We start from the raw sequence: 72,089 nt of genomic DNA, 5'->3' as shown, positions 1-72,089 counted from the left end.
CCAGAAGACCATTGTAGGTTGAAAAAACTGGGCAGCACGGTGGCGCAGTGGTTAATGCTGTTGCCTCACAGCAAGAAGGTCCTGGGCTCGAACCCCGGGGTTGTCTAACCTTGGGGGTCATCCCAGGTCGTCCTCTGTGTGGAGTTTGCATGTTCTCCCCGTGTAGGTTTTCTCCGGGGACTCCGGTTTCCATCACCATCAAAAAGGCATGCGTGTTAGGGTTAGTACTGCTGTCTGTGCCCCTGAGCAAGGCATAGCAAGACAAACTGGAGTTGGTCCCCGGCTGCTGCACGGGGGCTGCCCACTGCTCCTAGCTACACAGCTAGGATGGGTTAACTGCAGAGTGTAAGTTCCCTATGGGGATCATTAAAGTATATGAAAATTAAAAAATCAAAAGTCAAATTCAACAGTTCTCTGTCAAGGGTTTTACCTTTTCTTTTCTTTTTCTTTTTTTCTTTTTTTTTTGGGGGGGGGGGTGGTTCTCGTTTTTTCTTCCCAATTGTATCCGGCCAATTATACCCCACTCTTCTGAGCCGTCCCGGTCGCTGCTCCGACCCCCCTGCTGGTCAGGGGAGGGCTGCAGACTAAAGCATGCCTCCTCCGATTCATGTGGGGTCGCCAGCTGCTTCTTTTCTCCTGACGGTGAGGAGTTTCACCAGGGGGGCGTAGCGCGTGGGAGGATCATGCTATTCCCCCCAGTTCCCCCTCCCCCCGAACAGGCGCCCCGACCGACCAGAGGAGGTGCTAGTGCAGCGACCAGGACACATACCCATAGCCGGCTTCCCACCCGCAGACACGGCCGGTTGTGTCTGTAGGGATGCCCGACCAAGCCGGAGGTAACACGGGGATTCGAACTGGCGATCACCGTGTCGGTAGGCAACGGAATAGACCGCTACGCTACCCGGATGCCACGGAATGAAAACCTATTTATTTAATTTGGCTTTTAATTAATGTCATTCTTATTAATTATTTTGACTAAATGTCTCGTATTTTATTATTTTTACTGGTTTCTGTTTTTACTTTCACTTACATAGTTTCTCATCTGCTGTCTTTTTGTTGTCTCATTTTATTGTCTTTCTGTTTGCTCCTGTTATGAGTTGCTTTGTATTTTTTATTTAATTGCGAAGCACTTTGAGCTACATCTCTTGTATGAAAATTGCTCTACAAGTAAAGTTTATTATTGTTATTATTATTATTGTTATCTCCACTTCCTGTTTTGGTTTAATACTTTTGTTTACATTTCTTCTGTTATAATGTCTCACAGTTGAAGAGCAATTCACATCAGCGATATACAAATGTGTTTGACTGTGGTTCAGTGTCGCATCATCTTGTTTAAAGGGAACTGATGCCGTTGTGTTTCTGTCCCCTAGTCTGATCACGCTGATATGAGTGAAACCACAGACTCACAAATCGAAGAAGAAACTGCAGCAGAGCAGCCCAGACACGCACAAAGCCCCGTGATCAGTGTTGCAACCGCCACCACATTTCCTGCCCCAGAGTCAGGCCCCAGTCAGGGCAGGGGCAGCGGGCCGGAGGACCGGGCCTCCAGGGAGGATCCTCCCTTACCTGAGACAGATTGCCCTGTGCCCAGTGAACCTGTCCCATCCACCTCCAAGGCCCACCTCTTCATATTTGAGAATGAGTCCCAGGAAGACTCCCAGCTAAACGTTTGTGACAGTGAAATAGCTTCCTCAGTTGACCAGCCAATCAGAAGCAAGGACACAGAGGTGTCACTGACCCAGGTACATTTGGAGGAGGACAAGGAGCGAATCAGAAGTCTGATGAAACGCGCTAACCAGGTGGGTGTCTCTGGTTCTGCGTTAAGATTTGTGCCTCTTGTTTTGTTTTCTCTTCCTTTTTCTTAAAAAGTAAGTGAGCAGCAGACTACTCGGGGTTTCATGTCATGCGTGATCCTTTTTGTTGACAAAGCCGTGTCGGTGCTTCAGTCATACAAGCAGAGTGTGAAACAGGTGATTAGACAGAGGAGTCAGAAGAAGAAGAAGCCACTCATGCCCCTTTTCCACTACATGGTACCGGCTCCACTCGACTCACCGTTTTTGTTTTCCATTACCGGAAAGCACCGGCATTTTGGTAACTGTTACCACTTTTCTGGTACCACCTTTGTCCAGGTTCCAAAAAACCTGGGGCGGGTACCAAAATCAGTGCAGACCAGCTACAGTTAGGGGGTACTGCTACGGTGATGGAAAACGACACTCTGCGAGTCCAGTCCAGTCCGGTTTAGCCGGTACCATGTAGTGAAAAAGGGGCATTCACCATATAATGAAGGATTGGCTATTGAATACTGATACTATTAAGGTACCAGTACCAAAGTGGGAGGTACCAACTTAACCGATATGGTCTCTACTAACGGTGCGTCACGATGTGTAAACATAGATAAGTAATTTTCCATAGTAGGTGAGATAATATGTAAAAAGAGGCCAGATGTTCTACCAGAAATAGCTGATATGCTAAATTTTCTAGAGAAAATTTGTTAAAAGTCCGTCAACCAACAATGCTTCAAAGCTGTTAGTTACTGGACATGTTCCAACACATATACATTATTCACAAGGCTCATCGTTTTCGGTTTTTATTTTTCAAAGCCATCCAGCATGCCAAATATCACCACAATACGACACTATTGCATAACCTCACACGAACAGGAACAAAGTTTGGATCCATGGAAACATAAAATCCGGGTGAAAATCAGTTTAAACCATCTGCTCCTGTTAAAATTTCTGGGTATTTTTCGGTGAAAATCAGTAAAAACTGAAAACGCTGAGCCTTAATTATTCAGCATGTCTTGATGCATGCTCAATAATCCAGGTAAAAAAAATCAAAGAAGGTTGAATCAGTTCATCTGGACACAACGTTTATTGAGAGAGAAACGTTTCATCATCATCTAAGTGACCTCTTCAGTCTCACCTGACTGCAGGTCTCCCCACCCAAGAGCTCATGGGCGCACACACACAATAGGAACAAAGCCATGTGCATACACCCTTCAAGAAGGTCATTTCATTGGCTCACTTGCAGTTTAACAACCCCAGAGCAGATATTTTGGATCTGATGTCAGTTGCTTTCAAACCCCAAAACATGCTGCGCTAGAAGTTGGTCCACCCCAAGGATCGGGTCCCCGGCACAAACAGAGCAATATAGTGTACACTGTTAAGTGCCAGGAAGATTGCTGTGACTTGTACATCGGGGAAACTAAACAGACGCTGGCTAAGAGGATGGCACAACACAGGAGATCTAACACGTCAGACCAGGACTCCACAATCTACACCAGGGATAGGCAACATGGTCCAGAAAGGTCCGGTGTGGGTGCAGGTCTTTGTTCCAACCAAGCAGTTACACACCTGATTCTATTGGTCAACCAATAGTCTTTCCTCAAGACCTTGATCTGTAGACTCAGGTGTGTAAATCCTTGGTTTTAACAAAGACCTGCACCCACACAGGACCTTTCTGGACCATGTTGCCTATCCCTGGTCTAAACCATCTACACAGTCTACACCATCTACACAGTCTACACCATCTACCGGTGTTGTAGTCGAGTCACTAAACCTCGAGTCCGAGTCGAGTCTCGAGTCCCCAGTGTTCGAGTCCGAGTCCCCAAAGAAGAGTCCGAGTTGGGTACAAGTCAAGTCCCCATTACCTGAGTCCGAGTCATCAAGGTTGAGTCTGAGTCGAGTTCCAAGATGGACTCCAGTGCTCCACTCTGGCACCGTAAAAAAAGCTGACGTACAAATAAAACAGGTCGACATCAAACAAAAATGACACAGCTGTCACCACTTCAAAGGGAGTTTATTTAGCTGGTGGCACAATAGCCAACCAAAAAAACTAACAAAACAAAAAAAAAAGTCTATCAATTAACAAGTCCGAGTCATCGGTGCTCAAGTCCAAATCGAGTCACAAGTCCTTAAAAATCAGTGCTCGAGTCCGGGTCCTGGACTCGAGTACTACAACACTGCCATCTACACAGTCTGCTCCCATCTACAGGCCAGTGGCCACATCCTTGATAGGGAGGAACGCTGGTTTGAACGGGGAGTCAAAGAGGCCATCTATGTGAAGAGGAACGACCGTCCCTGAACCGGGGTGGGTGGGGGGGGGGTAAGAGTACATGTCACCATCTTACAATGCTGTGATTGCAACTATTCCCCAATCCTCTGTGAATAGTACACATGACCAGTGTAACTCTATTCAATGGTCACACCCATATTTGCATATGAAACTGGGCGTTGGTTTCGGTCGTTAGGCCCTGTATTGTTTAGAAGGGCGGGGACACCTGCAGTCAGTTTGGACTGAAGATGTAACTAAGGGCCCAGACACGCCAAACCGACTAGTGGCGACGAAGGCCGACTGTTGGCTCGCCTCACGTCGCCTGCCATCTGGGCCAACTTGAACACACCGCAAAGACTACAGCCGACGGCCCCGATTCGCTAGCTTAGCAATGATCTGCTAAGCTGAACAGCCAATCAGAGTGATCTCTCTCACTGACGGGCTCCGTCGAGTCAACCTGCTGAATCGGCTGAAATGCTGCTGACAGCTGTATCTGCTGTATCCAGATGAGCTGATTCAACCTTCTTTGATTATTCAGTATACTGCTGTTAAACATAGCATGTTGATGTCTAGTTGTTACCAGCAATAAAAAATCTATCAAATATGATGATGATGTTGATAATGATGCTGATAATTACCAGCAACAATAAAAAAAAAATCGCACCATGGCAAAAAAGGTACCATTAAGCAGGGTATTGTCAAACACCGTAATCGATAAGATGTACTGATATCAGTAACTTGCTAATGATACCCCACCCTACCATGTGAGGGGAAGTAGTCCTTTTGCTTGAATCTGCCACTCCCAGAGCTCATGAACACACACAGTAAGGACAAACCCATGTGCATACACCCTTCAAGAAGGTCATTTCTCTGGCTCGCTTACAGTTTAACAGCCCCAGAGCAGATGTTTTGGATCTGGTGTCAAGCTCATTGCCGTTAACTATGAGCCTTTAGATTTTGATGCCGTCTTCAGTTTTTGCGCAGTCAGCAAAGCCACCTGCCAAGATACAAACCAGCTTTCTGACGCAGTAACGAGTCTGTCACATGTTCACTCGTTCTCTCTCATTATACCTCTCTTCTTCCTTCCTCTTGCTCGTTCTCTCTCTCTCTCTCTCTCTCTCTCTCTCTCTCTCTCTCTCTCTCTCTCTCTCTCTCTCTCTCTCTCTCTCTCTCTTTCCCTTTGTCTCTGTCTGTCTATCTCTCTCTTTGTCTGTCTGTTTCTGTCTTTCTGTCTGTCTGTGTCTGTCTGTCTCTTTCCGTCTGTCTCTCTCTGTCTCTCTCTGTCTGTCTCTCTCTCTGTCTCAGGACCTGGTGAGTGTGACCAAGGCTCTGTTGAAGACCAGCGGGGATTTTTCCGCCGCCCTGCATCTCCTGCTGAATTCCTCCACCATCTTGGGACCCTTTTGGAATCGCCGTGACGACAGTCTCCTGCTGTCAGCTGACTCTGAGACACGCCAGCGGCTGCAGGAGAAATACGGGGAGGAGAGCCTGGCCAAAAGGCTCATCTTCCTGGAGGGGGAGTGATGGGGAGAAGGGTGGTGATGGAGAATATCACATAGGTCATGTGTGGATGTTGTAGAATGCAGACGTGTTCACACTGAGATCATCTGGTCCAAGCTGGGAATACATGCTGGGAATACAAGCTCGCAGTCGAGTAACGTGACCAAGGCTTTTCTCAAACATTTGAAACCAACTGAGTACAGAAGAATATCAGGCTTGTTAGCTGATATGTACCAAAGTTGTTGTTTTTTTAATTTCCATTGTTAGATTTTCTGTGTGGCAGCCATTTTTTTGCTCACACAGAAGAGTCCTGCTTTTACCTACTGTTAAAACATGCTGATGCTTACATATTTAATAAATCATGTTTCTTCTGCAAATGATCTTCCAGTAAGTAAGGAGAAAAAGGATCATTTTAACTCCCCAAATCCTTTAACCTTTTCTCAACATGGCCGCTCCAGAGTGGTGTCTGACTGTCCGGTTGACTGGAAGTTGTGCAGGTTGATTATTTGTCTGTACTGCGTTGTGTGTGTTCTCATGCAGTTTTATGAAGTGTGAATGATAACGCTTTCAGCAAAGGACAAACTAATGTCATCGTATTTTTAACCTTGTGGAGAATAATTCAACCATTTAATGCTAAGATCCCAAGCTTTTAATTGGACTTGTGTTCCTGAGATGAGATTTCTTCATGTTTTTAATGTAGGATGTGTTTTATTGAACAGCCGCCTGATGTTGACATGGGGTTGGAGTCCAGGATGTGTGTCTTGCTTCTTCCTTCTTGGTTTAAATATGGGACCGCTTGTTTGCAAGAACTGCGGATTCAAAGGGCAAACGTCAGTCTGCTGAGTACGAGTCCCTCATTGCAAACATGTAACAGCCCTTTGCTTGTAATAACCAAATAAAGTGTATTCTCCTATGCACGTCTTCCTCCCTGTTGCACGAACGTGGTGTCACACTGCACTGGCAGCACTGGACAAATACAAACCGATCAAGTCTGAATACATGTTGTTCACTGAACAATATTATTCAGGAATCATTCAGCCATTTTATTTAATCCATACAACAGGACGTTTCTGATGAAATGATTCTAATGACAGACTGGAAATGTCCCAGTCTGACCAGACTTTTCCACTACAGTCACTGGTGGTACTGTTTTGGCTTAGGCAGTCTCACTTTAGACTCATCGCCCCACGTCAAGAAGACCAGGCCAGGGCCCACAACGTTCTTACTTTATGCAAAGTCTGATTCGCTCCATTCTGCCCGAAACCCACAGCAGCTCTGCGCTTAAATCCGGGCCCAGAACGAGAAGAATATTAGAAGGGTGCAATGCATTATGGGTTGACGGGCTTGCTTGCTTTAAGCCTTCTCTAGCTAAACTTTGTCAGAAAGAAGGAATACCCAGTTTCAGAGGGAACCCTCTGGACCAGTGGTGCCCAACCCTGCTCCGGGAGAGCTACCCTGCTGCCGGTTTTCACTCCAACCCTGATTTAACACATCTGGTTCCGTTAGTGAAGGTCTTGGTCAGTAGGTAATTAGTAGTAGTAGGTGTGTCAAATTAGGGTTGGAGTGAAAAAACGGCAGGATGGGAGCTCTCTAGGAGCAGGGTTGGGTACCACTGCTCTGGACCTTCAAGGTGTAACCGGTTATTTTTTTGCCCGGTGCGGGATTCGATACGGGGTGTACTGCACCACAAGGCGACGTCACTAACCGCTCGGCTAAAGGGTCAGACCCGTTAGCTAGCGGCTAACGTGTCTTATTAGTAGTTTACACTGGTATTCGGTGAATGCCCAAAAAAAATTGAAAGAATTTTTTTCGATTATTTTTATTGACTGAAATAATAGTAATCATTTCTAGATCGTCGTTATAAACGGGGACTGATGTGTCTGCAAACTGTGGGTTAATGTAACGGAACGGGAAATGGACCAATCACAGTCTTTCTTGCGACGGTATCTGGGCGAATCAGCGGCTCCCCCGTATCGGGACCCTCGGTAGCTGTAACCGACAGCTGTCTAGCCAATCATATGCTGTGGCGTTGTGGGCGGGACAATATCCCGACATTTCCGGGTAGTCAGGTAGTCAGTGAGCGGGCGGCGGGATGAAGAGACGACGGAACGAAGGCGGAGGCTGTAGACAGCAGCGACATGGCGGCAGTTAGCGAAGGACATCGCTTGGCTGAGTTAATCGAAACTCCATTTTCCAGACTTGCCTTTTCAGGAAAAATTAGAAAGAATCCAGAAAAGTCGACCGTCACCCGCCTTGCCAGGATTGGTGCAAGCTGCCAGAAGCTACCAGAGGCGTTTTCAAGCTAGCCGCTATCCGTGGCTAGCGGGCAGCCTGCGCACCAACAGGCTGTACTGCTGGGACCGCTTGTTTTTTAATCCCGACAGGGGGCGCTGGTCCAGCACAGGGTTTAGTCATTTCAGTTGCTTAAGTAAAGCAGCTCTGAGACGTCAGTCCACCCCCCGGACACCTGCGTGCCACTGTTTCTCTGAACACCTTTGGAAACACCCCTGTAGCTGAGGGAGCAACAGCGGAGGGACGTGCAGCGGAGAGACATGCACCTGAGGGAGCAACAGCGGAGAGACACGCAGCGGAGGGAGCAACAGCGGAGAGACATGCAGCTGAGGGAGAGACATGCAGCGGAGAGACATGCAGCTGAGGGAGCAACAGCGGAGAGACATGCAGCTGAGGGAGAGACATGCAGCGGAGAGACATGCAGCTGAGGGAGCAACAGCGGAGAGACATGCAGCTGAGAGAGCAACAGCGGAGAGACATGCAGCGGAGAGACCGCTGCACACAACCAGAAGGTGAGCATGCGCAGAAATGTCACCACACTACCTGTTCCAGATTGTCGCACCAGCACGTGATTTGACAATCAGACCAAAACAGTTTTAGTCAGACGGCTAAAAAATATATTTTTTCTAAACGTTCATTAATTGTGAAGTCGCACCGGTGCTACCTTTTTTTTGGGGGGGGGGGTCGCAAAATGTCTGGAATCAGCCTTGATCCTCAACCTCACTGAAAATTCAACTCTAATTTCAGTGAGGATCAAATAGTTTTGGAGCAAATGAATTCAACAATTCAATTTCATAATGTTACATTCAGTTTCAAGTTTATTGACATCCACCTCCAAACTACTAAATTCAGTTTCAAATTATGCTATTCAGGTTCAGTTTGTCAATGCAATTATTCTAGTTGAGCAATTCAAATTCAAATACAAATGATCCAAATTCAGTTTCTAGTGACACATAGTATCTCTGCCCATAGGTGAGACAGAACAGGGAGGTTTTGAAACGGCTCATCCACACTGTGGTGTTTTGGGGGAAATAGGAACTACCGTTTAGAGGACATGACGAGAGCAGAAAATTGGCGAACAAGGGGAATTATTTGGAGTTGTTGGACTACTTAGCTGAATATGACAATGAGCTGAGATGCCACCTGGCAACATCTGAGGCAGTGGTGTCTAACCCTGCTCCTGGAGAGCTACCATGCTGCCGTTTTTCACTCCAACCCTAATGTAACACACCCGATTCTACTAATTACCTACTGACGAAGACCTTGATTTATTGAGTCAGATGTGTTAAATCAGGGTTGGAGTGAAAACCGACAGGAGGGTAGATCTCCACGAGCAGGGTTGGACACCACTGATCTAAGGCGTTTGCTGATATGTCAAGCAAAATCCAGAATGACCTGATCAGTGTCACCGCCGAGGTGTTATGGGATGCAATGAAAGATGAGGTGCGGAACACACCATTTGTAGCGGTCATGCTTGATGAGACAACCCACGTGAGTAACTCAGCACAGATGTCACTTGTGTTACGTTACGTCAGTGACAGTGGCGTGAAGGAGGGTTTTTTCAGATTCGAGGATGTCGCTGCGGGCGGAGGCTGTTGCAGCTCGCATTCTTGCCTTTCTTAACGAGGTCGGATGCACTTCAAAAGTAGTTGCTCAGTGTTATGATGGAGCAGCAGTGATGAACTCTGGCCTACATGGAGTTCAGGCCAGGGTAAAGGAAGCAATCCCACAGGCATTGTTCGTTCACTGCTATGCGCACAGTTTGGTCACGTCTCAGGGTGCTGCGAAGATCAGGGAATGCAAAATCTTATTTTTTACCCATCTCAGTGGCCTGGCAGCGTTTTTCTCAAGATCCCCTAAGCGCATAAAATTATTGGATGACATATGTCAGCGCCGACTACCCGGAGTTGCCCCAACACGGTGGACGTATTCATCTTGCTTGGTCAACACAATGTAGGAGAGGGGAGAAGAGCTACGAGAGGTGTTTGAGCAGATTGTAGATCATCACGAGGACTTTGGTGCTGACAGCGTTTGCTGTGCAGATGGGTCTGTCAACCTTATTGTCCGAGTTCCGTTTCCTTCCGGCTACCTCCAACTCCATCTTTGCACACTCGGATGTGCTGTTTGACATTCTGCAGACTAAAGTGTTGGACATGCAGTTTTTTTCTGAAGAGGATTAGTGACTTTTGTGACACCATTGAGAGGGAGACGGTGAGCTTCCACGCCATCTATGGGGAAACAGTTGGTGAGACTGGGGTACCCAGAAGGCAGCAGGCTGGAGCGCAGTATGACGTGCGCACTCATTACCAACAACTGCACAGTGGGATAATGGACAACCTGCACACACAGGTGAGGGACAGGTTCAAAGACCACGAGAGACTCTTGTTTCTTGCACTACTAGATCCACAGCAGTTTACTGCATATGGGCAGAGCTTCCCCAACACGGCTCTCTGCAATCTGGAGGAAAGTTATGGGTGCCACTTCAACACACCCCATCTGAAGACTGCGCGATGTGTATGTACGCTATGTCTGACTTGGAAGGACGGAGCCCCTCTGATCTCCTCCATTTTCTCCAGCAAAAGGGACTGACTGAAAGTACGCCCCAACTCCACCTTCTCACTTGCCTGGTCTTAATCATCCCTGTGTCCACAGCTTCCATATAGAGAACATTCTCGGCACTGGAAAAGATAAAAACGTACACAAGAAGCAGCACTGGACAGGCTCGTCTGTCAGCCTTGGTTTTAATCTCAGTTGAGAAAGAACTTCTTATGGAGTTGAAGTCAAAGGACAAACTGTACGACCCAGCAATTGCACACTTTGTTAAAAAGGATCGTAAGGAATGCAGCCTCTCTCCTTACCTGTTCAATTTGGCTATTCAGCCACTCGCTATAGCTCTTAGGGCAGAGGATGGCATTAAAGGTATCTCACGAGGCAGTAAATTGCATAAGGTATCACTTTATGCAGATGACCTGTTGGTATATATACCCAACAGAATCCATACCAAGAATATTACTTACCTTGGATAACTTTGGTCGCCTGTCAGGTTATAAGATAAACTATTCAAAAGCGGGCTTTTTCCGATTAACCACACTGATAGAGACTACTCTAGCTTTCCATTTAAACTTGAACATAATGTATTTACATATTTAGGAATCAAAGTCACTCATACAATGGGGAGGTTATATAACAATAACTTTAAAACACTAATAGAACGAACAAAACAAGATTTTAAAAAGTGGTCAACGCTACCAATTTCATTAGCGGGCCGCATTAATACAGTTAAAATGTCAGTCTTACCCAGATTTCTCTATCTTTTTCAAATGATTCCCATATTCATACCTAAGACAACTTTTCAACAATTAGATAGATTAATTTCATCATTCATCTGGAACAATTCAAACCCCAGGATGAAGAAAATATACTTGGAGGTCCCTAAGGAGACAGGGGGATTAGGCTTGCCTAACTTTATTTGTTACTATTGGGCTGCGAACATTTTAAAACTTTTACATTGGGCATTTACATATAAGAATCAACAGGGTACAGGTTTGGTTCACATGGAACTCTTATCCAATCCTTTACCGATATTCACCTCTCCACTACCACATAATCGTAACATACAAATAACAAACCCGGTGGTTAAAGCTTCACTTAGGATATGGCTCCAGTTTAGGAGGCATTTTGGATTAAAGCATGCTAGCGGTCTTCTTCCAGTAGCAAATAATCAATTCTTCTTGTCATCTGTGTTAGATAACGCATTTCAACTTTGGCATAGAAATGGACTGGTGTTTTTCTGTGATCTATTTAAAGATGGAACATTCACCTCATTTGAAACACTTGCCAAAGACCATAACATACCCAGATCCCATTTTTTTAGATACCTTCAAATCTGTAGTTTTGCCAAGAAAGTGTTTCCCTCATTTCCGTATCTGCCACCCAGGAGCCAATTAGATGTTATTCTAGAGATGGATCCCTTTGGGAAGAGACGGGTCTCTATAATTTACACACTGATACAGGGATTGAAACAGATATCCTGGAACAAAACAAAAACTGCATGGGAGAGAGAGCTGGGTGTAGAGCTTTCTGAAGAGGCATGGCGGGACAGCTTAACTCGTATTCATACGTCTTCATTGTGTATACGACATGGGTTAATTCAGTTTAAGGTGCTTCACCGTCTTCACTACTCGGGGGACAAGCTTGCCAGAATCTTTCCCACCACAGACCCTGGCTGTCTGAGGTGCAGCCATAGTCCAGCCTCGGTGGGACACATGTTCTGGGCATGCCCCTCCCTCAACAGTTATTGGGGACAGATATTTAATGTATTCTCACATATCTGTAAACAGACCATAAACCCTGATTTTCACACAGCCATCTTTGGCATACCGCCCCCTAACTGTAAGGTCACAACTTTGCAGGATTTGCCTCATTACTAGCACGCAGACTGATCCTATTTAACTGGAAGTGCAATAAAGCGCCATAATTTTTGCAGTGGTTGAGGGAGGTGCTGTCCACACGTTTCTTCTTTTGTTATTGTTGTTCGTGTGTCTTGTATACCTGTTCCAAAAAAACTTGAAAATTGGAAAGTAAGAAGAGAAAAAAAAAAGGATCGTGGGATGGACTTTGTTTTCAAGTGATCTTCATTTGGTGAGTACGCAGCTTTTTTCAATAGTCGGCTGGTTTTCTCTGTTTTCATTCTATCTTGAAATTATGCAACTTCTGCTGACATCTGCTGTTCTAATGAGGCCTCTGTAAATTATTTTAGTGTGTTTTAAAAACGCTTGACCAGAGGGGTATACTAGAAGCTGGATTGTAAGGTCGCCTTTGTGTGTTGTGAAGCCAGTCAGGAAAAATAAATCTTTAATATGCTGAACTTCCATGTGACAGGGCTGTAGCTATTATTTTTATTGCCTTGTTTGATTTTTTTTTATTGGCACATGTGGTCCTACTGAAGGCCCAGGGTCCAGAGCCACGCTTCGCCAGGGCAATTTATTATCATGAGTCACGAGCTCTGCCACATGGACAAACTGATGTTAACTCGCCATCCTGCCTCCAAGTTAGAGTTGGGTTCACAGTCGGCATGTAATTCAAAGCAGAAAACAAAATCGCATTAAGAAGAGAAAACAACAAAATAAAAACAAAACGGCCTTGGTTTATTCAATCCACCATTTTATTTCATCAACCCAAATACCAACTGTGTACATTCACTACTTTGAAACAAAAATCTACCCCCAATGCCCCACATAAAAACAGAATCAGTAGATTACTAGAAATAAAACCTTAATGTTACGATGCTGAGAAAGATAAGCGCTGAATTGAAAGCGGGTGATTCAAATCATTTAGGACGGAATACGGGTCATTTCCTGTGACGTCACTGAAAACGCACAGGTCGGTACTCGGTGTGGTTCGGGACATCTCGTTCCAATATGGCCGCGTGTGCGTCAAGAGCCTCTCCTCTCCCTGTGCCTTAATGGAATCAAGCGCCAACGAGAACAGATTCCCCCTTCCCATTAACAGGTGTGCAGATTAACACATAAAACTGTATTGACACAACAGTTACCGTCAGCACGTACTCCCACCACCAGCTACATGCACTTAAAAACCAGTCATATAAAACCCTTATGAAACATTCATTTCCATTACAATCCACGTTATACAAATCACACATCTTACCTGCAAAAATTGGTCATGTAAGAGTCCAGTTAGTAAGACAACGCATCGAGTTCCCCAATACTTAAAGGTGCCATGTGTAATAGTTCTGCATTCCCTACGTGTAACTATTGTAACCGGTTATTTTCTTGCCCGGTGCGGGATTCGATACGGGGTGATCTGCACCACAAGGCGACATCACTAACCGCTCGACTAAAGGGGACCGACCCCTTGGCGATCGGCCAGTGAGTCTTTTGGTTGGTTACAGTAGTCGCCCTCCCGGAAGCGCGCCCTCCCGGTTCGTTATTCCCGCGCTCCGAAGAGACTTCTGAGGATCTGCACACTTCCGGATCCCACCGCTGCCACCAATGTAACTGGTTATTTTCTTGCCCGGTGCGGGATTCGATACGGGGTGTACTGCACCACAAGGCGACATCACTAACCGCTCGACTAAAGGGGACCGACCCCTTGGTGATCGGCCAGTGAGTCTTTTGGTTGGTTACAGTAGTTGCCCTCCCGGAAGCGCGCCCTCCCGGTTCGTTATTCCCGCGCTCCGAAGAGACTTATCAGGATCCGCACACTTCCGGAACCCAACCGCTGCCACCAATGTAACCGAGCATATTTCCGCCCGCTGCGGGATTCGATCTGGCATGAACTGCACCACAAGACGACAACGCTAACCGCTCGACTAAAGGGGGTCGAACCGCCCCCCCCCCCCCCCCCCGGCGATCAGCCAGTGAGTCTTTCTGTAGGTTACACTATCATAACAGGACTAGTACATGTCAGGTGACTGATACTGATTGACTGCCCAGATTTCTTCATTTAAAAACACAGGAACTGGGCCAGATAACTGGTTCAGTTGTTGTTTGACGCCCCCTGAAGTTTTGTCTCAAACTCACAGCCATCAGCCAACTGATGTTCACTGAAGGAGTTTGAAAACAGTAGATGTCCCCAAACACCGTGCGTCCACTTCCTGTCTCATACTGAAAGTCATGCAGACATGTCCTGTAAGTTGTTCTGGGACTTGAAAAGTGCTATGGAAATGCACTCATTTCATTTTTATTTAATTTTTAAAAATTAGGTTGTCTTGCTTAATGTTTCATTCATTCATTCATCTTCAGCCGCTTCTCCGGGGTCAGGTCGCGGTGGCAGCAAGCTAAGTAGGGCACTCCAGACATCCCTCTCCCCAGCAACGCCCTTCAGCTCCCCCTGGGGAATCCCCAAGGTGTTCCCGGGCCAGACTGGACATGTAGTCCCTCCAGCGAGTCCTGGGTCTACCCCGGGGTCTCCTCCCAGTTGGCTGTGCTCGGTAAACCTCCAAAGGAAGTCACCCAGGAGGCATCCTAATCAGATGCCCGAACCACCTCAACTGGCTCCTTTCGACGCGAGGGAGCAGTGGCTCTACTCCGAGCTCCCTCCGGATGTCCGAGCTCCTCACCCTATCTCTAAGGCTGAGCCCAGACACCCTACAGAGGAAACTCATTTCAGCCGCTTGTATCCGTGATCTCACTCTTCCAGTCACTACCAAAGCTCATGACCATAGGTGAGGGTTGGAACGAAGACTGACTGGTAAATTGAGAGCTTTGCCTTCCGGCTCAGCTCCCTCTTCACCACAACGGTCCAGTACAACGTCCACATTACTGCTGATGCTGCACCAATCCGGCTGTCAATCTCCCGCTCCATCCTACCCTCACTCGTGAACAAGACCCCGAGATACTTGAACTCCTTCACTTGAGGCAACAACTCGTCCCCTTAATGTTTCTCAGGTCAGTATTCAGGTAAAGCTTACACATTGCACCTTTAATAACACACCTACATTTTTAGCACTGGTTCTTCCTGTAAAATCGTAAGAGGACACCTCCAGTCAACACACACATTAACAAGGAGGGTTTAGACAGTCGTGTCACTTGAATCTCATCAGATTCAGAGTGGGAAGTAGAGACAATACATTATGCCCTGAATTTTGCCTGAATCATTGGTTTGGGGGGGGGACAAGCCTTTGCAACCTAATACATGTATAGTATGTCTGTACAAACACTGTAATTTAAGACTGTAAAACTCCTCAGAAATATTAGAAATCACAGCTCGAGATTATACATCTTTTTCACATAGATATACACTCATCTTCGTCAAGTAACTTTACACATTTGCTTTGGTTGGCTGGTTAGTGTGTGGTTCAGATGGTGGTTCAGGATGGCGCGTGTTATGATGTCGGACAAGGTACGACGTGAAAGATGCCGTATCGTCTCATTTAGCCTCCTGGTCCCCGCCGTACAGTCAGCTGTGAGCTTGTTTAGTGTAGAACATAAGGAAGAACATAAAGAACAGTAGCAGGATAAGCATGGCTCTTTGCTACTTGCCGGGCTGGTTTCACATCAGCGCTCAGGTCGCCGTGACTCTAAACACTGTGGTGGAAAATAAGGAAAGTGGTGGTTTTTCTTGTCCTTTTGCGGTGATGTGATGTGGTTTTCCAGTAACTAAAACATCAGGAACAAGGGTGCTACTCCTGTCACAATATGAGAAGATGTCTTTTCTGGATTAGAGTAATTTAAAAAAACAGTGAAAAATAAGTATTTTTCTGACACATTTAAATATAGTTAATAGTTGATTAGAAGAGACACTTTCTTTAGAATAAAAAAGCAGCGCATTTGTCTGCATTGCAGCTGTTTTGTTCAAAATAGAGCGAGTTATAGAAATCCAATGGACGCGTTTCTTGTCTTCTGCGGAACATGCTGAAATGACAGAGATGTGTGACTTGACATTCTGCATCTTTAAAACTCCCGAGACAGAGGAAGCACTTGTCTGTGATCCAACGAAACACGTGGTAATTATAATACAAATATAAAATACATGGCCAGAGAGAGCGCCTCCATCCCCATGCACTGGGCAGCTCCTGCACTGACCCAATGAAGCAATAACCAGTGAAACATGAGACAACACAATCTGTTGCATAAAGAGCCATATGAACAGAAAGGCCTCTGGGGTATACGATCACATGCCGACAGCCCTCTATGTACAATCATACAGTTCTAGCCCCCGTTTGAGAGCAGACAAAGCAGGACGAGTAATGGACATGGAACAGTGCCCCCTGTAGGACAGGAAGTTAACCATCTGACGTCGACAGGCCAAGCAAGCCGAGTTAGCATTAAGATGAGTTGGCCAGAGGAAGTCCCAGTTAAAAGGCCAGTTCATAGTCTTGACGTACCAAACACGGATTGTACTCCGCTGGGGGTAAAATGACGCAATAGTGGACCTCCGCATACATCCGCCTGCCCGTGTCCGCGCGAAGCTCAATTTCTGTGACCGCGCGTCCCGAGCGTCCACGTACCGATGTCGCACAAAACACAGCTCGGCATGAAACTGTTTCACATCGGCATGCATTTCGCGTGGCACCGCAAAACCTCTTTAGTTTCTTCTTCGCGGCTTTACAACGTTCATACAGTATGGAGACGATGTTTTTCCTCACCCATACTTCTCATATCCCTCGCCAACATGCTGACCTCCCCCTCTCTATCCCTCCCTTTGTTAACTGGTCGAACATGCCACCTCCGCCAGGTTTTTCTTTCCGACACCAACACGGCCTGGCAACAGAGCAGCTCTTCTTCCTCGTCCGGGGCAGCGCCATGTGGTTTACAGTCTGTCACTTCTGGCGGGAAAGGAAAACGACGCACCAAGATTGCGGGAAATGTAGGCCTTTGGTATGTGTTGGTACGACCGGACTATGAAAAGACTATGAGAAGGTGTGGTCCGTCTGCACAGTGTGTGCGCCCTGTACTTATAGACTACGTGAGCGCCCTTAGACCAGACGCCATCCAGGCCTTAAATAACAGCGGCTGTAACATCCTGGTAAATGTACACTTTTTGGTCTTCTGAAGACTGAAGGAAAGGAAAGCTACTGAAAAAATGATTCCTTTGGTTTCCTCTTAAGAGGTCTGAAAACGTGGATTTGGTTAAGGATCTGAAACTAGGAATGAATTGCATTCCTCTGACAGTGTAACGTACCAGCTCTCCTTTTAAGATGTCGGCAAACTGATGCGGTGGGGTTGAATACCAGAGAACGACGACCGGCTTGGAGCTCAGAGTTTAGCCAGCGGACAATCAACATAAGGCAGTGTAAGTCAAATAAATCAGTTTATCATCAGTTTGCATTGATTGTACTACATTCTTACTGGTGTTGGCATGTCTCTCCGGGGGGCGGTGGCCTCCGCTCCCCGAGCTTGACCCTGATGGGGCACTGTTCCAGCCGTTACCATCGCCATAACAGGAAAAGGAACTCGTATCATTTTATACTCAAACGCACACACAAAAATAACTTTCAAAACGGCAGATAGAAAACACCTGCTCTGCTTAAAAGGCGAAGAGTATGGGGTTGTAGAGAAATGAGAGGGGGAGAAGCCAGTCAAAAAATAAGGCCAGCTAAGTTGCATAGAAGTTGAATAGTGCATTGATGCAGCAAAAAGGCTGTGCTCCTTTCCTCCGTCAGACCCTGCAGATTCCCCTCACCACTCGAACCGGACACTCGCTTCCACTAGTCGGTGTCTTTGGCAGAAAACACTTCAATAATCTGTGTGTAACAAATAACGCTCTGAAAACCTTCAGTATGTGATTCATTTTTCATTTGGGGGGGTGGGGCCCTGAAGTTTTTGTGGTCTCAAATAATGTAAAAAAAAAGACAAAAAACTCAGAAGGACACCAAAATGAATAATGTTTATGTTCCCACTCCTGAAGTAAGTCGAGGGCGTCTATGAACCAACAGTTAATAAAAGAAAGAAAGAAACCATGTCTCCGCCCAGCTTAACTGTTAGAAAATGGCCAACTTTGAGGAAGAGAGCACAGCTTGGACACGACACGATGCACCCGTCTCTTTCCTGCCACAACAACGGAGACACGGTAGAAGCACCAGATGTGATTGGCCTCAGCAGCCGCGACCTCCGGTCTGCCCGAGCACAAAGTGACCCTGTCGGCGAGTCAGGCCCACCACCTCCACCCAAGCAGGGCAGACCTCTGTGAGCATCTTTTTTTTTTTTTTTCATTTGTTTCCATTTGTCAACGAAGAAAAGTCCAGAAAGAGACGGGGTGGACCGGGGCTGGACCGCCCATCAACTGGCGGATCCGTCTGCCTCGGTGTCCTTGTCCGAGATCTCGTCCTGGATCTCGTCGGTGTTCCCTGAGTCGCTGCTAGCCACAGAACTAATGGAGGGAGAGTTCCTACCACCTTTTATCATCCTCCGGCAGGTCTCCATCTGTACGTCCAGGCCCCTCTTCATGCTGCACATCTCCATGTACTCGTGCAGATGTCGGTTCATGTCGCTCTTTGCTGTGGCCAGCTCCATCTGCAGGAACGCGACAGGAAGAGAAATGTGGCGTCACAGAGGGGTAAATACAGAGAGAGATGAAGGAAAATACATACGGGTTATCAAACCATTTGTGTTTCATTTCTGATGTTCCTTTCTCATACATATCACGTTCAACAGCATGCACAGAAACATAGACTGACATCTTTTTGGTCCCTCTCACACACACACACACACACACACACACACACACACACACACACACACACACATAGAGGATGCTACCTCGATCTGATCGATTGTTTCCTGGTACTCTTGCTCTCTGGTCTTAAAAAGCGACTCCGTCTCATCTATGAGGCTGCCAAGGCTTCGATCCTGAGAGTCCTGAGAGCACAAACAGACGCCAAATCCATCAGGAATTAAAAAAATGTCATACCAGGCAAATACCGGGCAAGTCATCAGCTAATGTCAGCCTTCTCTTATTGGTCTCAGTTGAGGTCCCTCGCCTCTTATTTGAAGAGGTCGCTGTCGACATCAACTGACTAACTTTACTTGATTGACTTCCCATGGTCCTGTGATGGACTGGCGGCCTGTCCAGGGTGTCTCCCTGCCTGCCTCCCAATGACTGCTGGGATCATACAATATGTAACATTAATATTTTATATATATATGTACACTACCGTTCAAAAGTTTGGGATCACCCAAACAATTTTGTGTTTTCCATGAAAAGTCACACTTATTCACCACCATATGTTGTGAAATGAATAGAAAATAGAGTCAAGACATTGACAAGGTTAGAAATAATGATTTGTATTTGAAATAAGATTTTTTTTACATCAAACTTTGCTTTCGTCAAAGAATCCTCCATTTGCAGCAATTACAGCATTGCAGACCTTTGGCATTCTAGCTGTTAATTTGTTGAGGTAATCTGGAGAAATTGCACCCCACGCTTCCAGAAGCAGCTCCCACAAGTTGGATTGGTTGGATGGGCACTTCTTTGAGCAGATTGAGTTTCTGGAGCATCACATTTGTGGGGTCAATTAAACGCTCAAAATGGCCAGAAAAAGAGAACTTTCATCTGAAACTCGACAGTCTATTCTTGTTCTTAGAAATGAAGGCTATTCCATGCGAGAAATTGCTAAGAAATTGAAGATTTCCTACACCGGTGTGTACTACTCCCTTCAGAGGACAGCACAAACAGGCTCTAACCAGAGTAGAAAAAGAAGTGGGAGGCCGCGTTGCACAACTGAGCAAGAAGATAAGTACATTAGAGTCTCTAGTTTGAGAAACAGACGCCTCACAGGTCCCCAACTGGCATCTTCATTAAATAGTACCTGTTAGAGCCTGTTTGTGCTGTCCTCTGAAGGGAGTAGTACACACCGGTGTAGGAAATCTTCAATTTCTTAGCAATTTCTCGCATGGAATAGCCTTCATTTCTAAGAACAAGAATAGACTGTCGAGTTTCAGATGAAAGTTCTCTTTTTCTGGCCATTTTGAGCGTTTAATTGACCCCACAAATGTGATGCTCCAGAAACTCAATCTGCTCAAAGAAGTGCCCATCCAACCAATCCAACTTGTGGGAGCTGCTTCTGGAAGCGTGGGGTGCAATTTCTCCAGATTACCTCAACAAATTAACAGCTAGAATGCCAAAGGTCTGCAATGCTGTAATTGCTGCAAATGGAGGATTCTTTAACGAAAGCAAAGTTTGATGTAAAAAAAATCTTATTTCAAATAAAAATCATTATTTCTAACCTTGTCAATGTCTTGACTCTATTTTCTATTCATTTCACAACATATGGTGGTGAATAAGTGTGACTTTTCATGGAAAACACGAAATTGTTTGGGTGATCCCAAACTTTTGAACGGTAGTGTATATAGTGTGTATATATGTATGTATGTATGCAGTTGTCATCACGACTCTCCTCTACAGCTGTGAGGCGTGGACCCTGTACAGCCGCCACCTCAGGATGCTTGAGGCCTTCCACATCAGATGCCTACAATGCATCCTGAGGATAACCTGGCGTGACCGAGTGCCCCGTTCTGAAATACTCTGTAAGATGAGCTGCATCAGCATGGAGGCTACCGTCACCCAGCACCAACTTCGCTGGCTCGGTCATGTCATCAGGATGCCAAAGGAGCGCTTACTGCGTACAGCACTGTATGGCCAGCTACAGCTTGGCCGCCGCTTGGCAGGGGGCCAGAAAAACGGTACAAAGACCAACTGAAGACCATCATGAAAAGATGCGGCCTGAACCCGAGACAGCTGGTGGACACTTCCGCCCAATGCTCCATCTGGCGGCAGCTCTGTCAACAAGGGGTGCAAAAGCTCGAGGACGACTGCGGTGATCGATGGACCAGGAGACGCCTGAAGAGACATGAAGCCAGTGCCACACCTACACCCCCAGTCAGTACACCTACACCCCCAGTCAGTACACCTACACCCCCAGTCAGTACACCTACACCCTCAGTCAGTGCTCTCACCTGTTCTGTCTGTGGCAAACAGTGTGGATCGTGGATTGGGCTTTACAGCCATAAGAAGACTAACAAGTAACAGAGGCAGGATTGTCATCGTCGGACACGACGGACAACCTTAAGCTAAGCTAAGCTATGTATACAGTATGTATATATAAAGCTCTGCTACTACACGCCTCTCACATTTTGTATGCTTAAACTCTGTTTGCTTGTTAACTATACACAGATCTAGAATTCTCAAGTACAGCGAAAACCAAGGTTAAAATTTTTACTTTCACCTTTTAGTTAAATTACTCTTTACATTTTAGATAACTCTTCTCAAATGTTATGTACATGTGCCTCACATACAACCAAAGTCTAAACCCTGCTATCTGAAAACTCATTTGGCAAATGGAAAGGATTTGGATTTGTCCGTGTTGGGTGATAGACGCAGGTGTGACTCACTGGCTCCGCCCCCTCTCCATTGTTGTCGGTGGGACAGGTGGGCACGCAGGTCGTCGTGGTGACAGCGTAGGGCACGTTGTAGTTGGTGAAATCCTCCCACAGCAGCAGCGTCTCCTCGTTCTCCTCCCAGGTCAGACTGTCGCAGTCGTCATCGATCTCAAATGTTTCCCGCCTGACAACAGAGGAGTTATCTGAACAATGTCTGCACGGGAGAACCAGGATGGAGAGAACCAAGGAGAGAGAGAGAGGGGAAAAGGAGAGGAACAACCACCACATTCAGCAAACCTCACAGGACAGACAAGACAGATGACACAACTGTAGTGGTGGGCAATGTGAATGAACAAATCTTGTTTAAATGAATAAATTTCATGTCCGATACGTACCGAATCTCTGATGGTTCAGTGAACTATCAATGAAGGAGACGTCAGTAAGTTCAGTATGAATAATACTGAATTTACTGACATGCCTTGTTTAGCTGAGACATATGATGGAACTACAAAACTAAAAATCGTGAATGTCTCCGTAATGAACAGGTCCTGTACTGAACATGATCTGTTGTTCACATGCTTGGTATGAAGGCATCTAAACTCGCTTTAGGCTGTACATTAAGCAGCCCACTTGAAGGACGAAACGTGTTGTTAGAGTTAAAAAAAATACAAGAGATTCGTATGGCAACTGCAAAGTAAAAACTAATGTGGTTTGGGAAGAGGAAAACTATCTTGTATCTGAAAAGGAGATTTTTGAGTAGATTTTCATGAACGGTGTCTCACCCACCACTGAAGAGTAAATACAAAGAAGACAGAATGAAGAGGAGTAAAAGAAAGACAACAAATACAAAGAAAACAAGAGGCCAAGAAATGGTAGACTGGACAGATCAACTTGAAAACGGTGTGTCAGGTTGGCTCTGGTCTAGATAGGCAACCATGGAGAGCCAAAACTACTCAGATTTTCCTTCTAACTGGTCACTACACCAGCAGATCCCCTGGGTAATCCATCTTTGACTAGAGGTGTGCAAAACCCGATGTGCTAACTTGATTTTAAGGAAATTCTGCATATATCTCTCCAACTGAAGTTTTTCTGTTGTTCTCGGTACTCTACTTTCTCAATGGCTCAGCTGAGTTGTGGTGTCCCTCAAGGCTCAGTTCTTGGCCCTCTTTTCTTTATACATGCTGTCTCTTGGCCAGGTCATTCAAAATGATGATGTGTTTTATCATTTTTATACTGACGATACTCAGTTATTCGTGCCACTAAAACCCTCAGATCCTAGCCGTCTAGCAAATCTCACAACTTGCCTCTCTGACATTAAATCTTGGATTTCCGAAAATTTTCTTAAATTTAATGATAAGTCTGAGGTCATTCTGTTCGGTCCCCCAAATTCCATCAGGCCTTTGGGTACTAATCTTGGTGGTCTGTAAGGTAGTCTTAAGCAGTATGAGAGGATTCTTGGGGTAATATTCGATGCTAACCTCGGTTTTAATAATCAAATCAAACATATTATTGAGTCATGTTTTCTCCAGCTCAAGGTAATCTCCAAAATTAGGTGATTTTTAACTATTGCCTATCTGCAAAAAGTTGTACATGCTTTTATCTATACTCGGCTTGATTATTGCAATGCACTTTACTCGGGTATCGGCAAGGGCTCCCTCCACCGTCTGCAGTTGGTACAAAACGCTGCTGCTCGGCTCATTACCGGGTCAATAAGGCATGACCATATCACTCCTGTGCTTGCCTCCCTACACTGGCTTCCTGTTATATTTCGGATTGATTTTAAATTTTTACTGCTCACTTTTAAGCCTTTAAACATTCTTGTTCCTACATACATTTCTGAGTTATCGATCTGATATACGCCCTCTTGACCATTAAGGTCTGCAGATGGAGCCCTGCTGGTTATTCCCAGGTCTGTTTGTCACAAAGGGTGATCGGGATTTTGCTGTTAGAGCCCCAACACTATGGAACTTTCTTCCTGCTGAGCGAAGACGAACCAAGTCTCTAGCTTCTTTTAAATCTTGTCTTAAAACTTTTATTTATGTGAAAGCTTTTACACAAATGTTTGATATTTTGTTTTTATTTATACCGTTTTTATTTTTACTCTTATTTTTGTAACTGTTTTGATTAACAAATTGCTTTCTTCCCTTTTGCTCTTATTTTATAGTTATGTTAGGGCTTTTTATTTCATTCTCGTATTTCTTTTTTTTATTTTGTATGTGATTTTTACCTATTTTATCCTGTTCAGTGAAGCACTTCGTAACTTTGTTTAGAAAGGTACTATATAAATAAAATCTATTATTATTATTATTATTATCATCATTGTTTTGGGCACTCCATGGCACATGGTTGCCTGTGTCGGCTTTATCATGTCTCAAGTTTATTTGTATTGCCGTAAATCAAAGAAAACAGGCTGAAAGGGCTTCTCAATCACACGGTGAAAACAGATACAGCAGACATATTACTTTCATCCCATTCAAAGTCTGAACTTGTGATTTCACACTTGGCATTTCACAGCTCAGTGAATGCTAGCATGAACACTGAACTTCCAGTTTTCTTAAAAGACATCTATCTCAGTGTCTGAAGGATTAAGGCCATTGTACTGTGTTAAAAGATTCATTTGAGTGTTAAGTTTCTCAATACTGAAGAGATCTGATGACGTTTCAGTGAAGTCTGGGTTCAAAAAAGTGAACCTACCCTTTAACACAGTCATATTCCTGATGATGTAAAAACTAATTTGGCAGATTGAAATAATTGTAATTCAGAGTGTATGAAAATGTTACCACATTTTTGTGGCATTAGACAGAATGAGTTGGCCATCTTTCCGGCTGGTGACTGAAATGAGGGTAACAAAGAGGACGCGTTTCTAAGATGTCAGCTGCGAGGTTTAATTTAAACACATGTTGTTGGGCAGATTCACAGGCTATTCCAGCAACAAGCAATATTTGTGATTGTTAAGATATGGCTCTCTGGGTTGGGGATGAGTTGTTGCCTCAAGTAAAGGAGTTCAAGTATCATGGGGTCTTGTTCACGAGTGAGGGTAGGATGGAGCAGGAGACTGACAGGCGGATTGGTGCAGCATCAGCAGTAATGCGGACGTTGTACCGGACCATTGTGGTGAAGAGGGAGCTGAGCCGGAAGGCAAAGCTCTCAATTTACCAGTCAGTCTTCGTTCCAACCCTCACCTATGGTCATGAGCTTTGGGTAGTTACTGAAAGGGTGAGATCGCGGTTACAAGTGGCTGAAATGAGTTTCCTCCATAGGGTGTCTGGGCTCAGCCTTAGAGATAGGGTGAGGAGCTTGGACATCCGGAGGGAGCTCAGAGTAGAGCCGCTGCTCCTTCGCATCGAAAGGAGGCAGTTGAGGTGGTTCGGGCATCTGATTAGGATGCCTCCAGAGCGCCTTCCTTTGGAGGTTTTCCGGGCACGGCCAATTGGGAGGAGACCCCGAGGTAGACCCAGAACTCGCTGGAGGGACTACATGTCCAACCTGGCCTGGGAACGCCTTGGGATCCCCCAGGAGGAGCTGGAGGGCGTTGCTGGGGAGAGGGATGTCTGGAGTGCCCTACTTAGCTTGCTGCCACCGTGACCCGACCCCGGAGAAGCGGCTGATGATGAATGAGTGAATGAATGACGATGTGGCTGAAATATTTCAGTATGTCAGAATGTTCCTGGGTTTTCTTTCCTTTTTTCAGTATTAATCCTTCTTCAAACCACCTTGGCAGAGCAGCGAGGTTGCATCACAGTATCTATTTCTTGATTGGGAATATATCAGGAGGAGTTTGTCTACATAATTTCCACTACATTCTTAGAAAAATACTCTTCTGGTGTCAACCAAATGATTCTGAAACATGAATTCATGTCTGCTGTGCTCTGCTAAATAATTATATTTTGAGTGCAGTGCTCCACTCGAACACTAGATGGGGCTAAATGTAAACGCAGTGTCGCATCGTTGCATCAACATTGCAGGACAGTATTGGCTGATGGTGTAACCGCAGAGGAGATTGCACTGGATTCCGGTAAACGGATTTGTGAGTGAGTGCGTGGGTGACTGTGTATTTTTGGATGCTGTGGGTCCCTTACAGCTGGTTGAGCACGCGTTTCATTTCATCCGTGATGTTGAGGGACCCGGGGACCTCTTCCTCCGAGGTGCTGGGGTCCGCATCCATCTCTGAACTGTCCTCATCAGACACCACCTTACGCTCTTTCTTCCTACAGCAAGCCATGGCACCCTGGAAAAAACCAAACGCACACAAAATCATCAATTAATCAGATTTTATTCATAAATCATGTTCCAAACATCAAAGCAGAAGGCTGTTTTCATTAGAACAAGTTGACATTTAGAAGGGAAAAAGGCAGTAAATGATGCTGCCTGTAAAACTGCACCACCAGATTGGTGATGTGGTTGCCTGATATCTGTTTTAACCACAGACTGGTCAGTGCTGTGAGTCAGCACATGGACCAGTATGCTGTGTTGTAGTCTGGACTGGTCTTCTGTGTCAGTGCAAGCTCTGGAGCATGGCAGAAGGATTTTCTCCCCATATCTTGTGTAGTGCTAATGAACAGCACACAGGACTGTGCTCCCAGTGTGTGGTCGAGCTTCAGGCAGCACCGGCCGTATGATAACCTCATGTGCACTGCAGAAAGTCACAGCGTCCGTATTTCACCGCTCTGAGTGTGTGTGTGTGTGTGTGTTTCGGGGGGAGGGGGTCCTAGTAAATATGCAGATCTAATAAGATCTGCATGTCTGTGTACAGTTTTGTATGTATATTTTTTTGCATGCATGCTTGCAAATATATATGTATACATCTCTATATAAATATATGTAACTTTGTTAAAAGAAACGCTCAACGGTAGGGAAAGTGCTCAACAAATAAGGAGCAAAATAATCCAGTGAGTCGGGTAAATTCTTTGAGACGCTACAAGCCTGTTTCATGCCACAAGCAATCATGACTCACTGGATTATACATACCATATACATATGTATATATATGTATATATATATTCATTTATTCTTTGATCACCAGACGCTTGTCCAAGGTGGGGTCACGGTGGCAGCAAGCTAAGTAGAGCACTCAGACGTCCCTCTCCCCCCAGCTCCTCCTGGGGGATCCCAAGGTGTTTCCAGGCCAGATTAGACATGTAGTCCCTCCAGTGAGTTCTGGGTCTACCCCGGGGTCTCCTCACAGTTGGCAGTGCCCAGTAAACCTCCAAAGGAAGGCGCCCAGGAGGCATCCTGATCAGATGCCCGAACCACCTCAACTGGCTCCTTTCAACACAAAGGAGCAACGGCTCTACTTGGCTCCCTCCAGATGTCCGAGCTCCTCACCTTATCTCTAAGGCTGAGCCCAGACACCCTACGGAGGAAACTCATTTCAGCCGCTTGTATCTGTGATCTCACCCTTTTGGTCACTACCCAAAGCTCATGACCATAGGTGAGGGTTGGAACGAAGATTGACTGGTAAATTGAGAGCTTTGCCTTCCGGCTCAGCTCCCTCTTCACCACAATGGTCCGGTACAACGTCCACATTACTGCTGATGCTGCACCAATCCACCTGTCAATCTCCCGCTCCATCCTACCCTCACTCTTGAACAAGACCCCGAGATACTTGAACTCCTTCACTTGAGGCAACAACTGATCCAAACCCGGAGGGAGCAATCCTTCATAATCAGGTAGAGAACAAAGGCCTCAGAGGTCGCGTTCTGATGAAGCCAACAAAACCACACCATCTGCGACGAGCAGAGATGCAATTTTGAGGTTCCCAAAACGGACACACTCCTCACCTTGGCTGCGGCTTGAGATCCTGTCCATGAATATCACAAACAGAATCGGAGAGAAGGGACAACCTTGGCAGAGTCCCACACCCACTGAGTGCCAAGAATGCGGACACCGCTCTCACTCTGGTTATACAAGGACCGGATGGCTTGTAGCAACTGCCCCGGTACCCCATACTCCCTCAGTACCCCCCACAGAGTGTCGTAAGCCTTCTCCAAGTCCACAAAACACGTAGACTGGCTGGTCAAACTCCCATGCCTCCCGTCAGCACTTCCGCAGGGGTGAAGAGTTGGTCCATTGTTCCACAGCCAAGACGGAATCCACATTGCTCCTTCTGGATCCGAGGTTCGACAATTGGTTGGAGCCTCCTTTCCAGAACCCTACAGTAGACTTTCCCAGGGACGCTGAGCAATGTGATGTCCCGATAATTGGAGCACACCATCTGGTCCCCCTTTTTAAATATGTATATTAAAATAAAAGATATAAATAAATAAATAAATGCTTAAATGTAAAAATGCATGCTTGAGAAAAAAAAAATTTGTTTTATAATATATATAATTTTTTGCACGTATGCTTGCAAAAAAGAAAATATATATATATATATATTGATGAGATCAATTATCCATAGGTATTGTTGTGTTACTGTGTTTGTCTGAGTGCATAATCAAATGGTGCATTTTGGTGAAACAGAACAAGTCAGTGATCGAGCGTTGTGGGTCCCTGCTTATTTCTTTCATAAAACGCAAACCGTTTCATCATCGCTGCTGTAAAAGTCCTGAGAAAGCCCAAAGCGTCCCACCAGCTGTCAGTTTCACATTCATGCGGTTTCTTCCGGTGTCTGCTTGACTTTTGCTGTGGACTCAACATTAGAGCCATGTGTGTAATTGTACTTAAATCCTGACCTGTAACGTTCAGAGATGTGCATAACAACAACAACAACATAAAGGAAGACAAACAAATTCAAGTAGAAGTGTTGTAGATACCACGTTTACAGACAGCTGACTTTTTTTAAACGCCTTTAGTTGTTGTTATTTGCTGCCGTCTCTGCGTAGTTTGCTGAAGACTGTGTGCAAAGATTTACTGGCGAGGCATCAAACCAAAAAACCACGTTGCTGCATGTCGTTGGCTCGGCAGTGTGCAACTGTCACCTCTTAACAATATAAATAACAACAAAAACAAATAAAACACCAAAATAGACATGGGAAGCTAATTTGATGAGAGAGGTCGTGGCTACACAACAACTTAAGTGACATTTGTTGTTTTCAGTCTCCGTCAGTAGAAATCAGTTTAGTTTGACGGCTGTACAGTTTACTGAGACACACAGCAACACAACCAGTCAGCCGGTCCAGCTCCCGTGTTTTAAATGGACCAGTCTGACTCATTTACTTTGTTTTAATCAGTAGTACTTACTGATATTTACTAGTCACATTAGGATATTTACTAGTCATGTTTTGATATTTACTAGTCATGTTATATTTACTAGTCACGTTATAGTTACTATTCACATTGTATTGTAATGAATTCGGGGGGCAACCACAGGAACTGCTGCGGCCGGGACACATCGCTGACCGCTCGACTAAAGGGTCTGACCCATTAGCCAACGGCCAATGTGTCTACTTATCCATGCACGTTACAATATTTACTAGTCATGTTATATTTACTAGTCATGTTATGATATTTACTAGTCACATTATATTTACTGGTCATGTTATGATATTTACCAGTCACATTATATTTACTAGTCAGGTTATAGGATTTACCAGTCACATTATATTTACTGGTCATGTTATGATATTTACCAGTCACATTATATTTACTAGTCAGGTTATAGGATTTACTAGTCACATTATATTTACTGGTCATGTTATGATATTTACTCGTCACATTATATTTACTGGTCATGTTATGATATTTACTCGTCACATTATATTTACCAGTCACGTTATATTTACTAGTCAGGTTATAGGATTTACTAGTCACATTATATTTACTGGTCAGGTTATGATATTTACCAGTCACATTATATTTACTAGTCAGGTTATAGGATTTACTCGTCACATTATATTTACTAGTCATGTTATGATATTTACTAGTCACATTATATTTATTGGTCATGTTATGATATTTACTAGTCATATTATATTTACTGGTCATGTTATGATATTTACTCGTCACATTATATTTACTAGTCAGGTTATAGGCTTTACTAGTCATATTATATTTACTAGTCATATTATGATGTTTACTAGTCATGTTATATTTGCTAGTCATGTTATGATATTTACTAGTCACATTATATTTACTAGTCACATATTTTCGAGTCATTGCCATTACTAGTTATTGTGCTATCTATACTAATCATGTGATATTTAGTAGTTATGACATTTACTGGTCATGTTATGATATTTTAATAGTCATATTGTGATATTTACTAGTCATAATATGATATTTATTAGTCAAATGATGCTGTGTGAAAGCCAAAATATGACTTATCTCTCCTTTAAATACAGTTAGTCATATTTTTCTTCCATTTCAGCATTTTCTCATGTATTTAGGCACCAAGTGTTCAATACCCACCCTATCTGGGAGTGACCTGGCAGGACTGACGTTGAACATCTTCGACATGTCCTCCGAGTTCCTCTGCTGGGCGACGTCGCACAACTTGGCCGTGATGTCGATCCGCCGGCAGATGTCCATGTCCACCTTCATGGCTTTTTCCTGGATCTTTGAGTCCAAGTCAGACATTTGCTGCATGGGAAGGAGAAGTACCTTGTTTTAGTGTGGTTTCTACTGTCTTCATTACATTTTATTTACTGCTTGGTTTTCGCCCTAAACCTCGTCCGCGTCTAACCACCGGTTTTCTAAAGTTTGGATTGAATTTAAGGTTGAGGTTGAATTCGGAGACGTAAACCTTTTTGTGAACTTTTATAAATCTCATTGTTACAAGTGAAAGGGAAGATGGGATATGAAAAGTCTATATTTAATCTGTACTAAAACCCACTGTACATAGTGCCATGAAACTACTAGCGTGTATTACTGCCAAACTAAAGTGCACTTTATAGCCTGGGTGTATTATGTGAGGTAGTAAAGAATCACTGCGTTCTGGTCAGGTTTGTGGTTCTTGTCTGGGTGCTGGATCCTCAGATGAATCTAAAAAAAAATGGGACCCCACACCAATTTAATAATTTATTACATCATGAACGTTTGGGGCAGACACTCTTCCTCAGCATCCTTCCCCCTGTTAAGTTGCCATCTTGCATGCCAACGACTGCCGATGGCGATGGTACTGCAGAATGGCAACGGGCTGCCATTTTGCATGCTAAGGAAGGCTGTCTACCCAAAACGTGCAGTGATAAATTATTAAATGGAGGTGCTGTCCACATTTTACATTTTTTGATACTTCATATAACGTACCGTCCATACTGATCCGAGTCTACAATCGTCTCAGTTGGTTTAATACATGATGGGGGACGAACCTCTAATCTTTTCAGTTCTCATTAGTTTTGTTGATGTCCCCTGTCTTCAGCTCAGAATATTTTTTCCATCCACCCATTATCTAAATCACTTATCCTGCTCTCAGAGTCACGGGGATGCTGGAGCCTATCCCAGCAGTCATTGGGCGGCAGGCGGGGAGACGCCCTGGACGACCCGCCAGGCCATCACAGGGCCGACACACACACACACACATTCACACCTAGGGACAATGTAGTACGGCCGATTCACCTGACCTACATGTCTTTGGACTGTAGGAGGGAACAGTAGCCCCTGGAGGAAACCCACGCAGACACGGGGAGAACATGCAAATTCCAGACAGGCAACGCCCCGGGACGACCCCCAAGGTTGGACTACCCCGAGGCTCGAACCCAGGACCTTCTTGCTGTGAGGCGACTGCGCTAACCACTGCGCCACCCCAAAATATTTTTCCTGGGTCATAAAATGAGGCCCTCCCCTCAGCTCAAACCCTTTCCAGCAGGTCTGAGCTCAGCTATGTTGCACAGCTCAGCAGAGCTATAGGACAGCTATCTGCTTTGTGACCGTGTCTAGCCTTCCTGGCCTCTATGCTTGGTGTTACGTGGTCTCCTCAGCAAAATAACTTGATGTTGGCATTATTATTCAAGAGATGGAGAAGACGGCTGTACTTGTATGATGTGTGCCACCGTCCGTACAGAGCTGTAAGCACAACAGCTGGCTAGCAGAAATACTAGCTAACAGATAGTAGAGGACCAAGTCGGTGATGAGCAGCTCCAGCTGTCATTATCTATCCTGAGCTTCCTTTTTTTGGGGGGAGGGGGGATTTTTCCCTCCTTTTACTCCCCAGTTGCACTTGGCCAATTACCCCACTCTTCCGAGCCGTGCCGGTCGCTGCTCCACCCCCTCTGCTGATCCAGGGAGGGCCGCAGACTACCACATGCCTCCTCCCATATATGTGGAGTTGCCAGCCGCTTCTTTTCACCTGACAGTGAGGAGTTTCACCAGGGGGACATAGTGCATGGGAGGATCACGCTAGTCCCCCCTGTCCCCCCCCCGAAAAGGTGCCCCGACCGACCAGAGGAGGTGCTAGTGCAGCGACCAGGACAGATACCCACATCCGGCTTCCCACCCACAGACACGGCCAATTGTGTCTGTAGGGACGCCTAACCAAGCCGGAGGTATGACGGGGATTCGAACCAGCGATCCCCATGTTGGTAGGCAACGGAATAGACCACTACACCACCCGGACGCCCACTGACCTTCCTTTAACATGTTTAGGGCATAAGCACTGTCTATCTTTGGCTTTGAATAAAAGTATGATGGGATTTTCCCGCACAGCCTGTGTGGTTGTGTTGACACCATGCTGTGGTTGGATGTGCGTGCGTGTGTGGCGCTGGTTGGACTTGGTGGGGCGGTTGGTGCCTTGGAGTGATGGTAAAACAGAAGTTCTGTGTGGTTTTTATTTTTACTAATAAGAATCTGCTTCACTGGCAAAACATGCTTTCGCTTTCCCAGGAACGTTAGGTATGAAAACATAGCACACCTTCAGGTTCACCGGGTAACCGCGGCCGGTGAAGGGTCTACGAACGCGTCTTGAGCTTCTTAATAAATACATACACGACTACAAGTATGACTATACTATAACGGCTTGTCTTTGTGAGCAGTGACGATGACTGCACTGAATCTGAGGACACATGTTAAGACACAAGACACACACTATTCCTGTGGCACAGACTACCAACTAGTCTTCCAGAAGGATCACTGCATACTTACCCTTGTCTTGCAGTCGCACATCCAGAGGGTAGGACAGAAAAAAGAAACAAAAATCTACAATATATGAATGGCAGTGTGAGGGAAAACAGGGAAACAGTGATGCATTGAACATGAATGTGTGTGGCGGGCAGACGGGGCTGGTCCAGCAGTGGGCCCAGCAGTGTATATCAGCATACAGCAGCTCTTCCTGGGAACAATACAGGACTGTACAGATCAGGAAGTCCTGTTGATCTACCACTGGTCTAAAAACACTCCATCTACACAGAGGGTTTGTCTTAGAGCCTTCCTGGCTTTTAGTACTTTCCCTCCATTCAGATCAGGCAGGGTGTGTCTATGGAGCTGAATGACGTCCTGGGGAACAGCCCCTGCATGATGCCCACGGAGGTGAAAGACAACGAATGCTGTTGCAACAACAACAACCCCAATCATTTCTTACGATGTAACTGGTATAACCAAAGTCTCTTTAGGGGAAGCCGTTTCACTCCTTCACCATCTTGGAAATGCTGCTGGCCAGTGACCAACAAGACTAGACCTCTATCTTCTACATGGGTAGTCGTCCATATCTCAAGTTCTGAGACACATTATCATCTCATCTCATCATCAGCCACTTCTCCGGGGTCGGGTGGCAGTGGCAGCAAGCTAAGTAGGGCATTCCAGACGTCCCTGTCCTAAGCAACGCCCTCGAGCTCCTCCTTGGGAATCCCAAGGTGTTCCCAGCACCACCTCAACTGGCTCCTTTCGACATGATGGAGCAGCGGCTCTACTCCGAGCTCCCTCCGGATGTCCGAGCTCCTCACTCTATCTCTAAGGCTGAGCCCAGACACCCTACGGAGGAAACTCATTTCAGCCGCTTGTATCCACGATCTCACCCTTTCGGTCACTACCCAAAGCTCCTGACCATAGGTGAGGGTTGGAACCAAAACTGACTTTGCCTAACGGCTCAGCTCCCTCTTCAACCCCAACGGTCCAGTACAACGTCCACATTACTGCTGATGCTGCACCAATCCGCCTGTCAATCTCCCGCTCCATCCTACCCTCACTCGTGAACAAGACCCCGAGATACTTGAACTCCTTCACTTGAGGCAACAACTCATCCCCAACCCGGAGGGAGCAATCCCCCATTTTCCAGTAGAGAACCATGACCTTAGACTTGGAGGTGCTGACTCTCATTTGCTTATCATTTATTTCTCATACTTAGGAGCTTGTACATAACACGGAGTGTTAAAGTTTGTTCCAAAAGATGCCTTTTTCACAGAAAAGTTTGTTGTTGTTGTTGTTGTTTTTTTTTGCCCTTGGTTGATGCTTGTACACGTCTCATCCACCACCTGAGGAATCATTGAAATTACAGTGATCTGATGTAAATAACAGAAGTGTGCCTGTATCAGTCTGAACGAATGATTGGTGGATTTTCTTTATGACGTGCAGACAAAGGAGTTAAATAAAGAAGCCACCAAGAACGGATCAGTTTCCACTGCTTTGACTGGAATGTCCACTTTTTGGACATGACCCCCCCCCCCCGAAATTGCTTTTAATGAGAGGAAAGAACTTAATTAAAGATCAGTGTGACTGACTTGTGAGGTCAGCCATACATACTTACATCACTCATCAGGCTCTTAAACACCACCAGCTCCGCCTTCAGTCTCTCCACCTTGTCTTTCAGCTCGTCCTGGACTTCTGCAGACTCCTGAGCACCCTGAAACCACATCAGCATCACGTGGGAGTCAGGTGAAAGGTCAACCAATGAGGGCTCAGAGAAATGCTTGTGCAATAAAACATGGAGCACTGAATTCTCGGGGGATTTGATGAATCCTATTTGATTGAAAAGTGCAGCGATTTCATAAAAGCGTCACCATGTTTTCAAATATATGTAAGTGAGCGGCATTCTCCCGGGAGGCCAGACCAGCCAGAGCCAGCACCTTGATAACGTGACTCGCGCAAGAAAAACTTGGCCCATAGGAATGCATTGGATACAACTTCGTGGTGCCGGACAAGAACTTTTTGGTGACATCGTGTCCCCCAGCACGATTTCACTGATTAAATTTCATGACTGTGACACAGAATCTCGTGATACCGGGCTGGTTTTGGATGACAGATGGCTAAAGACAGGAAGTGGCAATATTCCAGACCAACATAAATACAAATGTGGTGGCACACACCAGTTTGTTGTTTTCCATGTATTTAAAAATGTTGCGCCTAGAATGCATTGGATACAACTTCGTGGTGCCGGACAAGAACTTTTCGGTGACGTCGTGTCCCCCATCATCAGGACGTGTTGGTGTCATGTCAGTATGGAGCGGTACTGGATCATCAGGACGTGTTGGTGTCATGTCAGTATGGACTGGTACTGGATCATCAGGATGTGTTGGTGTCAGTATGGACTGGTACTGGATCATCAGGATGTGTTGGTGTCAGTATGGACTGGTACTGGATCATCAGGACGTGTTGGTGTCAGTATGGACTGGTACTGGATCATAAGGACGTGTTGGTGTCATGTCAGTATGGACTGGTACCGGATCATCAGGATGTGTTGGTGTCAGTATGGACTGGTACCGGATCATCAGGACGTGTTGGTGTCATGTCAGTATGGACTGGTACTGGAAGTTGGGTACTGGTGTTGGTGTCAGTATGAACTGGTACTGGTGTTGGTGTCAGTATGGACTGATACTGGAAGTTGGGTACTGGTGTTGGTGTCAGTATGGACTGGTTCTGGAAGACAGATGAAATGTGAAACATGGTGCATCTCTAGGCACTATGTGATACCGGGGACCTTACTAAATGGCAGTGGTTGTGGTCTTTAAAGTCCTTGCCTCTATCAAGTCAGTGGAGTGGCTTCAACACAGCTGTCAGCTCTTCAGATAATTTATAATCAGTCTTCCTTCCAGTCCTGGTGAATAAAATACCGTTGGACTTGCAGTGACCTCGTCGCTCCTCCCGGTGCTGAGCTCGCTAACTGTTCTGTCTCGTCACACGGACACACTTCACCGTGCACTTGCATTTAAAAAGGGAGAAATGTCCTCATAAAGAGTGAAGTTGGGTGGACACAGCTGACTGGGCCTCCGCCTGCAGCGGAGGTTGACCTGTGAGGAGTTCTGCTGCTGCTCTGCACCCGCTGCCAGCTGCCTGTGTGGTCTGAGGGGGTGAAGCCCCGCCCCCCCCCCATCATTTACATACTGCTGACCCAGAATCCAACACCAGCATGGCTCATCGATTCGGGCCTAAGGAGAAGACGAGTACGGCCTGGAGGACGAAGCTGACAACAACAACAACCAACACACGCCGCCTGCTGCGAGACTTACAACCCTGTAGTGAAGCTGGTTTATGTTGATCCACATCCTGTTTCAGCTCGGAACACAAACATGAGGAGAGTGTGCCGGCGGTGTTTCACCTGTAGGGTCTACCTCAGCCAGCAGGCTCCATATAATAGCTCTGTAATCTGCTTTACTTTAATCTGACACACACCCACCTCACTGCTCCTGGTCCACATCAGCCTGGACCACATGTACTGCGAATGTATTTAATGGCCGAACACACACATATATATAATATATATATATATATATATATATATATATAAAGAGAGAGAGAGAGAGAGAGGTAGCTGATGAGTGCGCGATGCACTAAACAAGCTTGTACTGCTATGTATTAAACGTTATTTTTCCTACACACACATACACACACACACACACACATATATATATATATACATACACACACACACACATATATATATATACACACACACACACGCATACATACATATATAGATACATATGTATCTATATATAGATAGATAGACATATATGCATCTAGCAAGATAGATGCAGGAAAAACTTTTAATCTATACATACGTGTGTATATTAATGTATATATTGTGTGTATATATAGATACATATATGATATATCTATATATATAGATATATGTATACACAATATATTTACATATATACACTTTATATATACGTAATATATTCATTAATAATCATATATTATTAATGTACAATGTGTAAATATGTATATATAGATTAATGTGTGTGTATATATATATGTGTGTGTGTGTGTGTGTGTGTGTGTGTATATATATACATATACATATATACATATACACACACACTAAAAGAGATACAAATGAAAAAACATGAATAAATTAAAAGAGACGGAAAGACGGACAGAGATATAGATAGATGGACAGACAGACAGACAGACAGATAGATAGATAGATAGATAGATAGATAGATAGATAGATAGATAGATAGATAGATAGATAGACAGACAGACAGACAGACATGATGGATAGATAGATAGATAGATAGATAGATAGATAGACATGATGGATAGATAGATAGATAGATAGATAGACATGGATAGATAAATAGACAGACATGATGGATAGATAGATAGATAGATAGATAGATAGATAGATAGATAGATAGATAGATAGATAGTAGAGCAGCTTGGTGTCTTTTGGAGGGTGGTTTGATAGAGAGACCACATGTCTTGGTGTGTCCTCACCTGCTGCAGGTTTTCCACCATGGACTCCAGCTGTTCTCTCCTGGACACCTCCTCCAGCCACCTGCAACACACACACACACACACATTACTTAGCGCTCCATAAGAGGTGGGGCACATTTCCAGCGGATTTCCTAAAAGTTAGCAGAAGTAACGCAAATCAGTGTGTGTTACTATCAACTGCTGTTGTGTGACTCTTCTGAAGAGGGCGAGGCGCGATGACGTCATCGGAAGAGCGTCAGCCAATCAGCATGGAGAGACGTGCTGGAGGCTGCGTTGCCGTGGCGACAGCGGCGGTAACGGCTCTTGATCGGCCGTCCGTCAGTCCGTCACGTGCAGCCGGACGCGCTGCGGAGGAAATGACGCGGTTCACTTAACCACACCGACACGACGACCGACTCACAACCGCTCCCGCCAGACAGGAAGCGGTCCACTCCCCGGCTCTGTTTTAAATCAGCCCCATTCTTTTATTCGGCAAATGTCACATTCGCCAATGTAAATGTGGTAAAGAAACTCCTTTATCTGTACTATCTGAACAGGAAGTCAGACAGCATGTCAACACTTCCTGCTCCCAACAAACCCTCACGGAAAGGATCCCGAACCGGTCTATTAAGAAGGTAACTGTTACGGGTCTAGAAACAGTAACCACTTCCTGCGAGCTCTTATTTTGTAATATCCTGTTCGTCTCTTATGGAGCTTTTATTCTGGCGCTCTTCCGGCAGAATGTTTTTTTTACTTTATTCAACAAGACAATGTACATATAATATATCAGGTACAAACACGAACACACAATACAGCAGAGCTGGTAACAACAGCCAAGAAATAAAATACCAATGTAAACTACTAATAAGACCCGTTAGTCCCTAGCTAACGGGTCTTAGCCTTTAGCCGAGCGGTTAGTGACGTCGCCTTGTGGTGCAGTACACCTCGTATCGAATCCCGCACCGGGCAACAAAATAACCCGTTACACCTCTACTACTACTACTACTACCACTACTTTCGGCTGCTCCCGTTAGGGGGCGCCACAGCGGATCATCCGTTTCCATCTTCCAAAGAGGAGGTTTTCCATAAACCTCCTCTTTGGCCTTCCTCTTCTCCTCTTCCCTGGCAGCTCCATATTCAGCATCCATATATATATGAGATGAATGACACTCTAAACAAGTTGAACATTGAGTAATTATAGTAGCAATACACAAATAAATAAACATCTTAAAATAAATAAAATTAAAAACAAGAAAACATTTCATTTGACATCGGGGGTTTTTTAAATTTATTTCTGATTTTTCCCCTTTTTTCTCCCAATTTAGTGGCCAATCGATCCCTATTTTAATTCAAACACCCACCCTCATACTGCCTGCGTTCGCCAACTGCATCTCTCCAGCCGGCAGTCTTGAAGGAGACGCCTCCCCACTTTTGTGACAAGGCGACTCCAAGCCGAACCACTGTTTTTCCGACACACACAGAGACGCATTCATGTGACGAACACAAGCCGACTCCGCCCCCCTCCCGAAGACAGCGTTGCCAATGATCGCTGCTTCATGGAGTCCGGCCATAGTCGGATCTGACGAGACCGGGGCGCGAACCCCAGTCCCCAGTGGGCAACTGCATCGACGCAAAGCCGATGCTTAGACCGCTACACCACCGCGGACCCCGACATCGGGGGTTTTAATCAAACGTGTTTGTGTGGTATTGTAAGAAGCTGCCACGTGTCGTGTTGCGCGTGAGAGCAGGAGAGCCGAGCCTCGTGTCCATCACCTGTATCACGTGTTCTCCACCCTTTACACCCCAGCCAAGCTTAAACCCCCCTCCCAGTGATCAGCTCGTGTTTCTGTTTTGTATTTCTCGCCTCACCCTTCGGGTTTTCTTGCGCACAAATGAGAAATGTGCATAAAAACAAGCGGCCGGAAACCCACTGGCACGCACTGGACAGAGGACGCTGAGGGTCAGCCGACCCGACTCCGGAATCCGGTGCAGGACTTTACCCCAGGGGTCCGCTCCTCCCAGCTCTGATTACACTTGCCCTTGGCAGTCTGGGATCCCACCCCCGTCCCACCCCTGTCCCACCCTCCATCCCCATCCTTTGTCTCTCTGTTCGGCGTTCAGCATTCCCACCGCTCCAGAGAGCCGGAGCTGGGGGAAGAATGAAATCCCCGCTCCGTTTCCTCTGAAGCAGTGGTTCTCAACCTTTTTGGGGTCCTGGACCCCCTGCGTATGTTTGATCTACCCTGAGGACCCCTCCACCTGATCTTGGGGGAGGGGGGGTTGCAATTTGTAGAAACAGTAGAAACTGCATTTTAAATTGCATTATAGCATTAATTCACTCTTTGGGGCAAAAATAAGAGCTTTCAGTTGTAACTTAGATATAGTTAACAAAACAGAATTCTTATGCAGTAACTTTCAGATATATGTAACAACACAGAATATGTATTCAGTAACTTTCAGATATATGTAACAAAACAGAATATGTATTCAGTAACTTTCAGATATACGTAACAAAACAGAATATGTATTCAGTAACTTTCAGATATATGTAACAAAACAGAATATGTATTCAGTAACTTTCAGATATATATAACAAAACAGAATATGTATTCAGTAACTTTCAGATATATGTAACAAAACAGAATATGTATTCAGTAACTTTCAGATATATGTAACAAAACAGAATATGTATTCAGTAACTTTCATATATATAACTAAACAGAATTCTTATGCAGTAACTTTCAGATATATGTAACAAAACAGAATATGTATTCAGTAACTTTCAGATATATATAACAAAACAGAATATGTATGCAGTAACTTTCAGATATATGTAACAAAACAGAATTCTTATGCAGTAACTTTCAGATATATGTAACAAAACAGAATTCTTATGCAGTAACTTTCAGATATATGTAACGAAACAGAATATGTATGCAGTAACTTTCAGATATATGTAACAAAACAGAATATGTATTCAGTAACTTTCAGATATATGTAACAAAACAGAATATGTATTCAGTAACTTTCAGATATATGTAACAAAACAGAATATGTATTCAGTAACTTTCAGATATATGTAACAAAACAGAATATGTATTCAGTAACTTTCAGATATATGTAACAACAGAATATGTATTCAGTAACTTTTAACAATGCAAACGGGAGCGAGATCTCTTATTAAAATACAACAAATTACACTTGTGAAACAGATGTAATTAGAGAAAAAAGTCCTGTTACCCTTTATAGTTTAGGTGGATAAAGGTCTCAGTCACATTTGAGTAAAATAATCCTATTTCTATAAATGTCATAGGATCTTTTTTTAAAGATATTTTATTTTCACTGACCCCTTGCAATTACACCACGGACCACTAGGGGTCCGCGGACCCCCGGTTGAGAAACACTGCTCTAAAGAACCGCTGTTCATGGATAGTCTCTGACTGATGAATGGCCGCAGAAGGTGAGCTTCAAGGCTTTAGATAATCTCAGCAGGGTGGGGTCTCTCCAAATTCCTTCATGTCGACTGACTCATTCACTCACATTCCCCTGAATTCCCAGCAGCAGGAAGGCAGTTTATCCAACACGTGACTGGCCACAGCCACACGGACGTGACACGTGGGGGACGTTTGCGTGGTCCCCACTCAGTAAAGCGGCGCCGGGTAACATTTGCACTTCAACATATCGGCATTAAGTGAGTGCTGGTGGCCTGGTGTGACGTGTACGGCAGGGTGACACAGTCTGGTCTGGTTTCTCTGTACTTTTGTCACCAAACCTCCCGGGAAACACAGGGACTGCTTTACCGAAATGTTTACTTTTCCTCGTCTTCTTCTACAGTGGTCTTTTGAGCTTCCGCTCAATAAATGCACAAACCCTGATGCTACGCTATGAAGAAGAAGAAGAAGAAGAAGAAGAAGAAAGCCCCTCGGTGGTCTTTGTAACAGTTAAAATTAATTGCCGAAATCCCAAAAGTTACCCGGTGCTACTTTAAATGATGTCAAACCGCAGAAGTCCGACCTGCGCATGCGCTGTCGTGTATGTTTCAAGCTCGGCGGCATGTTGAACATGGCATTTTTACTTCCGCTTCCGGTTTGGGAAGATGGCGTCTCGAACTCACGTTTGCAGCGGCCTCACCACCCAGTACCGGTCTGGGACGATGGCGGCGCCAATTCACGTCTGCGGCGGCCTCAGCCAGTACCGTCCATGCAGCGTTTGTCCACGTCTGCACCTACGTTTGTCTTGGTTTGATGGCTGGGAGAGCTGGTGCTGGACGGGCTGGGAGACCTTGGTCTGCTGTGTCCTGTGGGCCCAGGGCCCAGCTTGGAGCTGTGCCCGAGGAGGAAGCACTGAGGGCAGTCTGAGAGGACGCAGAAGTGTGGCAGGCTAAGCTAACTGCTAGCCCATGCAGACCGGCGGTTCCGATAACACCGAGGGCGGTCTGAGAGGACGCAGAAGCGGGGCAGGCTAAGCTAACTGCTAGCCCATGCAGACCGGCGGTTCCGATAACACCGAGGGCGGTCTGACTGGGAGAGGTGGGGTTTTATCAGCTGAGGGAGCCTGGTCTGCTGCATCCTGTGGGCCCTGGGACCACGGCCTTGCCTGGAGCTGCACCCGAGGAGGAAGCACCGAGGGCGGTCTGACAGGATGCAGAAGCGGGGCAGGCTAAGCTAACTGCTAGCCCATGCAGACCGGCGGTTCTGACAGTCATCCTGGCAGGGGTCGGTTCTCCTGGAAAGGGATTTTGTTAGTTGGATATAGTGTGTGTTAGTTTGGATGTAGTGTGTGTTAGTTTAGATATAGTGTGTGTTAGTTTGGATGTAGTGTGTGTTAGTTTGGATATAGTGTGTGTTAGTTTAGATATAGTGTGTGTTAGTTTGGATGTAGTGTGTGTTAGTTTGGATGTGTGTTCTTGTAGTTGTTGTAGTTTTTGGATGTGTGTGTCTGTGTTTGTGTTGCCCTGCTGCGGCCTGGGGAACAGTGTGGTTAGTGTTGTTATGGGGGACGTGTTAGAGTCCCTGAAACAGTGGCGGTTAAACAGGAACAAGACAACAGGAGATGAGGCGCCATACTACTGCCGGACCTGCTGGTCCTATCTGTCATGGCCGCTGGAGGACCACACGTCTCTGTGTTGACAGGACGCATCACCGCTAAGAGGCGGTAGAAAGACGCTTCCCTACAAGCGTCCGTCACACACACACCGGGCCGCTCCACTCAGCACCCACGGCACCACACGGTCCACGGTGCCGCTGCCGCCCTCTGGGAGGAGGCACCGGGCCGCTGAGTCACCGCCGAACCCAGCGCTCCGGAGCTCCCAACCACCCGTTCACACACACGATGACGTCACCCACAGTGTCAGACGGCCACGTGACCAGGAAACACTCTGCACCGTGGGGGGGGGGGTGCGTGTGTGTGCGTGAGAGAGAGAGAGAGACATACCCTAAATAGAAGCTCCTATGGTGCTGCTGCACCCTGTTTTTAGTTTTTTATTGTTGTTGATATTATTATTATTATTATTATTACTATTACAATGATTACTATTATTATTACTATTATTATGATTATTATTATAAGGAATCAGGAACATTTATTTGTCGTTTCGTTTCATGCACTTGCGTACATGAAATGAAACGAAACATCGTTTCCCCCAGCCACATATACACATATATCCAGCATATAAAACACATATATCCAACATATAAAACACATATATCCAACATATAAAACACATATATCCAGCATATAAAACACATATATCCAGCATATAAAACACATATATCCAACATATAAAACACATATATCCAACATATAAAACACATATATCCAACATATAAAACACATATATCCAACATATAAAACACATATATCGAACTCGCACCTTTCACATCGGTCTATCTCCTTTTCCATAGCTCCTATGATCATATACTTGGTGTCTTAAGACGCGTCTCCTCATGGCCTTCAACGTTCCCAGAGGCCATTTTCTTCTCCGCCCGACGAGATTTTTCACCATTTTGAATTTTCTGAAAAACCATTGTTTCTATCTCCTCCTACAACATTTGAGCTATTTGAACCAAACGTGCTGTGTTCTATTCAGTAGACACCCTTTGTCAAAAATTGTCACAAGACTTCTGAAATTCCAAACAGTATGAGGACAAACATGCTTGCAGCCTACGCTCCTAAACAGGAAGTTGGCATATCTTCTAAATCTTTCATCCAATTGTCCCCAAACTTGGTGTGTAAGTTCAATACTGGGTCTTGAGGCCACGCCCACTTGGTTGAGCGACTCACTTAATGGAGTAGTGGCGCCTCATGGAGGCGCTACAATGGGGGGAAAAACATTCAAATGACCCCTGCTCCTAAACGCTTTGTTTTACTTAAACCAAACTTTGTTTCTGACTCTTTCGCCACTACAGTTCTTTGATTCTTTTAAAAGCATTTTGAGTAGGCCGCACAAAAATGCCACGAGAGGTTAAGGCCGTCTATGAGCTATTCCACTTGGAACTCACTTTTATCGATATTTTTATGTGTATTTTCGAGTGTGTTTCCATGTGGGATCGTGTGTATTTGTGTTTCCATTATTGTTAACTTAAAAAGAAATGTGCAACATCTTACAACCACCACTGAATGCTGGGACATTATGGGGTCCGATTACATTCACCATGGAAACCCAAACGGACAGAGAAGAACACTGTCAATATCTTCCTGCATCACCAACAACAAACCCAACAGCCAGAGATCCACATTCCCAACGAAACTTGGCCTTGTCTCTATGCGGAAGCCACTGAATGTACTCTGTCTAATTAGGGAGAAGTATATTCTGGCAGGCTGCTCCTGCTCCCGCTGTGATTGAAGCCTTGTTTTAAAGAAATGCTGCCTCGCTGCTTCCTCTGTGTCCCAAACACAGCGGGCCTGCGGCTGGACCCACTCAGAGGTCAGCCACATTCCCGGCTGCATCACAGCCCATGTAGACATGAGACAGTCTCCATCAGTTGACTCGACTGTAGTACTCATCGTCTCACTTCCTGAATGGTCGCTTTGTCGTTTCCTTCCAAATTGTGTCTGTGTGTGTGTGGGGGGGGGGTGAAAGGGATAGTTTGGTTTCTGTTTTTTTACCATGTTTCCCATGGTAAAAACTAAGTGACAGAGCCAGACAAACTTGTACATTGGTTTTTATGTCTGTTCAGTTTGAAGGTACTCTGAGCAGCGAGTTTAGCCTAGCTTAGCGTAGTTGCTGGATCTCTCCTGGGACCATTAGCCGCTAATGATCATAGCTCCTCTCAAAAGAAGGTAAACACACTTGTCTCCGAAGCTGACTGTTAGTGCGAGGGTACAGAGTGGTTATTGTTTCCTGGCCTGCTTATCGCGCTCAGGAGGCGGGGCCTATCGGTGGCGGGGGAGGCGGGGCCTATCGGTGGAGGGGGAGGCGGGGCTAGAGATGCGCGCTAGAGGAAGCGGAAGGTGAGAAATGGAAGCGCGTGCTTGGCTTGAGTAAAGCGGCGGGTAGGACGAGCGGCGGACTAAGAAATGGGCTGCGGTATAGACACGGTTCGGGAAGACGGTTCGGCTGCTAAGCGACGCGTGGGTAGTGAGCGGAGGGATTTCGGACTAAGGAGGCCCACAGAAGCGCCTTTTCCACCAAAGTAGGTCTGGTTCAGGCACCGGTTCCGTTCAGGATTCTGAGAATCTTGGTGTTGTGTGGCAAACGCGCCCGCGTTCCGACCAGTTCTTAGCGGAACCGTTGTACGTCATCAACGGGGGACTTTGTGCGTTGCACACCGGATGTAAACATTAGCCACGTCCCACTGAAACCCACTAGCTAGCAATAATATGACGTCATATTATTGCGTCGTCCAGCTCCACTGTTTTTTCATCGTCTCGGTAGTCCTGACGTGATTTAGCTCGTTGACCGTTTGTTCTTGCGTTGGACTGAACCCACTCTGGGCCAGCTCTCCTGCTAATCCGCCATACAGCTTACTCCCTGTCGTGCTCCTCTCTAGTTTCTCCTGAACCTCGGGAGATGCCCAGATCACGACCCAACACTGGGTTCCTCCCCTGACCGCCGCGCCCCCTCCTTATCGGCCATTATCTACTGACCGCCGCGCCCCCTCCTTATCGGCCCATTTCGCCATTTTCTCCTCTTCTTCCTCTGGAATGTCACGCGCCCATTGATGTCGTCACGGTTCGTGCCGAAGAACCTGCTGTTTGGTGCCGCTTCGGAACTAACTTTTCGGTTTCGGAACCAGCTTATTTTTGGTGGAAATGCTCTGAACCGTTCAAGGAAGGGTTTGCGAACCGGCACCGAACCCGTTCCCTGTTGGTGGAAAAGGGGCAAGAGTGTTGTTCCGGGCGGAAGGCTAGCGGTGTAGCGGCTAGCAGCGCAACGGCGGGGCCGTGTCTGAGTGCAGCGAGGAGGGCGGGGCGGGGCCGTGTCTGAGTGCGGCGGGGCGGGGCGGGGCCATGTCTGAGTGCGGCGGGGCGGGGCGGGGCCATGTCTGAGTGCGGCGGGGCGGGGCGGGGCCATGTCTGAGTGCGGTGGGGCGGGGGAGGGCGGGGCCGTGTCTGAGTGCGGCGGGGCGGGGAGGGCAGAAGGCGGCAGCGCAGGCCTTCGATGGCGAGGTCAAATGAAAGCCTTTGCCGAACGGAAGTCGGCGTAGCTATAGCAACGGTTAGGCCGGTAATAAAGTAACAAGTAAAGGAGCCGGGAGTACCGGGAGCCGCCAGAGGAGTCCCTGCCATCCAGATGTCATCTCAGCGATTCAGCCTGCCCCACCCCCCTGTACATGGCGTGAGTTACCTGCCCTGCCTGGCCTGGCATGTGGTGTTTGTTAGTTTGTTTGTTTGTTTGTTTTAATCTTCATCAGAAACTGAGGTATGTTTTTATTTTTCTAATGGAACTCTGAACTGGGAATCCGAGGGAAGACCAGCATCACAGCTAAGACTGGTTTATATCAGTGAGCGGAGCCCTGCTGATAAGATCCCAACGAACTGTTGGTGTAAAGAAAACCGTAACCGAACTGAGTTTAGTACTGGGCACTTGAGGGGCCGTTTGCTTGTTCTTTTCACTTTTGTTCAATTTAGTGAGCGGGATATTTTGTAAACCAGCTTTGTGCTATTGAGAAACTGTCCAACAATGTTGTTTTACCAAAAGGTTTTTCACCTGTGGTAGCTTTATGGTTTATCGACTCTGTGTATACGTTTGTGGAGTTGCTACTGCGCTGGAGTAGGGCGCCCCCAACTGTCTAGCTCGGTACTGGGAGGGGAGGGATGGTGCTAAGCCAAGGGTTATGTCAGGAGCTCACCACACTTCAGGTAGTCACCGTGCCGATAAAAAAAATATCCTGAAGCCTACCTTGCCATCCCAGATAGCATCCGGGCGTGGGCCACTTCAGGCAATGAGTCGGCACTGATGGCCTTCTTCTGGCCCTGACAAAATGGATGTGAGCCTGAAGTGGCCCACATGTATAACAGCAAATATGGCCCAAATATGTCAAATCACATGTGGGCCTTTTCTGGCAAAGATGCAGTGCTCTGGGCAACATGTGATCTGGATGTGACCCTGAAGTGCCTCGTGTGGTAAATGGTGAATATGGCCCAAATATCACAAAACTAATATGGGCCACCTTTGGCAGATATGTGGCATTGCTACGGCTTGGTTCTGGCCCAGATCTGGCAAATGGCAGCGGACCGCCCAAGTGCCATCATTCCATGTGGTATGTGGGCCACATGAAGTGTCGGGTGTGGGACGGGTCCGGGCCACAGCAATTGTGCTATCTGTGTTGGCTCATATAGGATCAGAGGGCCAAGCCAGATAGGTAAAACACACTTACTGTCGGTAGGTACTGGGGCTAATTGTACTAGGGGGCGCCGACCTAGATTTGGCATTCTTCTAGACGTCTGGGGCAGGCCTATACTAATTACACCCCTACCTAGTGGAGCTCCTTCCCCGCTACATTATCCTAGCATTAACAGTTTTTCTTAATTTTCACAGGAACATACAAAATCCCAAGAATTAAATTATAGCTTGCTTTCACTCTCGCTTTCACGAGACTTAGAAGCTGAAAATGAACGCTAGTCTGACGGGATGAGGGAGCGTGTAGGAAACATTATGTGTTCTCATGTCTTTGAAGTGAATTTGAAGTGAAGTGCAACTTTCTGAATACATAAATTAAAAAGTTTCATTTTGCAAGACCACCAGCCACCCATCCTATGGTGAAGTCTGAAGGTTTATGTCCCTTCCTTTGAGAGGAGCTGCTAATGACCCTGATAGACATCCAGCAATTGAGCTAAGCTAGGCTAACCTCGCTGTTCAACGTACCTTCAAACTGCACACAGACAAAAAAACGTATCCACGATTGTTTGCTCTATTAAAGTAGGAAACGTATCAAAAACCCTGGAAACCAAAATATCCTTTTAATCAGAGTAGTCCCGTGTAATTCAATAAACACGCTGATGGGAAGAGACTGGAAGTGAGACTGTGGACGACATAGCTTAAATTCTTGTGACACATGTCAACACCGGTGATAGAAAACAGGCTGCATTGTTTTTTGGAATGGTTACAGCAACATAACAGCCAAACGGGCGCTTGCTTGTATGAGGAAGCCCACAGATAAACAGACCTCACGCGGCCAATCCAAACAAGACATGACACCATCCCAAAGGGAAGGTATTCTAACCTGGCCTTTGCCATAACTGCCCTCAGAAAGGACTTTAGTGGATGAGTTTCCCTGTACCTTCAACGTGAGTCACTTCAGTGAACGCACCGGGAGTCTCCTTACAAGGACAAAGACATGTGGAGGCTCGGAGCCCAACTGTGTCATCTCTCAGACATCTGTCTGCTCTCGTTTAACATCTGTGTGCTATAGTCCAGAGCTACCAGAATCCTTACCTCATTTACTCATTCACTATTTCCTACGTGTTAAACACAATGGTGAACGCTACTCTAGGGTGTCATAAAAGCAGATTTCAGACTCTGCTGAATCATCATCATTTTACGTCATCTTATCCTCTCATGCCGTATTTGATGGTGAAAAGAAGCACAAGCAGAGAGGATACGAGGTGAAGCATTGCACTGTGGTATTTTAGCACAAAGTATTGAACGTGCTTGGATACGACATTTTCAATTGCATTGTGGGAGTTTTTGATGGCGTTATATATACAGTGAATAGGTTCTACAGTTCAGACTCTCAAAACAAAATGGAGGAAGGTGAATATAGTGCACCATATAGCAAATAGGGAGAGATTTCACACGCAGTCACCGAAATGAAATTGAATTTATAATAATAATAATGAACTTCATTCATATAGCACCTTTCATACATGAAATTCAACTCAAAGTGCTTTACAGTTGAAAGCGGCAAATTAAAACAATCAAACGCAGAAAGAAATACAATAAAAAGTCTGTTTTAAGGTGTTTTGTAATAAACAAGAGATTGAAAATTAAAATCAAGTAAAAGCTGGGGTGGGTAGTTGTTGTTTTATGGCGTTAGGGTTAGGATGAATGTCAATGTGGATAAACGTCAACCACATGTACACAGCTGTCCACACACTTCCACCTGCACCTACCAGCAAACGGGTGACAAGTTCCAAGTTGTACATATCAAGTTACGTCCACAATTCCGTCCGTCCGTCCGCTCATCCTCATCATTGTGGAGTAACTTGATATGTACAACTTGAAACTTCAGGTGCAGGTGGAAGTGTGCTGGTAGGTGCAGGTGAAAGTGTGCTGGTAGGTGCAGGTGAAAGTGTGCTGGTAGGCGCAGGTGGAGGTGTGCTGGTAGGTGCAGGTGAAAGTGTGCTGGTAGGTGCAGGTGGAGGTGTGCTGGTAGGTGCAGGTGAAAGTGTGCTGGTAGGTGCAGGTGAAAGTGTGCTGGTAGGTGCAGGTGGAAGAGTGCTGGTAGGTGCAGGTGGAAGTGTGCTGGTAGGTGCAGGTGGAAGTGTGCTGGTAGGTGCAGGTGAAAGTGTGCTGGGAGGTGCAGGTGGAAGTGTGCTGGTAGGTGCAGGTGGAAGTGTGCTGGGAGGTGCAGGTGGAAGTGTGCTGGTAGGTGCAGGTGGAAGTGTGCTGGTAGGTGCAGGTGGAAGTGTGCTGGGAGGTGCAGGTGGAAGTGTGCTGGTAGGTGCAGGTGAAAGTGTGCTGGTAGGTGCAGGTGAAAGTGTGCTGGTAGGTGCAGGTGAAAGTGTGCTGGTAGGTGCAGGTGGAAGTGTGCTGGTAGGTGGAGGTGTGCTGGTAGGTGCAGGTGGAAGTGTGCTGGTAGGTGCAGGTGGAAGTGTGCTGGTAGGTGCAGGTGGAAGTGTGCTGGTAGGTGCAGGTGGAGGTGTGCTGGTAGGTGCAGGTGAAAGTGTGCTGGGAGGTGCAGGTGGAAGTGTGCTGGTAGGTGCAGGTGGAAGTGTGCTGGTAGGTGCAGGTGAAAGTGTGCTGGTAGGTGCAGGTGAAAGTGTGCTGGTAGGTGCAGGTGAAAGTGTGCTGGTAGGTGCAGGTGAAAGTGTGCTGGTAGGTGCAGGTGGAAGTGTGCTGGTAGGTGCAGGTGGAGTGTGCTGGTAGGTGTAGGTGAAAGTGTGCTGGTAGGTGCAGGTGGAAGTGTGCTGGTAGGTGCAGGTGGAAGTGTGCTGGCAGGTGCAGGTGAAAGTGTGCTGGTAGGTGCAGGTGAAAGTGTGCTGGTAGGTGCAGGTGGAAGTGTGCTGGTAGGTGCAGGTGGAAGTGTGCTGGTAGGTGTAGGTGAAAGTGTGCTGGTAGATGCAGGTGGAAGTGTGCTGGTAGGTGTAGGTGAAAGTGTGCTGGTAGATGCAGGTGGAAGTGTGCTGGTAGGTGTAGGTGGAAGTGTGCTGGGAGGTGCAGGTGGAAGTGTGCTGGTAGGTGCAGGTGAAAGTGTGCTGGGAGGTGCAGGTGGAAGTGTGCTGGTAGGTGCAGGTGAAAGTGTGCTGGTAGGTGCAGGTGAAAGTGTGCTGGTAGGTGCAGGTGAAAGTGTGCTGGTAGGTGCAGGTGAAAGTGTGCTGGTAGGTGCAGGTGGAAGTGTGCTGGTAGGTGCAGGTGGAAGTGTGCTGGTAGGTGCAGGTGGAAGTGTGCTGGTAGGTGTAGGTGGAAGTGTGCTGGTAGGTGCAGGTGGAAGTGTGCTGGTAGGTGCAGGTGGAAGTGTGCTGGTAGGTGCAGGTGGAAGTGTGCTGGCAGGTGCAGGTGGAAGTGTGCTGGGAGGTGCGGGTGAAAGGTTGCTGGTAGGTGCAGGTGAAAGTGTGTGGACAGTTGTGTGCATGTGGTTGACATTTATCCATGGTAAATCTTGCAGGCGTCACGAAAAATATGCCATTGTCAATAGCGCACGCCAACAAACAGGAAACTGGGATGACCGCTGCAGTAGAAACCGGAAGTCAGTGGACTACAGTTCTGCACAGTCGATTCGCGTCCGCCCTGCCCCGCCGGTCGCTTGTGGTTGTAACCTTAACCCTAAAATAACACGACCAACTCGAAATGGCTGCTTCACATGAACAATATTACTGTAGCTGAGATTCTCTGGAAAAAAAACTATATAGTTTTTACATGGCTCGATTATCAACTGCGACACAAGTTTCCCGAGTCTCCTGCTTGTACACGAGGTGCGGAAGAGCGGTGCGGACGTCATTTGGTGGGAAGGGCTTAGCGGAGTGATACGAGGCAGCAGAGAGAGAGGCGGAAGGATTTGCATTGGAACGTTCATATTTCCTACTGCAGCTTAAAGAGCAAACGAGATAACAAAAGTAAAATTTTACAGTCGCCATTAAGATGAAAATAAAAGTTTAAAAAAATAGATTAAAGCTCAGAGAAATGAAATAGTCAGAAATGGTTAAACAATAAGCAGTAAAAGGCTAATCAGATGGAGGCAGAACCTCCCAATAAAACACCCTGAAATTCAGTCCACATGTTTCAGCTATTTTAATCAGGCAAACTCACTGGAACAACATTTCTAGAATAAAATTTAATGATGTCTCTGTAACAGCGTAGATACCCAAACAACCAAACAAATGGCACCATAAGATTAGCCTTTTAAAACAGGAACCACCAAAACTATCCATCCATCCATTATCCAAACCACTTATCCTGCTCTCAGGGTTGCGGGGGAGGCAGGCAAGGACAGGCCGCCAGGCTGGACAGGCCGCCAGGCTGGACAGGCCGCCAGGCCATCACAGGGCCAACACACACACGCATACACACCTAGGGACGATTTAGTATGGCCAGTTTACCTGACCTACATACCTTCGGACTGTGAGAGGAAACTGGAGCTTCACCAAAACTAGCCACAGAAAATTAGCATAGCGTCGTAAAATACTCTGTCAGTAAACTGGTTATTTTTCTGTTTGTTTGGCTCATGGTCCTAATACGTGGCAAGCGCCACAATAAAATAGAACGTAACCACTTTTTACAATGTAGTACTTTATGGAAGCCAATTTACATCCTTATTTGAAAAAACAAATGAAAAAAGTTTCAAACACTGGTTTCTCCACATTTTGGAAACTTTGTCCATGAAGATGTGCTTTGTGTTTTCCCCCCAAAATGGACACAAAGTACTTCATAACAGAACTGATACCAAGGAAACAGCTCTATGGAGGATGCAGTCTCAGTCGCACTTCATACTGCCCTTCATACAGCCCACCTGGAACATCCAAACACATACATATGTCAAGTCGTTGACTTTAGCTCCCCTTTCAGTACTATAATCCCCCATAAACTGGTAGACAAACTCAACAATCTAGGATCAGCCGCTTTACTCTGCTTATGGATAATGGACTTTCTCACTAACCGACCACAAAATGTTAGAATTGGCAACCACACATCCTCGACCCTCATCCTGAACACAGGTGTGCCACAGGGCTGTGTGCTTAGTCCAGCCCTCTTCATTCTCTTCACCCATGGCCGCACCCCCATCCATTCCTCTTACACTATAGTGAAGTTTGCTGATGACACCACTATAGCGGGACTGATATCCAACAATGAGGAGATGTACTACAAAGAAGAGGTCCAACAGCTGGTCGAGTGGTGTTCGGACAATAATCTGGTCCCGAACACCACAAAAACCAAGGAGAACATTGTGGACTTCAGGAGATCCAGGAAGACCACACATCCCCTCTCCACATAAATGGTTAGGAGATGGAGAGTGTCGACAACATCAAATTCCTGGGAATCCATATGCCAAAAGATCTCTCATGGTCCCTTAACATCTCCCACCTGGCGAAGAAAGCGCAACAGAGGCTTTTCTTCCTAAGAGAACTCAAACAGACCAAACTTCCCCCTCAGCTCCTACTAAACCTCTACAGAAGCACCATAGAGAGCATCTCTGCTACTGGGCCACATACTTTTGTGTTTTGTGTTGTTCTTGCCCTTTTGTGTGTGTTTAAGTGGGAGAGTACTGCTGGCGTCGTGTGTGGCTGCCGCTTCCCCCTTCGTAGCCCCCCATCCCATCCACCCTGTACGTCTGTTTATCTGCTGTCTTGTTTCACCCCATTTATTGTAAAGCCACTTTGAGTGTTAGAAAAGCCCTATATAAGATTGATTTAGTATTATTATTATTGTTGTTATACTCTGCTCTGCCAGCTGCACGGCCAAGAACCGGAAAGACTTGGTTCGTGTGCTAAAAATGGCACGGAAGACTGTGGGAACTGTGCTCACAACCTGAAGCTAGCAACATCAGTATGGGCCCAACCCACCCAGGTGACAGTTTCATTTAGCAGACGCTTTCATCCAAAGGGATGTACATCTGAGAGTTAATACAACCCAGGTCACAGTCTGTTTGTCCCCTTGCCATCGGGGAAGAGATATAGGGCAGATCCTTACCTAGCACAGGCTCAGTGACCACAGTGTCGCCATTGAAAAGGGCAGACACACAAAAGATCTTGGCTGAAAGAGCAAAGGATATGTGGTCACTGTACGGCAGGTGAGGTTGAGACAGAGATGCACTTCCTGCTAAACTGGGAAAAATTCCAAAATATAAGAGGAAAATACCAGGAGAAATTTGAAAGCAAGATTCCAAATGGTCTGCTCCTGGGTGAGAAGGAACAGCGATCACTTATTTTGGGAGAGGGTCAAAGTGCACAACTCGCAGCACAATATGTGTCAGAATGCCACAGCCTAAGGGTCAGCGAGTGACCAAAATACTGTCAGTTACTGTTCCCAAGTACTGTTCCGTCCATCCATCCATTACCCGGACCGCCTGTCCTGCTCAGGGTCGTGAGGATGCTGTTGCAATTACTGTTCAAATACTCTTTTAGATTTCTACCGGTTCTACCTATTCCTTTTTCCATTTTCCTCTTCCTTCTTTTTTTTCAATACTCTATTAACCTATTTCACTGTCACCTGCTTTGGCAACATTGTCATGAATGCAGTCATGCCAATAAAGCATTACTGAATTGAATTATAGGGCCATCAGAGCCCGAACTAACAGACTGAAGAACAGCGTCTTCCCCAGAGCTGTAGCCTCCATCACCCCCACCCTCCCATAGCTATTGAGGACTGAGGTCTTTACCATGCACAAGTGCCTTTTTATATATCATGTACAGATAGAGGACAATACTTTTATGCCCACATGTCTGTGTGTTGTTTCTTTAAGTAGCTAACTTGCAGTGAAATACCCTTTTATACTGCACTGTCACTGTCTACCTGCCTCATCCAAGTGCCTTATTCTTCATATATAGATAGAGGATGCTACCCCATTCTATTCATCTTGTTTATTTATCTTGTTTTTCTATTGCTGCTGGTCTCTAAGAGTTACCAAACATATTTTTGTCGTGTGCCTGTCTGTACTGGCAGTCTTAAGCGTCTCCTCTGATCAGACAGAGCGGGTATTAGAGGACAGATGTGTGTGTCGTTTCAATGCAGCGCTGGTTTACTGGCTGTGTGGGGCGTTTATCTAACAGGCGATGGCTGCCGTACGGAGCCACACGGGGAGATGCTGCATTGCGATGGCGAGGCAGAAAAATATGAGGCGTCTCGCATCGAACCGACCGTTTCTCATAGTTGTTTTTTTTTCTTTTCTTTTTTTTGTCTGCGGGACAAAGGCATTCCTGTGGGCCTTGCCAGTGAACACTCCCTGCTCAGCACGCTGCGTCTGGAGAGGCTCATTTGCACGCGAGCAGCCAGACCATTTCCCAATCAGTCAGTCTGAGGACAGCAAGGCACTACCTACAATGTGTTTTTATATCTTTAATGACATAATGGTTTGATGTTGACGCCCGATTTATCCTGACTGGCAGCAAAATAATACCATTTAATAACAACACACGACGTAAGTAATTATCATTGAGAATACCTTGTGGTTATAAAAACGGGATAAAAGACTTGCTGTCATGATGTTCACAAAACATGTTCTGTAACGACCAGTCAGCCACAGTGGGACATGGTGAACATGTGAAGAAGGCAGTAGTGTGACATATGAAGAAGGCAGTAGTGGGACATGGTGAACATGTGAAGAAAGCAGTAGTGGGACATGGTGAACATGTGAAGAAGACAGTCGTGGGACATGGTGAACATGTGAAGAACATGTGCAGTAGTGGGACATGGTGAACATGTGAAGAAAGCAGTAGTGGGACATGGTGAACATGTGAAGAAGACAGTCGTGGGACATGGTGAACATGTGAAGAAAGCAGTAGTGGGACATGTGAACATGTGAAGAAGACAGTCGTGGGACATGGTGAACATGTGAAGAATGTGCAGTAGTGGGACATGTGAACATGTGAAGAAAGCAGTAGTGGAACATGTGAACATGTAAAGAAGACAGTCGTGGGACATGGTGAACATGTGAAGAACATGTGCAGTAGTGGGACACGGTGAACGTGAAGAACGTGCAGTAGTGGGACATGGTGAACATGTGAAGAACGTGCAGTAGTGGGACATGGTGAACATGTGAATAACATGTGCAGTAGTGGGACATGGTGAACATGTGAATAACATGTGCAGTAGTGGGACATGGTGAACATGTGAAGAACGTGCAGTAGTGGGACATGGTGAACATGTGAAGAACGTGCAGTAGTGTGACATGGTGAACATGTGAATAAGACAGTAGCAGTAGTGTGACATGGTGAACATGTGAAGAAGGCAGTAGTAGTAGTGTGACATGGTGAACATGTGAATAAGACAGTAGCAGTAGTGGCACATGGTGAACATGTGAAGAAGGCAGTAGTGGGACATGGTGAACATGTGAATAACACAGTAGTGGGACATGGTGAACATGTGAAGAAGGCAGTAGTGCGACATATGAAGAAGGCAGTAGTGGGACATGGTGAACATGTGAAGAAAGCAGTAGTGGGACATGGTGAACATGTGAAGAAGACAGTCGTGGGACATGGTGAACATGTGAAGAACATGTGCAGTAGTGGGACATGGTGAACATGTGAAGAAAGCAGTAGTGGGACATGGTGAACATGTGAAGAAGACAGTCGTGGGACATGGTGAACATGTGAAGAAAGCAGTAGTGGGACATGTGAACATGTGAAGAAGACAGTCGTGGGACATGGTGAACATGTGAAGAATGTGCAGTAGTGGGACATGTGAACATGTGAAGAAAGCAGTAGTGGAACATGTGAACATGTAAAGAAGACAGTCGTGGGACATGGTGAACATGTGAAGAACATGTGCAGTAGTGGGACACGGTGAACGTGAAGAACGTGCAGTAGTGGGACATGGTGAACATGTGAAGAACGTGCAGTAGTGGGACATGGTGAACATGTGAATAACATGTGCAGTAGTGGGACATGGTGAACATGTGAATAACATGTGCAGTAGTGGGACATGGTGAACATGTGAAGAACGTGCAGTAGTGGGACATGGTGAACATGTGAAGAACGTGCAGTAGTGTGACATGGTGAACATGTGAATAAGACAGTAGCAGTAGTGTGACATGGTGAACATGTGAAGAAGGCAGTAGTAGTAGTGTGACATGGTGAACATGTGAATAAGACAGTAGCAGTAGTGGCACATGGTGAACATGTGAAGAAGGCAGTAGTGGGACATGGTGAACATGTGAATAACACAGTAGTGGGACATGGTGAACATGTGAAGAAGGCAGTAGTAGTAGTGTGACATGGTGAACAAGTGAATAAGACAGTAGTAGTAGTGTGACATGGTGAACATGTGAATAAGACAGTAGTAGTAGTGTGACATGGTGAACATGTGAAGAAGGCAGTAGTAGTAGTGTGACATGGTGAACATGTGAATAAGACAGTAGCAGTAGTGGGACATGGTGAACATGTGAATAAGACAGTAGTAGTAGTGTGACATGGTGAACATGTGAAGAAGGCAGTAGTAGTAGTGTGACATGGTGAACATGTGAATAAGACAGTAGTAGTAGTGTGACATGGTGAACATGTGAAGAAGGCAGTAGTAGTAGTAGTGTGACATGGTGAACATGTGAAGAAGGCAGTAGTAGTAGTGTGACATGGTGAACATGTGAATAAGACAGTAGTAGTAGTGGCACATGGTGAACATGTGAATAAGACAGTAGTAGTAGTGTGACATGGTGAACATGTGAAGAAGGCAGTAGTAGTAGTGTCACATGGTGAACATGTGAATAAGACAGTAGTAGTAGTAGTGGCACATGGTGAACATGTGAATAAGACAGTAGTAGTAGTGGCACATGGTGAACATGTGAAGAAGGCAGTAGTAGTAGTGTGACATGGTGAACATGTGAATAAGACAGTAGTAGTAGTGGCACATGGTGAACATGTGAATAAGACAGTAGTAGTAGTGTGACATGGTGAACATGTGAAGAAGGCAGTAGTAGTAGTGTCACATGGTGAACATGTGAATAAGACAGTAGTAGTAGTAGTGGCACATGGTGAACATGTGAATAAGACAGTAGTAGTAGTGGCACATGGTGAACATGTGAATAAGACAGTAGTAGTAGTGGCACATGGTGAACATGTGAATAAGACAGTAGCAGTAGTGGCACATGGTGAACATGTGAAGAAGGCAGTAGTGGGACATGGTGAACATGTGAATAACACAGTAGTGGGACATGGTGAACATGTGAAGAAGGCAGTAGTAGTAGTGTGACATGGTGAACAAGTGAATAAGACAGTAGTAGTAGTGTGACATGGTGAACATGTGAATAAGACAGTAGTAGTAGTGTGACATGGTGAACATGTGAAGAAGGCAGTAGTAGTAGTGTGACATGGTGAACATGTGAATAAGACAGTAGCAGTAGTGGGACATGGTGAACATGTGAATAAGACAGTAGTAGTAGTGTGACATGGTGAACATGTGAAGAAGGCAGTAGTAGTAGTGTGACATGGTGAACATGTGAATAAGACAGTAGTAGTAGTGTGACATGGTGAACATGTGAAGAAGGCAGTAGTAGTAGTGTCACATGGTGAACATGTGAATAAGACAGTAGTAGTAGTAGTGGCACATGGTGAACATGTGAATAAGACAGTAGTAGTAGTGGCACATGGTGAACATGTGAATAAGACAGTAGTAGTAGTGGCACATGGTGAACATGTGAATAAGACAGTAGCAGTAGTGGCACATGGTGAACATGTGAAGAAGGCAGTAGTGGGACATGGTGAACATGTGAATAACACAGTAGTGGGACATGGTGAACATGTGAAGAAGGCAGTAGTAGTAGTGTGACATGGTGAACAAGTGAATAAGACAGTAGTAGTAGTGTGACATGGTGAACATGTGAATAAGACAGTAGTAGTAGTGTGACATGGTGAACATGTGAAGAAGGCAGTAGTAGTAGTGTGACATGGTGAACATGTGAATAAGACAGTAGCAGTAGTGGGACATGGTGAACATGTGAATAAGACAGTAGTAGTAGTGTGACATGGTGAACATGTGAAGAAGGCAGTAGTAGTAGTGTGACATGGTGAACATGTGAATAAGACAGTAGTAGTAGTGTGACATGGTGAACATGTGAAGAAGGCAGTAGTAGTAGTAGTGTGACATGGTGAACATGTGAATAAGACAGTAGCAGTAGTGTGACATGGGGAACTTGTGAAGAAGGCAGTAGTAGTAGTGTGACATGGTGAACATGTGAATAAGGCAGTAGTAGTAGTGTGACATGGTGAACATGTGAAGAAGGCAGTAGTAGTAGTGTGACATGGTGAACATGTGAAGAAGGCAGTAGTAGTAGTGTGACATGGTGAACATGTGAATAAGACAGTAGTAGTAGTGTGACATGGTGAACATGTGAATAAGACAGTAGTAGTAGTATGACATGGTGAACATGTGAATAAGACAGTAGCAGTAGTGGGACATGGTGAACATGTGAATAAGACAGTAGTAGTAGTGTGACATGGTGAACATGTGAAGAAGGCAGTAGTAGTAGTGGGACATGGTGAACATGTGAATAAGACAGTAGTAGTAGTGGCACATGGTGAACATGTGAATAAGACAGTAGTAGTAGTGTGACATGGTGAACATGTGAAGAAGGCAGTAGTAGTAGTGTGACATGGTGAACATGTGAATAAGACAGTAGTAGTAGTGTGACATGGTGAACATGTGAAGAAGGCAGTAGTAGTAGTGTGACATGGTGAACAAGTGAATAAGGCAGTAGTAGTAGTGTGACATGGTGAACATGTGAAGAAGGCAGTAGTAGTAGTGTGACATGGTGAACATGTGAAGAAGGCAGTAGTAGTAGTGTGACATGGTGAACATGTGAATAAGACAGTAGTAGTAGTGTGACATGGTGAACATGTGAATAAGACAGTAGTAGTAGTATGACATGGTGAACATGTGAATAAGACAGTAGCAGTAGTGGGACATGGTGAACATGTGAATAAGACAGTAGTAGTAGTGTGACATGGTGAACATGTGAAGAAGGCAGTAGTAGTAGTGTGACATGGTGAACATGTGAATAAGACAGTAGTAGTAGTGGCACATGGTGAACATGTGAATAAGACAGTAGTAGTAGTGGCACATGGTGAACATGTGAAGAAGGCAGTAGTAGTAGTGTGACATGGTGAACATGTGAATAAGACAGTAGTAGTAGTGGCACATGGTGAACATGTGAATAAGACAGTAGTAGTAGTGTGACATGGTGAACATGTGAAGAAGGCAGTAGTAGTAGTGTCACATGGTGAACATGTGAATAAGACAGTAGTAGTAGTAGTGGCACATGGTGAACATGTGAATAAGACAGTAGTAGTAGTGGCACATGGTGAACATGTGAATAAGACAGTAGTAGTAGTGGCACATGGTGAACATGTGAATAAGACAGTAGCAGTAGTGGCACATGGTGAACATGTGAAGAAGGCAGTAGTGGGACATGGTGAACATGTGAATAACACAGTAGTGGGACATGGTGAACATGTGAAGAAGGCAGTAGTAGTAGTGTGACATGGTGAACAAGTGAATAAGACAGTAGTAGTAGTGTGACATGGTGAACATGTGAATAAGACAGTAGTAGTAGTGTGACATGGTGAACATGTGAAGAAGGCAGTAGTAGTAGTGTGACATGGTGAACATGTGAATAAGACAGTAGCAGTAGTGGGACATGGTGAACATGTGAATAAGACAGTAGTAGTAGTGTGACATGGTGAACATGTGAAGAAGGCAGTAGTAGTAGTGTGACATGGTGAACATGTGAATAAGACAGTAGTAGTAGTGTGACATGGTGAACATGTGAAGAAGGCAGTAGTAGTAGTGTCACATGGTGAACATGTGAATAAGACAGTAGTAGTAGTAGTGGCACATGGTGAACATGTGAATAAGACAGTAGTAGTAGTGGCACATGGTGAACATGTGAATAAGACAGTAGTAGTAGTGGCACATGGTGAACATGTGAATAAGACAGTAGCAGTAGTGGCACATGGTGAACATGTGAAGAAGGCAGTAGTGGGACATGGTGAACATGTGAATAACACAGTAGTGGGACATGGTGAACATGTGAAGAAGGCAGTAGTAGTAGTGTGACATGGTGAACAAGTGAATAAGACAGTAGTAGTAGTGTGACATGGTGAACATGTGAATAAGACAGTAGTAGTAGTGTGACATGGTGAACATGTGAAGAAGGCAGTAGTAGTAGTGTGACATGGTGAACATGTGAATAAGACAGTAGCAGTAGTGGGACATGGTGAACATGTGAATAAGACAGTAGTAGTAGTGTGACATGGTGAACATGTGAAGAAGGCAGTAGTAGTAGTGTGACATGGTGAACATGTGAATAAGACAGTAGTAGTAGTGTGACATGGTGAACATGTGAAGAAGGCAGTAGTAGTAGTAGTGTGACATGGTGAACATGTGAATAAGACAGTAGCAGTAGTGTGACATGGGGAACTTGTGAAGAAGGCAGTAGTAGTAGTGTGACATGGTGAACATGTGAATAAGGCAGTAGTAGTAGTGTGACATGGTGAACATGTGAAGAAGGCAGTAGTAGTAGTGTGACATGGTGAACATGTGAAGAAGGCAGTAGTAGTAGTGTGACATGGTGAACATGTGAATAAGACAGTAGTAGTAGTGTGACATGGTGAACATGTGAATAAGACAGTAGTAGTAGTATGACATGGTGAACATGTGAATAAGACAGTAGCAGTAGTGGGACATGGTGAACATGTGAATAAGACAGTAGTAGTAGTGTGACATGGTGAACATGTGAAGAAGGCAGTAGTAGTAGTGGGACATGGTGAACATGTGAATAAGACAGTAGTAGTAGTGGCACATGGTGAACATGTGAATAAGACAGTAGTAGTAGTGTGACATGGTGAACATGTGAAGAAGGCAGTAGTAGTAGTGTGACATGGTGAACATGTGAATAAGACAGTAGTAGTAGTGTGACATGGTGAACATGTGAAGAAGGCAGTAGTAGTAGTGTGACATGGTGAACAAGTGAATAAGGCAGTAGTAGTAGTGTGACATGGTGAACATGTGAAGAAGGCAGTAGTAGTAGTGTGACATGGTGAACATGTGAAGAAGGCAGTAGTAGTAGTGTGACATGGTGAACATGTGAATAAGACAGTAGTAGTAGTGTGACATGGTGAACATGTGAATAAGACAGTAGTAGTAGTATGACATGGTGAACATGTGAATAAGACAGTAGCAGTAGTGGGACATGGTGAACATGTGAATAAGACAGTAGTAGTAGTGTGACATGGTGAACATGTGAAGAAGGCAGTAGTAGTAGTGTGACATGGTGAACATGTGAATAAGACAGTAGTAGTAGTGGCACATGGTGAACATGTGAATAAGACAGTAGTAGTAGTGTGACATGGTGAACATGTGAAGAAGGCAGTAGTAGTAGTGTCACATGGTGAACATGTGAATAAGACAGTAGTAGTAGTAGTGGCACATGGTGAACATGTGAATAAGACAGTAGTAGTAGTGGCACATGGTGAACATGTGAAGAAGGCAGTAGTAGTAGTGTGACATGGTGAACATGTGAATAAGACAGTAGTAGTAGTGGCACATGGTGAACATGTGAATAAGACAGTAGTAGTAGTGTGACATGGTGAACATGTGAAGAAGGCAGTAGTAGTAGTGTCACATGGTGAACATGTGAATAAGACAGTAGTAGTAGTAGTGGCACATGGTGAACATGTGAATAAGACAGTAGTAGTAGTGGCACATGGTGAACATGTGAATAAGACAGTAGTAGTAGTGGCACATGGTGAACATGTGAATAAGACAGTAGTAATAGTGGCACATGGTGAACATGTGAAGAAGGCAGTAGTAGTAGTGTGACATGGTGAACATGTGAATAAGGCAGTAGTAGTAGTGGCACATGGTGAACATGTGAATAAGACAGTAGTAATAGTGGCACATGGTGAACATGTGAAGAAGGCAGTAGTGGGACATGGTGAACATGTGAATAACACAGTAGTGGGACATGGTGAACATGTGAAGAAGGCAGTAGTAGTAGTGTGACATGGTGAACAAGTGAATAAGACAGTAGTAGTAGTGTGACATGGTGAACATGTGAATAAGACAGTAGTAGTAGTGTGACATGGTGAACATGTGAAGAAGGCAGTAGTAGTAGTGTGACATGGTGAACATGTGAATAAGACAGTAGCAGTAGTGGGACATGGTGAACATGTGAATAAGACAGTAGTAGTAGTGTGACATGGTGAACATGTGAAGAAGGCAGTAGTAGTAGTGTGACATGGTGAACATGTGAATAAGACAGTAGTAGTAGTGTGACATGGTGAACATGTGAAGAAGGCAGTAGTAGTAGTAGTGTGACATGGTGAACATGTGAATAAGACAGTAGCAGTAGTGTGACATGGGGAACTTGTGAAGAAGGCAGTAGTAGTAGTGTGACATGGTGAACATGTGAATAAGGCAGTAGTAGTAGTGTGACATGGTGAACATGTGAAGAAGGCAGTAGTAGTAGTGTGACATGGTGAACATGTGAAGAAGGCAGTAGTAGTAGTGTGACATGGTGAACATGTGAATAAGACAGTAGTAGTAGTGTGACATGGTGAACATGTGAATAAGACAGTAGTAGTAGTATGACATGGTGAACATGTGAATAAGACAGTAGCAGTAGTGGGACATGGTGAACATGTGAATAAGACAGTAGTAGTAGTGTGACATGGTGAACATGTGAAGAAGGCAGTAGTAGTAGTGGGACATGGTGAACATGTGAATAAGACAGTAGTAGTAGTGGCACATGGTGAACATGTGAATAAGACAGTAGTAGTAGTGTGACATGGTGAACATGTGAAGAAGGCAGTAGTAGTAGTGTGACATGGTGAACATGTGAATAAGACAGTAGTAGTAGTGTGACATGGTGAACATGTGAAGAAGGCAGTAGTAGTAGTGTGACATGGTGAACAAGTGAATAAGGCAGTAGTAGTAGTGTGACATGGTGAACATGTGAAGAAGGCAGTAGTAGTAGTGTGACATGGTGAACATGTGAAGAAGGCAGTAGTAGTAGTGTGACATGGTGAACATGTGAATAAGACAGTAGTAGTAGTGTGACATGGTGAACATGTGAATAAGACAGTAGTAGTAGTATGACATGGTGAACATGTGAATAAGACAGTAGCAGTAGTGGGACATGGTGAACATGTGAATAAGACAGTAGTAGTAGTGTGACATGGTGAACATGTGAAGAAGGCAGTAGTAGTAGTGTGACATGGTGAACATGTGAATAAGACAGTAGTAGTAGTGGCACATGGTGAACATGTGAATAAGACAGTAGTAGTAGTGTGACATGGTGAACATGTGAAGAAGGCAGTAGTAGTAGTGTCACATGGTGAACATGTGAATAAGACAGTAGTAGTAGTAGTGGCACATGGTGAACATGTGAATAAGACAGTAGTAGTAGTGGCACATGGTGAACATGTGAAGAAGGCAGTAGTAGTAGTGTGACATGGTGAACATGTGAATAAGACAGTAGTAGTAGTGGCACATGGTGAACATGTGAATAAGACAGTAGTAGTAGTGTGACATGGTGAACATGTGAAGAAGGCAGTAGTAGTAGTGTCACATGGTGAACATGTGAATAAGACAGTAGTAGTAGTAGTGGCACATGGTGAACATGTGAATAAGACAGTAGTAGTAGTGGCACATGGTGAACATGTGAATAAGACAGTAGTAGTAGTGGCACATGGTGAACATGTGAATAAGACAGTAGTAATAGTGGCACATGGTGAACATGTGAAGAAGGCAGTAGTAGTAGTGTGACATGGTGAACATGTGAATAAGGCAGTAGTAGTAGTGGCACATGGTGAACATGTGAATAAGACAGTAGTAATAGTGGCACATGGTGAACATGTGAAGAAGGCAGTAGTGGGACAGGACTGAGGTGTGGTTGTCTTCCCTTCAGTCCCGTGCAGCCCAGTGTTCCTCTGCTGATAGGAACGGGAATATTTCACATAGCTCTTCTCAGACAGTTCAGATCAGACCACACCCTGTTGGCACATGTCAAATAACTGTCTGAAACAGTCATGTTCTAGAAAGGAATAGTTTATCATAGTATATCTCATGACACATTAAAACATTCCATCACAGTTAACACTAGTATAAGTACTGTATATATCGTAAGTACTGATTATATGTGTGTAATGTGTCGTAATTTAAGTACCCTTAGTATAGAGAAGTACTAGTCACTTAACATCGATCCATCCATCCATTATCCACACTGCTTATCCTTACTCAGGGTCGCGGGGATGCTGAAGCCTATCCCAGCAGTCATTGGGCGGCAGGCGGGGAGACACCCAGGCCGCCAGACCATCCCAGGGCCCACACACACACACACACACACACACACACACACACACACACACACACACACACACACACAATCAATCCTAGGGACAATTTAGTACGGCCAATTCACCTGACCTACATGTCTTTGGACTGTGGGAAGAAACCGGAGCACCCGGAGGAAACCCACGCGAACATGCAAACTCCACGCAGGACGACCCCCAAGGTTGGACTACCCCAGGGTTTGAACCCAGGACCTTCTGGCTATGAGGCGACCGCGCTAACCACTGTGCCTCCGTGCCGCCCTTTGTGAGAAATACCTAGCCACAATCCCCCCCCCCCCTAAATCTGACTAGGATAACATCCTAGAGGTCAATATTAGTAATAGGAATTCTATTTCTTGCCTGTATGGTCTGATCTACTCTCTTACACTCCCATTGTGTCTTCTAAACAACATTGGGAAGATGATCTTTTCTGTGAATTTTCAGATGGAGAATGCAGTTTCTAAAATCACTCAACACTCACTTGACACTTAACGCTTAATCACGTAATGCTCAGTTCTAAAAAGAAAGGCTTTAATTATCGCCTAGATGAACCTTAATACGTGTCTAACATGGCCTTGATAGTCACTAAAATGAGCAGATAAATCAGGTTGGCAAGGCCACAACACACGTGTTCTACATGAGTCAGTCTGGGGACCACAGAATGTCAAATGTGTTGTAGACATTTGATCCCTTAAATGTAGGCCAGGACCTGAACCCAGGGCAGACATATGGCAAGTCCTTTACAATGGATTCTCATGAGACCAGGCAATAGGAAGTAGAGAAGAAAAGAAGAAGAAGAAGCTAGTGTTACATACTAAGATCGATGTGTCTGGCTGCATGCAAGAACAACATGCCCTTGATAGTCACAAAATGTGAGCAGATAAATCAGGTCGGAGAGACCACAACACACTTGTGAATCCAGTCATGTGTGTTTGTGTACCTCCATCTCCGTGGCTGAGTTCTCCATCTCAGCCACGCTCTCATACCAGTTGCAGGAGGACCTCCACTATAATTCACCCCCAACACGGATTCTTCCAACAGCCGTGGCCCCGACAGGCAGTGTGTGTCGGGAAGAGGTGGTGGGACGCGGAGGTTAAGGAGGGGAATTGTGAGATGGGTTAGGGTTGTTTGTTTTTTTTTACCGCATCAAGAGAAGTGGGATGTAAATCTTGCGTCAGGATATTGATTGGATGTCATGAGTGTGTGTGGGACGTGTGGAGTGTTAATGAGGTGTTGCTGTTTGTGACCACTGCTATGCACAACCTGGAAAAGCAGTGTGTTTTTTACCGGGACCCGGACCCGTGGTTCATGTAGAGGGGAAATATTCAAACACAAGAGCAGCGACTTACAGTAAAGTCTTAAAGCATCCAGCAATGCTTTGAATGATCCAGTTTGGATTCTGTCACAAAATCTACTACTACTACTACTACCACTTTCAGCTGCTCCCGTTAGGGGGCGCCACAGCGGATCATCCGTTTCCATCTCTTCCTGTCTTCTGCATCTTCCTCTGTCACACCAGCCACCTGCATGTCCTCCCTCACCACATCCATAAACCTCCTCTTTGGCCTTCCTCTTCTCCTCTTCCCTGGCAGCTCCATATTCAGCATCCTTCTCCCAGTATACCCAGCATCTCTCCTCCACACATGTCCAAAGCATCTCAATCTTGTCTCTCTTGCTTTGTCTCCAAACCGTCCAACCTGAGCTGTCCCTCTAATATGCTCGTTCCTAATCCTGTCCTCCTTCATCACTCCCAATGATAATCGTATCATCTTCATCTCTGCCACCTCCAGCTCCTCCTCCTGTCTTTTCATCAGTGCCACTGTCTCCAAACCATACAACATAGCTGGTCTCACTACCATCTTGTAAACCTTCCCTTTAACTCTTGCTGGTACCCTTCTGTCACAAATCACACCTGACACTCTTCTCCACCTACTCCACCCTGTCTGCACTCTCTTCTTCACCTCTTGTCTGCCCTCCCCGTTACTTTGGACAGTTGACCCCAAGTATTCAAACTCATCCACCTTCGTCACCTCTACTCCTTGCATCCTCACCATTCTGCTGTCCTCCCTCTCATTCACACATAGGTATTCCGTCTTGCTCCTACTGACTTTCATCCCTCAGTGCTCCTGCTGTGGGGAAGAAGCTGTTCTTGTGGTGTGAGGTTGTGGTTTGTATAGACCTTGGCCTCTTGCCAGAGGGGAGTGTTTTGAAGAGACCATATGTATGAATGGTATGTGATTGGCTGGCGTCTTTGTCCCTATAATGGAGCCAGGTTACCTGTTCAGGGTTTCTGTCCCGGCCTTTCCAACCTCCGCCTGCTGGGACCAACGACCCAGCCACCCTGAGCTGGAAAGGGGAGGCTGCTAGCTAGCATTAGCCTTAGTGGTCTGCTTATTTGTTGAACAGACAACGTCCTAAGATCAAACCTCATTATGACTGGGTGAAAATATTTCTGACGGAACACGTACGTATGGATGATGTGATGATAATTAGGGGGTGACTACTGGTTCTTCCATGAGATATTTACACAGCAGTACGTGTTGATAGATGACCGTTAGCAGTGTGGATTTGATAACCAAGCAGGCAGACGTTCATGGTCCATTTAACTAAAACCGTGGAATAAGTTCAGAAAACGGTCTCGCTGTACTGTAGTGCAGCCTCTAAGACCAGGGAATAACAACATTTAAGTTATACCCCCATGTTACTACAACCACAATCCCACGACACACGTAGTCTCACATCAACACATCCATGTTAAACCATTAAGCTAACGGGCCTGAGATGTCTGTGACCCTTGGTTAGCCAGTTAGCATTTGGTGTCCCTTGATCAAGGCCCTGTTTTATATTCATGCAGCCATCCAACAACACAAATGTGAAGAAATGGCAACACCTGTATTGTGTTATATGTAGGTATCAGCAGTCGGTGAAATTTCCCCCCCCTTCTAAAATCAGTACTGGTCTCAAGAATCCCGTATCAGGCGGGCTCTGGTTATGTGTTATGTTGACACGGCAAACAAGTGATCACAGACGGAGATAAAGACGACAGAAAGTTAGCTATTTCCCATTGCGGGCCATGGTGAGAACCGATCTTTACCCTTCCGAGACAAAAAGCGGATGTACGTCAGCCATGTTCGTGAGAAAGGCCTCTTGACTCTTCACGGCCGCCCGTGATAAAACCCCACCCTCTCTTTTAACAAGAGCTTTGCCACACAGACACATTAAACCATTAAACTGACACGTTCGTACCCCACGGCCCTCTTGTTTTTACAGAAACGTGCGTCGGAGGCACATGTCGCCGGATTCCTATCTCGCTCCGTCATGTAAACTGTACACAGAGACGCCTCGGCCATGTTGTCATTCCATGACGGATGACCCAACCCCCACCACGGGTGACCCCCCCCTCCCCTTTGCTGCTCTGCACTGAGAAGGAGTGCCAAGGCTTAAATATAGAAATGTAGACCTCCTGTTCTCCTAGACGAGACACAGACACCCCCAGGCCAGGAGGAGCTGGAGGAAGGTCGGTGTTGCTATGTCGGTGGGGATATTTTCCCCAGGCACCATTAACATCGGCCTATTAGGAGCAATTCATTGACACAACCTCGCGGATTAAAGCAAGGGAGGAATCGGTCAATCGCTACGAGTAATCGGTCCGGAGGAGACCATGTTCAGATAGAGATAGATAGAGACGCTGTGACGTACAGGCAAGCCATATTGTCTCCTTTTAAAACTTGTTTTACATGGGACACTTTGGATTTATCCACATTACTAATGATCATTTATCAACATCGTCCTCATATATAAATAACTTACCAAGGCACCAATAGTCATCCCCTAAAATCACCACACTACCCATATGGAGGTATTCAGTCAATATCACCTTACTCGTGTGTGTGTGTGTGTGTGTGTGTGTGTGTGTGTGTGTGTGTGTGTGTATGTTATAAGTAGGAAATGTGCTATGAGGAGGTTTACAGAAGTTGGAAAATGTTTGGGGGAGTTGACAGATGTGATCTCCTCTAAAGGATTTTTCTTTAAAACTCTTAAAACTGCAGTATTTTTATATATTTGGTCCTCCTTTCACCCTATTGGTCTATTCTTCTGAAAGTCCATACAATTAAACAATATTTATTAATACAAATTACAGAAACGGCCGTAAACACAGAGCAGCAAAGATATTCAACACCTTCACTAACATTAATGGCACCGTATAGAACTCGGCCTGTATGAATGTGCACACACTCCCATCACCTGAACACAAGACATTCCATCACCTGAACACAGGACACTCCCATCACCTGAACACAGGGCACTCCCATCACCTGAACACAGGGCACTCCCATCACCTGAACACAGGGCACTCCCATCACCTGAACACAGGACACTCCCATCACCTGAACACAGGGCACTCCCATCACCTGAACACAGGGCACTCCCATCACCTGAACACAGGGCACTCCCATCACCTGAACACAGGGCACTCCCATCACCTGAACACAGGACACTCCCATCACCTGAACACAGGACATTCCATCACCTGAACACAGGACACTCCCATCACCTGAACACAGGGCACTCCCATCACCTGAACACAGGGCACTCCCATCACCTGAACACAGGACACTCCCATCACCTGAACACAGGACACTCCCATCACCTGAACACAGGACACTCCCATCACCTGAACACAGGACACTCCCATCACCTGAACACAGGACACTCCCATCACCTGAACACAGGACACTCCCATCACCTGAACACAGGACACTCCCATCACCTGAACACAGGGCATTCTCATCATCTGAACACAGGACACTCCCATCACCTGAACACAGGACACTCCCATCACCTGAACACAGGACACTCCCATCACCTGAACACAGGACACTCCATCACCTGAACACAGGACATCCCATCACCTCAACACAGGACATCTCATTATCTCAACACAGGACATCCCCATTACCTGAACTTAGGACACTCCCATCACCTGAACACAGGACATCTCATCATCTGAACACTGAACATTTCATCATCTAAATACAGGACATTCCATCCCCTGAACACAGGACACCCCCTCATCTAAATAGAGGACATTCCCATCACCTCAACACAGGATATTCCCATCATCTAAACACAGGACATTCCTATCATCTGAACACAGGATATTCCCATCATCTAAACACAGGACATTCCTATCACCTGAACACAGGACATCTCATCATCTGAACACTGAACATTTCATCATCTAAATACAGGACATTCCCATCACCTCAACACAGGACATTCCCATCACCTCAACACAGGACATTCCATCCCCTGAACACAGGACCTTCCCATCACCTGAAAACTAAACATCCCCTCATCTAAATACAGGACATCCCCATCATCTGAACACAGGACATCCCATCACCTGAATACAGAACTTCCCATCATCTGAACCAACAAGTCCACACATCCACACCAACACGATATTCAAGCAAAACAAACACATTTAAACATTCTTGCTCAATTCAGATCACCCCTGTACATTTAGCCGGCCAGTGACACACTGGCGCTACAGTGTTTTACTGTGTTTCTGGGACACGGCTCTTACAAGCTCAGTCTGGTTAGAATCACAGCGGGCTGGGTTCGTCTCCTGGTCCATGATGACCAGTCTGGATGACACATTGACTCTTAGAAATCCCAACACAACGGAATGAGATTTTCTATGGATTTCAATTCTAGAGGAGTGTTGAGAGGCAAGTGGAGGCAGACCTCGGTATGTAACGTGGACCATGTCTGCAACACAACATCTGAGAGGAACGTCTACAGGCTGCACACCGTGTTTTAAGCCATTAGATAATACTTATGACAGCATCTCGTTATGTCTGTAGCTACACTCATCAAAGTTTCCAGCTCAGAGGCGGCTTTGCTAGACGTGGCGGCGGATCCTCCCACGTGTTGGTAGCCTGCCTGATGGATTGCAGCCAACACGTCTAATCCCGTGTCCTAACGTGTCCCGGCATCATCACAACACACACACAATCCCAAAAGTCTGGGCGTGTTCTCGGCTTGTCTGCACCATACAAGAGGATTACGATTACTCAGCCCCCCCCCCCCCCCAAAGCCAGTCCTGACCCTCTTCACCTCTTTTGTTTTTTCACCATCAACTAATTGAATTTTCAATTTAGTCCACAAAACACACAGGTAAACAGGTTCAAATATTCCTGATGCTTGTTGCTTTTACCCAGTATTCTCTCTGCCCTCAACTTTGACCCCTCATATGTGAGACGAGCCGGTAGGTGTGTCTGTGTAATTACTGGAGTGTCATGACAGGTGTGATCTTAGGGACCAAAAGAAGAGATAATTGCTTGCAGTGGAGCTTATGTAAGTGTTTTAATGCTAACAATGTGCCGTCAGTGTTAGTCATTAAGCAGTGGAAGGGCCATGCGAAGTTTGTACATGTTCCTCTGAAAGCGCCTCATCCGTGATGGCGGCTTTGTTTTTTAACCGGATTAAATATTTCATGTGTCAGAAATGTTCAGAGGCCTTTCGGTGCACGTTTCAGGGAGATAATCCCAAAAAGCAACGTGCACACAACCATGATGGTTTTTCACACTCTGCAAAGTGCTTATTCACCTCTTTTTCTAATGTTGGTTTTCCTGCACCGGCTTCACCCTGCACAGGTTTAACTGCTGCACCGTCCGAGAATTTCTGCAAAGCCTCCTCAGAAAAAAGGCTCGGATTTAGAATTCGGTTCCATGCAGGGAAAAGGCTGAAACCTAAAGACGGGAGGGTCCGTCTTCTGCTCGTTTCTGCAGTTTGCAGCCGAGGGGAGGAAGGGAGGGGAGGGGTCGGTGTGACAGAAAATCACTCTTCCCCGAAGGTCTGCATCCCCTCATCCCCCCCTGCAAAGCGACCCCACCCCGCATCCAGCGACACCAGCCGTTGCTGCACCCGCCCTTGTTTCCTCCACGCGGTCCACATTAAAGCCCCGTCATCGTCGCTCCGGGCTCGACGGGGTATTATACTGTATGGAGGGCACGGAGCTGAATAAGTGAGTGAAAAGAGGGAGGAGGTGGGACAGTTTGACAGCCTCCTTCAGACTTCCCCGCTTAACAAATGCTGGGGATTTAGAGATCCTGTCCCCCGACGCTCAGACAGCGACGCTGCGTGTCCGGGCCTTGCTCGGGTGGGGCCGTGGCTGAGGCGTTTTCCATCCATTCAGAAAATGTTTCCCTCTGGCGTGGCTTCTCCTTTATGTGTTCTCACTCATACTGCGGGTGAGGCATGATGGGTGGACCTGTGTGGAATCATCTAAGCACACACACCTGTGTGATGGATCGGACCTGCAGACACGAAACAACAGCGCTCCCAAAGCTCGCAGCAGTCTCTTGGGGATGCACGATGTGGAAATGGCTGCTAATACCTGATCATTTACATGTCCTGTTGGCCGACATTGATCCCCCCCTCCTCCCCTTTTCTCCCCAATTGTATCTGGCCAATTACCCCACTCTTCCGGAATGTCCCGGTCTCTGCTCCACCCCCTCTGCTGATCCGGGCAGGGCTGCAGACTACCCCATGCCTCCTCCCGTACATGTGGAGTCACCAGCCGCTTCTTTTCACCTGACAGTGAGGAGTTTCACCAGGGGGACGTAGCGCGTGGGAGGATCACGCTATTCCCCCCAGTTCCCCCTCACCCCCTGAACAGGCACCCCAACCGACCAGAGGAGGCGCTAGTCCAGCAAGCAGAACACGTACCCACATCCGGCTTCCCACCCC

At 45.8% G+C, this 72,089-nt stretch overlaps 2 protein-coding genes across 2 annotated transcripts in view; one reads left to right on the top strand and one right to left on the bottom strand.

Moving 5' to 3' along the window:
• terf2ip (telomeric repeat binding factor 2, interacting protein) overlaps positions 1–6,458 on the top strand; it is a 24,348-nt gene extending 17,890 nt beyond the window's left edge. Inside the window, exons 9-10 of the mRNA XM_056273978.1 lie at positions 1,371–1,799; positions 5,359–6,458. Coding sequence (XP_056129953.1) covers positions 1,371–1,799; positions 5,359–5,577 — 648 coding nt within the window. The 3' untranslated portion in view covers positions 5,578–6,458. The remainder of the gene's footprint in view (positions 1–1,370; positions 1,800–5,358) is intronic.
• An 8,813-nt stretch (positions 6,459–15,271) lies between these two features.
• Positions 15,272–64,311, bottom strand: iffo2b (intermediate filament family orphan 2b). The gene is made up of 8 exons (XM_056274751.1): positions 64,237–64,311; positions 37,212–37,272; positions 34,300–34,395; positions 30,036–30,206; positions 25,766–25,914; positions 21,699–21,870; positions 19,068–19,166; positions 15,272–18,821 (listed from the first exon to the last, which is right to left on the bottom strand). Exons 2-8 carry the CDS (start codon positions 37,230–37,232, stop codon positions 18,588–18,590), a joined length of 942 nt encoding a protein of 313 aa, XP_056130726.1. The 5' UTR covers positions 37,233–37,272; positions 64,237–64,311; the 3' UTR covers positions 15,272–18,587.
• Between the last annotated feature and the right edge of the window lie 7,778 nt (positions 64,312–72,089).

This window comes from Lampris incognitus, chromosome 2 (genome assembly GCF_029633865.1).
Source record: "Lampris incognitus isolate fLamInc1 chromosome 2, fLamInc1.hap2, whole genome shotgun sequence".
NCBI lineage: Eukaryota > Metazoa > Chordata > Actinopteri > Lampriformes > Lampridae > Lampris > Lampris incognitus.
The sequence above is the reverse complement of the archived record's forward strand: the minus strand, read 5'-3'. Positions and strand labels throughout refer to the sequence as shown.

Bases quoted from the DNA above. Each gene is read 5' to 3' on its own strand.
- iffo2b (XM_056274751.1), bottom strand. From the start codon at position 37,232: ATGGTGGAAAACCTGCAGCAG. The intron at 25,915-30,035 runs GTGGGTATTGAA...GGTTTTTTCCAG, and splicing joins CCAGGTCACTCCCAGATAGG to GGTGCCATGGCTTGCTGTAG. The intron at 21,871-25,765 runs GTAAGGGACCCA...CTCTGTTGTCAG, and splicing joins AAACGCGTGCTCAACCAGCT to GCGGGAAACATTTGAGATCG.